At 45.7% G+C, this 72,089-nt stretch overlaps 1 protein-coding gene across 1 annotated transcript; it reads left to right on the plus strand.

Annotated features, from left to right (window-relative positions):
- Positions 1-1,627: 1,627 nt before the first annotated feature.
- On the plus strand, positions 1,628-58,358 carry LOC146829670 (transforming growth factor beta activator LRRC32-like). The gene is made up of 2 exons (XM_085608343.1): positions 1,628-1,765; positions 49,367-58,358. The coding sequence occupies exons 1-2, from the start codon at positions 1,628-1,630 to the stop codon at positions 51,329-51,331; spliced, it is 2,103 nt and encodes a 700-aa protein (XP_085464469.1). The 3' UTR covers positions 51,332-58,358.
- Positions 58,359-72,089: the final 13,731 nt, after the last annotated feature.

Here is a 72,089-nt window from a genome sequence, read left to right on the forward strand (position 1 = left end):
TGACTCAGCCCATCATGAGTCCCTGGCGCTTTACCTAGTCCCGGACCTGGCTTAGCCCATTATGGGGCCCTGGCTCTTTACCTAGTCCAGGCTCTGGCTCAGCCCATCATGAGGCCCTGGCTCTTTACCTAGTCCAGGCTCTGGCTCAGCCCATCATGAGGCCCTGGCTCTTTACCTAGTCCCGGACCTGGCTTAGCCCATTATGGGGCCCTGGCTCTTTACCTAGTCCAGGCCTTCGCTCAGCCCATTATGACGCCCTGGCTCTTTACCCAGTCCTGGCCCTGACTCAGCCCATCATGAGTCCCTGGCGCTTTACCTAGTTCCGGCCCTGCCTCAGCCCATTATGAGGCACTGGCTCTTTACCTAGTCCCGGCCTTGGCTCAACCCATTATGACGCCCTGGCTCTTTACCTAGTCCTGGCCCTGACTAGGCCCATTATGAGGCCCTGGCTCTTTACCTAGTCCCGGACCTGGCTTAGCCCATTATGGGGCCCTGGCTCTTTACCTAGCCGCGGCCCTCGCTCAGCCCATCATGAGGCCCTGGCTCTTTACCTAGTCCCGGACCTGGCTTAGCCCATTATGGGGCCCTGGCTCTTTACCTAGTCCAGGCCTTCGCTCAGCCCATTATGACGCCCTGGCTCTTTACCCAGTCCTGGCCCTGACTCAGCCCATCATGAGTCCCTGGCTCTTTACCTAGTTCCGGCCCTGCCTCAGCCCATTATGAGGCACTGGCTCTTTACCTAGTCCCGGCCTTGGCTCAACCCATTATGACGCCCTGGCTCTTTACCTAGTCCTGGCCCTGACTAGGCCCATTATGAGGCCCTGGCTCTTTACCTAGTCCCGGCCCTGGCTCGGCCCATCACGAGGCTCTGGCTCTTTACCCAGTCCCAGCCCTGGCTCAGCCCATCATGAGGCCCTGGCTCTTTACCTATTCCCGGCCCTGGCCCGGCCCATCATGAGGCCCTGGCTCTTTACCTAATCCTGGCCCTGGCTCAGCCCATCATGAGGCCCTGGCTCTTTACCTATTCCCGGCCCTGGCTCTTTACCTATTCCTGACCCTGGCTCAGCCCATCATGTGGCCCTGGCTCTTTACCTATTCCTGGCCCTGGCTCAGCCCATCATGAGGCCCTGGCTCTTTACCTAGTCCCAGCCCTGGCTCAGCCCATACAGCTCTTGCTTCAGCGTCAGGCTCCCTGCCCGGGTGAGCTGTGTGCTATACAAATACCTATAACAGAGCACAACATCCATCCTCGTAGAAACCCCATTAGGAATCTCCCAGTTCCATGATGTTTGTTTAGAGCTGTGCAGTAGGGAGAAGCACCAAACTGGTTTTTACTCTCTGATCCTTGTAATAACTATCCCAGCTTCCGGGTCCCTCTGTCTCCCATGGCCACTGTGTCTCTCTCACCGCGTCTGTTCCTTATCGGGGCTCGTGCCCTCTCTCTGCTTCTCCATGACAGCCTGGGCTTCCCCTTGTCTCAGATATCTCTGTGCCCAAAGCACTCTCACTTCCTTAGGGAGGGGGCTAGTGCTCATCATGGCGTTGCCTCTCAGCCCCTGCCTCCTTATAAGACTCTGCTCCTGACAGCCCTCCACAGCCGGAGCTGGCAGCGGTCCCGGGGCCTGCCATGTGCCTGCTGCCAGCCTCGCCCAGCCAGCCCCGGCCGAGGCTGCTGCTGCCTCCGTGGTTTCAGTTCCTGCTCCTCGGGGTGTCTGCTGGGATCTACCAGCAGCCGAGCACAGCGCCTCGGGCAGAGTGTCAGCAGGTAAGGCTCGTCTCTCGCCTCCGTCCTCTCCCAGAGCTCTTGGAAGGGCATCACCAGAGGACCAGACCCACTGCTGGGTTCTAGGTCTGGGGAGGGCAGTGTGTTTACTGGGTTGGGGCAGTGACAGGTGGAGCCAGTCAATAGTGCAGCAGGCGCAGTAACACTAGTGCGGCTGCTCCCTCCTTATGTTTCTGTTTTGCTACCAGCCCCGGGGGTTGTGGGTCCATTTTCCAAACTTGCATCAGGGCCCAGGCACCCCTGCCACGCCATAGGGTGTAGTGCAGAGTAGGGCTTCAAAAGAGGGGCGGGGTTTGTAGGGTTGTAATTGGGTGTAAGTCAGTGCAGGCTTGTGAATGGATGTAAACCAGCGAAGCCCTGTTCCAAGTGATGGGAGCCGGGCAGTGAGGGTGTTCATGTTATGTTATTGTGTTTGTAAAGCGCTCAACTCACCCTGGGGCATCTCGGCGCTGCCTGATAGACCAACAACCCAGACAAAAAAAACAGCAGAAGGGACCAGAAGAAAGTTCAGAACAGAAAGGCTTTCAGCTTTTTCTTAAAAAGTTCATGTCTGGGGATTGATCGCAAAGCAAAGGGGAGCTAGTTCCAATATTTTGGGGCTAGATATGAGAAAGATCTTCCCCCTGTCCGAAGAAGACGGAAGCGGGGGACCTGCAGAAGACCCTGAGAAACAGATCTGAGATTCCTTGCGGGGCAGTATTTAAAAAGTTTTTTTTGTAAATAGAGAGGACCGCTATTGTTAAGAGAAGAATAGGTGAGACAACAGATCTTAAAGAAAGATCTCTTTTCCACCGTTAGCCAGTGGAGTTCTCTAAGTAATGGTCGAGAGGGGGTGCCTGCAGGTTGATTCAAGATCATCCTTGCAGCTGTGTTCTGGACCACATGCAGCTTGGCTAGGTGGGTCTTGCCTACTTCTGCCATCAATGCATTGCCGTAATCCAAACGGCTGGTGACCAGAGCTTGTACCAGAGTCCTACGATGGTAGGTAGGCATATAGGGAAGGATTTTTCTCAAAAGCCGAAGGCTATAATAGCAGGAGGCAGATGTAGTCGCGATATGTTCTTTCATAGACAGTGAACTATCAATTTTTATACCCAGGTCATTAACTGAGACCTTGGGGACAGGGGCAGAGCCCAATTGAATTGGCCACCAATCGCTTGACCAGGCCTCGGTTGCTTTGCCCAGTAGCATAATCTCTGATTTGTCTGTATTTAGTTGCAGGTATGAGATGAATGAGAGGTTGGCAGCTTTGTCCTAGTTAGTCATGGGTGGCAGGAGCAGTAGGGTCATGGATGGGTGGGAGACAATGTATGGTCATGAATATGTGGCACGCAGTGTAGGGTTACTTATTGATCAAGGCAACACAAAGTTATGAATCGGGGGCAGTGCAGGGTTATTTGTATTTGTGAGTGGCAGGCAGTGTAGGGAAAGTAAGAGAGGTCACGCTACAAGAAATATGGAACAGCAGTAAAAATAGATTGCAATTATATGTCTATTTGAAGAACAGTGTATATATCTATGCGGGTCCAAGCAGTGCATGCCAAAGGTGTGAGTGATAGTTACTTTAGGGCACAAGTTATAGTTACTTGAGATAACTATAACTGTGAGTTTCAGTGGTTTTGTTAGTTTATATTTTATTAGAAATGTTCATGTAGCCGCACCTTTCATTTACCCTCTCATTCAATTGCCAAGGTTTCTTTTCCAATGTAAAGTAGGACATTATTGCATTTTCTTCACTATAACATCACTTTAACCTTTGGGTTTTTAAGTGAATTTCTATGTTTTTTTCTGTAAAGTAAGTTGCAGTAGGCCTTTGACCGTGTGCGGTGTGGGGTTGGACTGAAAGGTCACGCTCAAACCCTGTGGTCACCCAACCCCCTTTTTAGGTCTCGCCTGACCCAGCGCATGCGCTGGTCTGGCGAGACTTATTGAGAGGGCTCCAAAAAGTGCTACCAGGCCTGCCTAGAGCTACAGTGAATGTGCACGGGCGCGCATGCCGCGCTATACCGCAATTACTTTCACTTTCGCGGCCACACGACCACTTTGCATAGCCAATAGGTCTCGCTTTTGGGACCTTATAAGTATTTAGTTATGCAACTGTTGCATGGCTAAACACTTATAAGGTCCCAAAGGCGAGACCTATTGGCTATGCCAAGGCTTGTTTTATTTTGTTGCACCACTAACGTGCAGATCTGCCACAATTCTTTATGGGGTTGAGATGGGGCTCATGGTGGATCTGCGGATTCACTGGACTCCTCCAGAACCACTCCACCCACACGGCCCAGGGGGTAGAACTCTGCCTTTTATGTATTTTTTTATTTTGTAAGACTCGGAGGACTAAGTCGCTGGGTCTAAGATGGCAGGCTCAACTTGGCCTTCAGGGCTGACCAGCCAATCACAACGTGCTCTGGAGCTAACAGATTTGTGGATCCTTCCCACAGGGACTGCAACGTGAACATGAATCATCTTTCAAAAACTGCTGAATGGATCTACAACAAATCACAAGAAGCGCGCTTTCTGGATCAAGATCTCGCTTTCTGCTGAATTCGGTGTCATTCCGTTCAGCCGTTCTTTGCAGCGTCGCTGTATAATTTTCCTGTGGAAAATTGCATGGGGGAAAAACGTGTTTTGGCTCCCCTTTTTCTCATCCCCGCTTGATGGATCACCCCTTAAACTTTCCTGGAAGATGCTGGGAATTTATACTGATTGAAGGTGGAATAGAATTCCATCCCTTGAGTGCATTCTTTTTTTGTGCATGTTGGCCTTTGTGGTCCATGTCTTTCTAGCATAAGTAGGTATACTTCTGTGTGCAATTACAATACTAATCATTCATAAATAGCAAATATACAAACTGGGTTTTTTGCATGTAAGAAGAGTCAATTACTACAAATGAATCTCTTTTAATCGACTTAGAAAAATGAAACATTGAATTATAACCGGTTCAAACTTATGTCTTGTAGTTATATAGAGCTGCTTGCAGTTGCAGCATTCTTAACTGGATGGTAGCTTGCAACATGTAGGTTACACAAGGATCTCTGCAACAAAGCCATTAACCCACTGAGCCATCTTGCCTAATATAGAAATCTGGAACTATACGTTCAATGCAATGCTCTGCAGCAGGCACCTTAACCTCTTGATGCTTAAATCAGTTATCAGAGACCTCTAGCAAGTGTTTTATCCATGTACCAGTATGCTGGTATAACACCCTGAAACAGGCTGGGTACACACTGCTCTGTAATGGAGATGCCTTAGCCCTCTGTCCTTTCTTAAAATGTGATTGTTGTCACCAATTAAGTAAAAACGGTTAGCTTTACTATAATATCTTCCATGTTGGAAGAGGCCCAGGCTGCCTGCCATTGACTCTGTATTTCAAGGTGCTTGCCTTCATGCCTCTACCTTCATGGCTGCACCCTTTCTCTGCTCCCCCCACTCACTTGGTGTGTTCTCAGAGTACAGGATTTCCACTCCCAGTAATGAATGGTAGGAAATGTTCTATTACTGCAGGTAAGTCGTGCCTGCAGTCTGACATGCAAGACTGAGAGCAGAGTATATGGAAGCCTGCTCTCCCTCCATGAAAACGGACCTTCATGTTTTATTACAGTCTTTTTGTGCCACCAGTGCTCACGTGATATCAGAATTCTACTGCTCGAAGTGCCTGCTCCTAGATCCAGCCCCCTCCCCTCCCCCTTAGCCTCCGTGTGCAGAGCCCACCATCAGCGTACGGCGCCCTCCGACCTCTCGTCTAAAGCCCCTTTATGGCACGTCAGGCCCCATTGTCTCCCCGCTGCTCCTCATCCTTCTACACTACACAAAACACCAAAAAGGCGTTAGGTAACCCCATTCAATAGATCACAACCCCTCACTCAGAAACCCAACAACACCCAGTCCGCTCGGGCCCCTCTCCACCTCCTCAGTAACCTGCATGAAGCCATCAAGCCCTCACTCAGAAACCCATCAACACCCAGTCCGCTCGGGCCCCTCTCCACCTCCTCATTAACCTGCATGAAGCCATCAACCCCTCACTCAGAAACCCATCAACACCCAGTCCGCTCGGGCCCCTCTCCACCTCCTCAGTAACCTTCATGAAGCCATCAACCCCTCACTCAGAAACCCATCAACACCCAGTCCGCTCGGGCCCCTCTCCACCTCCTCAGTAACCTGCATGAAGCCATCAAGCCCTCACTCAGAAACCCAACAACACCCAGTCCGCTCGGGCCCCTCTCCACCTCCTCAGTAACCTGCATGAAGCCATCAACCCCTCACTCAGAAACCCAACAACACCCAGTCCGCTCGGGCCCCTCTCCACCTCCTCAGTAACCTGCATGAAGCCATCAACCCCTCACTCAGAAACCCAACAACACCCAGTCCGCTCGGGCCCCTCTCCACCTCCTCAGTAACCTGCATGAAGCCATCAAGCCCTCACTCAGAAACCCAACAACACCCAGTCCGCTCGGGCCCCTCTCCACCTCCTCAGTAACCTGCATGAAGCCATCAACCCCTCACTCAGAAACCCAACAACACCCAGTCCGCTCGGGCCCCTCTCCACCTCCTCAGTAACCTGCATGAAGCCATCAAGCCCTCACTCAGAAACCCAACAACACCCAGTTTGCTCGGAACCCGTCCACCTCCTCAGTAACCTGCATGAAGCCATCAACCACTCACTCAGAAACCCAACAACACCCAGTCCGCTCGGGCCCCTCTCCACCTCCTCAGTAACCTGCATGAAGCCATCAACCCCTCACTCAGAAACCCAACAACACCCAGTCCGCTCGGGCCCCTCTCCACCTCCTCAGTAACCTGCATGAAGCCATCAACCCCTCACTCAGAAACCCAACAACACCCAGTCCGCTCGGGCCCCTCTCCACCTTCTCATTAACCTGCATGGAGCCATCAAGCCCTCACTCAGAAACCCAACAACACCCAGTCCGCTCGGGCCCCTCTCCACCTCCTCAGTAACCTGCATGAAGCCATCAAGCCCTCACTCAGAAACCCAACAACACCCAGTCCGCTCGGGCCCCTCTCCACCTCTTCAGTCACCTGCATGAAGCCATCAAGCCCTCACTCAGAAACCCAACAACACCCAGTCTGCTCGGGCCCCTCTCCACCTCCTCAGTAACCTGCATGAAGCCATCAACCCCTCACTCAGAAACCCAACAACACCCAGTCCGCTCGGGCCCCTCTCCACCTCCTCAGTAACCTGCATGAAGCCATCAAGCCCTCACTCAGAAACCCAACAACACCCAGTCCGCTCGGGCCCCTCTCCACCTCCTCAGTAACCTGCATGAAGCCATCAACCCCTCACTCAGAAACCCAACAACACCCAGTCCGCTCGGGCCCCTCTCCACCTCCTCAGTAACCTGCATGAAGCCATCAAGCCCTCACTCAGAAACCCAACAACACCCAGTTTGCTCGGCCCCCGTCCACCTCCTCAGTAACCTGCATGAAGCCATCAACCACTCACTCAGAAACCCAACAACACCCAGTCCGCTCGGGCCCCTCTCCACCTCCTCAGTAACCTGCATGAAGCCATCAACCCCTCACTCAGAAACCCAACAACACCCAGTCCGCTCGGGCCCCTCTCCACCTCCTCAGTAACCTGCATGAAGCCATCAACCCCTCACTCAGAAACCCAACAACACCCAGTCCGCTCGGGCCCCTCTCCACCTTCTCATTAACCTGCATGGAGCCATCAAGCCCTCACTCAGTAACCCAACAACACCCAGTCCGCTCGGGCCCCTCTCCACCTCCTCAGTAACCTGCATGAAGCCATCAAGCCCTCACTCAGAAACCCAACAACACCCAGTCCGCTCGGCCCCCGTCCACCTCCTCAGTAACCTGCATGAAGCCATCAAGCCCTCACTGTAGTTTCATTGCCTTTAATTCATTTCAAGGAAACAGCCACACATACATGGACTGCTTCGAGGAATGTCCAAGGCTAAACCCAATGACCAATCATGTACCAGAGCAATACAATACTTGTATTACACAAAGAAACGGTGTTCATGGAAGTTGGCGGTACAGAAGCTACAGAAAAAGTTTGAAAAGCACTGAAACACATTTTCAAGTGCACAAATCATACCGTTACGTAAAATAATGCATATAGTTATGTTATTTGTTGTGAGTATTAATCTGTAATGCGTGTATTCAACAGCACCTTAAGTGGTGCACAGCTGCCTCATTTTACTACTGCGTTTGAATAATAAACATATGCCAATAAAAAACCAAGACAGAACAGAAGTAATAGGCATAAGGCATTAAATATATTCATAAAAAATAAATAGAAAATATGAAAAAATATTAACTCTATGCTGAAATCAACTGTATAGTAATATAAGGAAAAAGAGAGAAGGGGAAGAGAAAATGGAGAGCAATATGTAGCATGTAATATCAAATAAGGAAATATAACAGTAACTAAAACTGTAGACACTATAACAAGAAAGGAAAAAATAAATCACCTTTTGTCTTTTGTTTTGAAAAACAAATGTACAACATTATACAAAAGCAGAGTGGAAGAAATTCAAGGTGGTTTCCTACAGCATCTGGTACAGAGATAATGGTATTAGCGGAAGAGGCACAAACGGATACATACTTGGTTAGTTGGAGCCATAAAAGATGCTTTTTAATAGCTAGAGAAATAGGAGTGAAGTAGTTGGTGTTAAATCCATGATGAAAACAAATGACATTCCACCAAGACCTGAAAGTGACATTATGAGCTTGTTTCCAATTCGATGTAATCAAATGAAATGCAGCAGCCAATAGTAAATCTATTGGTTCTTAGCCTGGAGTTAGATGAGACCACTGAAGTACCAAACTACCTAAGAAAATATTAGTAAAAGAGAATGCAATAGCAACATTAAAGATATTATTAATTTGTGAGCCATATAGTTTTTATGAAGTGTATTACTATTTAATATTCCACAGATATCAATGTTAATGGGTTTGATGCAATTTTTGGCATTGATTGTGTGTTATTGTGGCACCTTGGGTAATGACACTTCATGCTCAGTTTCTGTGTTTCCTGAATGTCTGTACAGTCAACATCTTGTCAAATGTGGATTCCATTTCAGGCCTTGGGAGTTCCTAAGCACATCATAGAAAAATAATATTTGATAGCAGTTAAAACTCAGTGGCACTATTTGGAATGATAGAAATACAGGTTCAACATTCTGTGTGTTACAATCCTCGGGCTGGAGGCATTTGTCCCCTTGACGTTGAGAAAGTGGATTCATGTACCAAGGGCCTGATTTGGACCATGCAATATCGTAAGGTGCCCTTTCGAGGAGCATGTGGAAGGGTATTCTCCAGGTATAGAGGTGTCTACCAACGCACCCAACAGTACCAGTCCTTTGAACCACAGTATCATCAAAGTTACCAGCAACCAGCATATCGACAACCAACTACAGCTGGTTTCTCCAGACAGGAGCTCTCGCAGGAAGCCACATTCCCAGGTACGCGACTCAGGTTGCAAGCAGAAACCTCATTCAGATACCAGCTAGTGCTTCACCCCCCTACACGGTGCAAACATTTCCAGTCACATCCTTCAGTGGCGCAACATTACTACCGACAAATGGATCCTGGACTTGATATTCTATGGCCACACTCTAGAATTTGTCCGATGTCCACCAAACACTCCACCCAGGGGTCACATCCCCCTCGTCTTCACTTACTTAAACAAAAAGTGAATATTATGCTAATAAAGGGAGCTACAGAGGAAATTCCTGTGTCCCAAAGACGTAAAGGTTTTTACTCCAGTTTTTTCCTGATACGCAAGAAATAAGGGGAGTGGAGATCTATTATAGACATCAGACAGCTCAACAAATTCCTCAGAAGTCAAACTTCAGGATGATTACGCTCTCAAATATCCTTCATCGGAGACTTCCTGGATCTGGAAGATGCCTACTTTCATGTCCCTATCCAAGCCAAGCACCGGAAGTATTTCCGATTCATAGTAGCTGGAACCCATTATCAGTTCAGAGTCCAGTTCAGAGAAATCTGCTCTATGTATATTCACCAAGTTCTTGGCCCCAGTTTCAGCCACTTTACTGAACCAAAGTCATCAAGTATACCCATACTTGGACGACTGTCTCCTAAAAGCTCCAATGGTTCATCAAGCTGCCAGGGCTATGGAAGCCTGCATAACACTCTTTCACAAGCTGGGCTTTACCATAAACCAACGGAATTCGAAGTCATTCCCAGTCAGACAATGACGTTCCTGGGGGCTATGCTAGATACAGCGCGGTTTATGTCAACAAGCAAGGAGGAACCAAGTCTCTTACTCTTTCTCAAGAGGCCCAACAGCTTTGAAGTTGGTTAATGGATCATGGAATATCCCTAAAAGTGGAGCATGTCCCATGATTTCGGAATACTCTGGCAGATGCCCTCAGCAGGACAAATGACAGTTGCCATGAGTGGGACCTGGACCAGGCTCAACTGGACAGGATCTTCTCGCAGTGGGGAACACCGGCACTGGATCTGTTTGCACCCAACACCAAATGCTGTTCTTCACCAGAAGATTCCCTCTCCCAAGATCATGGGGGAATGCCCTTTCAATACGTTGGTTCAGGATGTATGCTTACGCCTAGCCACCCATCCCATTGATTCTTAAAGTACTCACCAAAATGAAAGCGGAACGCTGCGCCATGATGGCCCAGGCAGTCCTGGTTTTCAGAGCTTCTCCTTCTCTCAGAAGCCAAGTCCATCTGTCTTCTACCGACGCTGACACTACTAACTATAAACGAGGGCCAGATGTGTCACCCGGAGACAGCATATCTCCAATTGCATGCATGGCTCCTGAATTCTATGAGTTTAAGGATCTGAGTATTACTCAGGAATATAAAGATATTCTCGCCAGGTCTCGAGCGGAAAGCACCAATAAGACACAAAGGCTAAAATGGAGATGATTCTGTCACTGGTGCCAACAAAACTATTTGGATACATACCTCGCTACTCCAGGACACATCCTCCCATACCTACTTTCCCTAGCGAAATCAAGCCTGGTATATTTATCATTGAAAGTCCATCTGTTCGCTAAATCTCGATACAGGCGCTTGTCTAAATTCCGTCTCTGTTCACCAGAATTGTAAAGCAATTAATGCAAGGGCTGTACCGTATTTTTCCCCCTGTGAAAGCTCCACCTCCGGAGTGGCATTTCAATATAGTCCTATCACAACTGATGAGGCAACCCTTTGAGCCTATCCATAGGATGGACATCAAGTACTTGACATGAAAGGTTACTTTTCTTCTCGCTATGACATCCACCAGGAGAGTCAGTGAAATACAGGCTTTTACAATAAAACAACCTTTTCTTCGCTTTACAAATGATTTGGTAATCCTCCGAACAAATCCTAAATTCACCCCTAAGGTTCCTTCGCAATTCCACCTAAATTAACCTATCGTTCATTCCCTGATCACATTACATGAGCGGACCAAACTCTGCATACTCTAGACATTAAGAGGTGTCTTAAATTCTATCTGCAAAAGACTATGACTATCCGCAAAACTGACCAACTGTTTGTAGCCTATGGACAAGGTTGTCAGGGTACTGTTGTTACGAAGGCTACTATTGCAGATGGATCGCAGTCACAATACAGTTTTGCCACGACAAAGCAGGAACGCCTTTGATAAGAACAGTTAGAGTGCATTCCACAAGAGCAGTCTCCACCCCGGCTGCTATGTTCGCAGGGAATCCACTGGAAAAAATATGCAGGGTTGCATCGTGGAAATCCACGCACACAGTCCCGCATTATTACTGCCTGGAATCGATAAAGCATGCTGACGCAGCCGCGGGACAGGAAGTGCTACGCCATTTGTTTCAGTAAGGTCAGCCTCTTTAATTAGGGGAGTTCATTTCTGTTTTAATGTTGTCATGTGTATCAAAAATGGTCTTTCTATTGATTATTGAAAATGTTATACTTGTATAATATAATAGGAATATTTATTTTACATGTCTATACGTATTGCGTACATATGGTTATGCACCAGTTCTCTCAAAAGGAATGTTTGTTCGTGTACACATTTTCATATAGTTCTAGTACTACCCACCATCCTCTAAGGGTACTTAATTGTTTTCAATACTGATTGCTATTCTGATTCAAGCATGTGAATCTATGAAAGATACCCGAGCACTGGATAAGAAATAAGTTACTTATCTGTAACTGCAGTTATCCAGTATTGGTATCTTTCATAGATTCACATACAACCCACCCTGCTCTGAGAGGCTCCCCTTATACTTCGGTATTCCGATGCACACCTGTGCTGTAAAATCTGAAGGATTCAGCCTCTCTTGGGAAGGTTCTAGAGGGTGCTAACCACTGATTGGTTGTATCTAAAGTTTGGTCCTTTAAAAAAAAAAAGGAGGTAGATAGGCTATTATATTCATGGTTTACACCATGATAGCCTATGAACATTTTTATTACTGCTTTATGTATGGTACCGTGGTACTCCCACTTCGACGACAGTGAATGAGTCAAGCATGGAGAACATCTGGGCCGTGTTGGAGGCATACGGTATCCCGGATAACCTTATAGGAATTTTAAAAACTTTGCATTTGGAATCGTGTGCCCAGGTCAGGTGAAAGATGGGAGGAGATCTTACAGCTAAGATAAGCATCAATCGTGGTGTTAGACGGGTGCGCACTGGTTCCCACACTTTTTAGTATATATAAAAATCGGGCAGTAGAATGGCTACCAAAATGCAATCTTGACGCTCCTAAGTCAGTGGGTACGAGTGTACGAATCTTAATGTTTGCTGATGACACTCTTTTAATACCTCGTACTCCACGTGGACTTCAGATGTTGATGGACCATTTTTCATCCTTCTGCCGCACAAGTGGCCTAGAGATTAATGCTGCAAAATGTATAGTACTAATCCCCATCGATCATTCATGGGCAATATGAGGATTGCGACGGACCCCTTGGAGCGAGTAGAGTCCTTCGACTATTTGGGATTAAAACTGTTTGATAAGATGTCTTTGGCACAACAGCTAAAGATAAGCAAAACAATCTTACTCCAAAGGTCCATGGCCATAGGGAAAAAAATACAAGGCTACCTCCAGTAGAGCAGTAACCCCAGCTCTGGAAGTATACAGAGCCATTTCCCTCTCAGGGGCAGTGTATGGGGCAGAGCTCTGGCGGTGGACTGACTCAACTTTGCTCTCTAGTGCAGAAAATTAACTTATCAGGTCCCGGTTTCATCGCCCTTGTAGCACCCCCTCTCACCCTACTTCGATTCGACCTGGGCTTAAAAAGAATTGATCACGTGGCTGGGCTTAAAAAGAATTGATCACATGGTTTTATTAAAACGTTTAATGAATTGGATCCGAGTCTGGGTTACCCCTTAACTTGATATTTATACGAAAACCGTATGAGATTATTAGCCTGGACAAGAAACTTTGCATCCCCTGGTTAAGGAAGATAAAGTCATTGTGTGAGTTTCTTAGGAAGAATGAGGTATGGCTGCACCTGGATCAAATGGCAAAGGGTAAAATAGTAACACTAAAACAAGTCTATTGGGACAGTAGGCTGGAACAAACATGGAAAGACCAGAAAGTGTAGAGTCTAACAGAGATGTTTTTGAGTCACAAAAATGGCCCTTTTTCTGAGCCATTTCTAGACAGAATACAACCAGCTCAGGCCAAAATGTTGTATATAAAGTTTAGACTTTGCAATTTACTGTAAAATTCCTTCACGTCCATATGGGATAAAAACAGCTACACAACTCCAAATTGCCCCTTTTGTCTGCAGACAGAGAAATCTATTGATCACTTTTTATTACTTTGTCCTACTTACATTATACCTTGCAAGAAATGGATCCTTCCAGTGTGTAAGTTGTTGGCAATTGTCCATTAGTGGGAAGCTTCTAGAATTCTTAGATGTGACACAAACAAGAAAATCCAGATTCTTACTATGGGCATGGAGAACCAGAGCCACTAAGCTAAAGGCGTCTCCTTAGGGGAAGGTTTGTTCTCGGAATAGGGTTATCAAGTGCAAGATGCACTGACACTTTAAAGTCCGTCGAGGAGGACATTTATATATTATTTTAGCGATGTGGGATATTGGAATCATCAGCTTTAAATGCTGTATTTATTTAAATCTTTGTTTTAATATAAGTCAATTGATATGTTGTGATTACTTTTATTCCTATTTATAATAGGTTTGGCTTAGCTATTTATTGTTGGGTGTAAATTGTTTGTATATTGCATGAACTCTTATGGGCATAAAGCCAAAATAAAGTATAGATTGAATTGAACTATTCAATAGCAGGACAGGGCATTTAACATCTATGGACATAAAGAGAGGTATAATTCTTTTTAGACCGGTGTGCCTGGTGTATTCAACATGGCGGACCAGATATAGCCTAGCTTTAGGTTACTATGGACTTAGTACCTCTAGCTCATCTTCACATGAGGCCATTTCAAGAAGAGCTTCGACTGCAATGGATTCAAACAACGGGATCCTTTGACGGTGTGATCTCTATCACTCCACGCATGTGAGGGGCTTTCAGATGGTGGAGCCTAAGGTCGCATCTTTCACAAAGCCTCTATTTTCTGCCTCTGGTTCCAGAATTTATTGTCACCAAAGATGCTTCTATGGAGGGTTGGGGAGACCATCTGCAAGACCTCCAGATTCAGGAGAAATGGTCCTCGTTCCAATGACTAATGCACATCAACAGGTTGGAGCTCAAAGCCATCTTTTTCTCCCTGCAGGCTTTCCGTCCTCAGATAGCAGAATCATGGGTGTTGGTCCGGACGGACATCACCACAAACATGTTTTATGTCAACAAGCAAGGAGGAACCAAGTCTCTTACTCTATCTCAAGAGGCTCAAGAGCTTTGAAGTTGGTTAATGGATCATGGAATATCCCTAAAAGCGAATCATGCCCTAGGGCTTCGGAATACTCTGGCAGATGCCCTCGGCAGGACAAAGGACAGCTGCCCCAAGTGGGAGCTGGACCAGGGTCAATTGGACAGGATCTTCTCACAGTGGGGAAACCTGCGCTGAATCTGTTTGCAACCAACACCAATACCAAATGCCGTTCTTCACCAGAAGATTCCCTCCCCCAAGCTCATGGGGGACTGCCCTTTCAATGCGTTGGTCTGGGATGTATGCTTACGCTTCCCCGCATCCCAAGTTCTCACCAAAATGAAAGTGGAATGTTGCCCTAAGATGGCCCAGGCAACACTGGTTTTCAGAGCTTCCCCTTCTCTCAGAAGCCAGGTCCATCGGTCTTCTACTGACGCCGACATTACTAACTATGAAAGAGGGCCTGATGTGTTCTCCGTAGCCAGCATCTCTCCAATTGCATGCATGGCTCCTGAATTCTATGAGTTTAAGGATCGGAATATTACTCAGGAATATTAAGATATTCTCGCCAGGTCTCGAGAGGAAAGCACCAACAAGACATACAGACTAAAATGAAGATGATTCTGTCACTGATGCTGTCAAAACAATTTGCATCCATACCTTGCTACTCCAGAACAGATCCTCCCATACCTACTTTCCCAGGCAAAATCAGGCCTGGTATGTTCATTGTTGAAAGTCCAGCTGTTCGCTAAATCTCGATACAGATGCTCGTCTAAAATTCCGTCACTTTTTTTCACCAGAATTGTATAGCAATTAATGCAAGGGCTGTACCGTATTTTTCCCCCTGTGAAAGCCCCTCCTCCGGAATGACATCTCAATGTAGTCCTATCACAACTTATGAGGCAACCCTTTGCACCTATCCATAGGGTGGACATCAAGTACTTGACGTGGAAAGTTACTCTTCTCCTCACTCTGACATCCACCAGGAGAGTCAGTGAAATACAGGCTTTTACTATAAAACAACCTTTTCTATGCTTCACAAATGATTTGGTAATCCTCCGATTTAATCCTAAATTCACCCCTAAGGTTCCTTTGGAATTCCACCTAAATGAACCTATCGTTCTCAGAACTTTCTTCCCTGATCAAATTACACGAGCGGAACGAACTCTGCATACTCTAGACCAGAGGTCTTCAAATATTTTGATGCCTAGGCCTCCTTGTCAAAATGTTTTAGACTTAAGGACCCCGGCCTGACAAATATTTCTAGAACCTGGTTCTCATCATTCACAACCATAAACGTCCCCAATTCCCACAGAAAATCATTTTTACAGTTGGCAAATAATATTAAACAGTGTTTAGCAAACCAAAGGTCGGTGAGCGTGGGGGCGTGGTCAGAGGTGTAGCTAAAAACAAAAGGCCTCATTTATGAGTAATTGGCATAGGGCAGTGCTGAAAGTCTAGCTTTACTGCCCTACACCAATGTGAAAGGGCAGGATTGCACTATATTTATGAAATACAGTGCATTCCTGTCCTTTCCTTTTGCGTTGACGCACACATTTCTGCCTAGCACCAACATAGGCAGCATTGTTTTTGTGCAGGAATGGGCACCTTCCTTCACAAAAACAATCCCAAGAGGCGTTTTCCTCCTTCTATGTGAGCTGCAGAATGCAGCACACACGGAAAGAGGAAAAAACAAGGAGAAATAAAAAATGTTTTCCTTGTTACGCCTTCACTATGGAGTTGTACGTTTTTTGTGTTGCCCCAGGTTTACGTGATTTTGTAAATATGGGGCAGCATCAAACTCCATGGGTGTGGCATGGGAACCCCCACAAAATGCCTATGGAACACATCCTTAATGCAGAGTAAGGCAACTCAGTGACTGGCGCTGCTTTGTCTTACTCCATATCTGTGAGGCCACGCAAGGCCATGCAGGTTGACTTTGCGCCGCCTCATAGATATCGGTGAGACACTTGCGCCGCCAAAGCCTAAAAAAAAGTGATTCTGTGGTGGCGCAAGCCTCTCTTAAATAGGTACCAAAATATTCTGTATGTTTTTTAGGTCTTTCACCATCAAGTACCTACATATAAAATAATGGGCAGCGTAAATGAAAATTACATTAAAAAAGTTGTTACTCAGTGTAAAATGCACTGTAGTACATTATGAAACCTCTATTAGTTAATGCACTGCAAAGATCTGTGTGTAACCAGGGAGCCACAGAATTAAATCTTGGTTGGTGCAGTGGAGAATAGTGACCTGTGTATTTGTAGTGCTATGAGGTCACAGCCTGTGACAGAAAGCACTGTGAATATGTAAGTCATTATTTTATACTTGCATTGCATTACACACAGTATAAGACAGATTGATACAAAATGTGTAAATAGGTTTTGCGATAAAATGGTGCTTCCAAAATGTAGATTTTAGTAATACCAGGGAGTATATAATGCAATATTTTTTTTACATATCTGTCCCTTCAACACCTCCTTATAAGTACTAAGGGCTGTGTAAATACAAATAAGATTCATAGCAAGCACTTCACAGCCCAGTTGTTAACTCTTTGCACTACCACTCAAACAAACCTAAATCTCTGTCATCACAAAGGTTGGAATGATTCATGAGGTCCCAAGCACCCTTTGCACTTTCAGATTAACTAATAGGGCACATTGACATTTCTTTTAGGCGACCAGGCTACCTGGCACAAAACTTTTACACAGCACAGGAGACTCAGATGAAGCATTTTAACAAGCAAAATTAGCCATCCCAATAGGGCTGTCTTTTTCTAAAACGAAAAAAGATTTTGGGAATCCAGGCTCACAAGTAGGGTGACCAACTGGCATGGGTGCAAATTCAGGACAGTGAGTGTAAAAATTCAGGACAAAGGGTCGAAATTCAGAAAAAAATTCAGGACAGAAGGTCAAAATTCAGGAAAAAACTTCGGGACAAAACTTACGTTTTACAGACACATCAGTGCCATTGTAAAATCTAAAGCTGCATGCATAGGATGTAGCTAATTAGAACCTGCAGTGCTGGACTAGAGTGCAGTCCTACGAGTGGGCAGCTTTATGTGTCAGATTGCTTCAGGTATTCCATGTCTGTTCAGCAGGTGATGGCTGGTTTAGGGGCTGGTACAGTACTGAGTAATGGATAAAACCCATAGCGGACAGGTCTTGTGTGAGGGTAAGAGCATTAAGCAGGAAAAGCGTCTTTTTAACCAGCCTGCATGAGCTATAATTGGCTGGCCACTGCTGGGTGTTTATGGTATTATTGTGGGACACATTGGTTAGATAGGAGTTGACATTACTGTATAATGACCTGGCTAGTGGCTAGCCATATATCAGCCCTTCTTATTCTACCTGTATATTGGAAATAGTATACTGCTTGGGCTGTTTCATTTCTGTGAGCTGTAAACTGCAGATTCTCATTGATGCACAGAATTGTGCTACAGACTAGAAACTGTATACACTGGCAAGGCATAGTTGAAGGGCAGAAGGAGACACTGTTTTTACGTACAGAACATTTTCTATTAAATGGAAGGAAAATGCCAACATGCAGTTTTACTGATAAAACTATATAGCACACAAATACTAATGTGTGGAAATGTGGTTTGGGCAAATATGTATATATCCTTTCTCTTATTATCCATCCATTCACCCTTTCACTCATCCATTCATCCTTTCACTAATCCATCCTGCCATTCACCCATTTCTTCACCTACTTACTCATCCACCTTTTTACATTATGAGCTGAGCCTTTGTCTGCAGAGTTGAAGACAGAGATGCCCATCAAAATCTCCACCCCTGCTGTGGTTCGTAAAGCAAGGGGTGGGGTGGGGGAAGGGTTCACGATGCCCCTGCACATAGGCAATCTGAAAACTTGGAAGTCATGAGTCATGCATGATGCACAGTGCCAGGAAGTGAGATGACTGTGACATGGTGTTGTTTCTGGAGCTTTAAGTGGGTTGAAAAAACTTGGGGGTCTCTCCAAAGGGTGTGTCCGATTTAATTGCAGGTTGGCTTAAAACACATAAGTTAAAAATCTGTGCTTAGCATAGTGTGCTGCACGACTGGTATTCTGCTAATTCTGTTATTGCATCCAGATATATAATACGTTACACATACAACAAGCCAGGACTATTAGCTTTATCAATGGTTGTTAGTTGCATAAAATAACAAGCATTTGCAATGCAAAAGGTCTTGCATTACTGATAGTTTGAGGTATTGGCAATGCCAATAGCTCATACTTTCAGTAATGCGTGACCTAGTGCATTGCAAATACTTGCGTAGTGAGCCAGGAACCAGCATTGTATGTCTCAGTTTAGTACTGCAAGCTGCTCCTAGAGGATCCTAGTGAGCAAGACAGCAGCATTTTATGGCTCGGTGCAGTACCGCAAGCTGCTCCTAGAGGTCCCTAGTGAGCAAGGCACCAGCACTGCATGTCTCAGTGCAGTACCGCAAGCTGCTCCTAGAGGTCCCTAGTGAGCAAGGCACCAGCACTAAATGTCTCTGTGCAGTACCGCAAATTGCTCCTAGAGGTACCTAATGAGCAAGGCACCAGCACTGCATGTCTAGGTGCAGTACCGCAAGCTGCTCTTAGAGGTCCCTAGTAAGCAAGGCACCAGCACTGCAGAACTCTTTCGGCCACATATGGTACTGCGCCCTGCAGAAAATATAGGCTAAACACAGACAACCTATAATGCATTGCATGCAAGACAGTACTACGGGTACAAATAGCTATTTCCATATATACAATTAGTAGCTTTGAAATGGAACACAATAATTATTACATTGATTTTGGATGACGTTGTACTCTGTGTGAAGCTGATGAAGGGATATTTATAGATGGTCTCAAATAAATGTGAGATGTGCTAGTGAGTGAAGTAATCACTGCCGGCCTCGCTTAGGACCAAGTGTGTGTCTTGCCTGAAGCCTTTTAAGAAAATAGTGCCTTGAGGCTGTAATTCAAACTTAGGGAGTAGCAACACATGTAACAGGGGGTGTCCTCATGGGATGTTACAAGAAGAGACAAGGCAGTACTAACGAGGGACTACTAAGCCTAACCATTTACAAGGGAGAGGGACAGAAGCCAATAAAAAAATCTGCGGAAAGTGGGCGGAGCTTTATGCCGATATCCTGAATATTTTTTTTAGGAAAAAAGGGGTTTGGTCCTGAATACAGCATGTTTCGAAGAGACAGAGCAAGCGCTGCCTAGGCTAGACCTAAAAAGCCAACAACTATGGCTTCCTTGTATATAATATTGAAAATGTGTCAGTTCTAAAATGATGAGACTGTGAAAGAACTTTTACCCTTTTTTTAAAAAACTGGCTTCTTTTCATGAACTGGATTCTGTAGATTTATTCCATCCGGTGAGGTGCAAAAACTTTTAGGTCGAGCCTAGAGTCAGCGCGTATGCGCTGCTCTGCGAGACTTGCTGTACTAGAGGTTGGAATAGAAGCCCCACCCACTCTCCACCCATATTTGTCATTGGCTTGTATCATTGTCCTTCGTAAATGCTGGCATCTGATTCGTAAATAGGCTTGTTAGTCCCTCCTTAGTACCGCCTTGTCTTCATTTGTGACCTCCCATGGCGACTGGCCCTTTTACTTCTGTTGTTACACGGTATTTGTTATTTAGTCTTGTAAGTACTATTTTCTTTATTGAGTTGCCTTACTGTAGGCCGGACGTGTGCTGCTTAGCTGGAACCCCTTGTGTTTTTTAAGCAGCACGGCCGCGCTTTGGAGCGCTCCATGTATTTAAGGAAGACATAGCGCTTATTCGTGTTCTATTCTTACGTCTTACGCAAACGTTTTATAAAAGCATTCTGCAGATTTGAAACGACTGGGCACTTGAATAAAATAGGACAATTGAAAACATCTAACATCAACAGACTGGTTATAAGTACAATCACAATTGCAAAAACTAATTTTAAAGTTCATATAACATTTACAATATCTGATTCGGATTGTCAAAACAAAAGGGCAGTGTCTGCAGCGACCCTCCAATATATTCTACCCCTTAGCGCTGGGATGCTTTCGGGTAGCCATGCGCTCTAGAAATGCCTTTCAATTCACTTCAATGTGATGTTCAATAAATGCCAGATCGTGCACGGAGTTACATGTAAACTGCCCATTATTATGCGGTTAGACCCTTACAGCATGCGTGCTCCCTGAGCAGGAGCCGAGCAATCACGTATACTCCCGTGCATTTCTGTTCTCTTCTTGCACTGTATCACTTCACAGAATACAACATGCCCAGGCAATATATTCATGTGTCATTGCATGGAAGAAAGAACACTGCGTTCACATATGCCATTCTGTATCGCAACATGGCAGAAAAATAATTTCTTGTAACTCGCTGACTAGAAAACAGAACAGTCTCTGGCGATATATTTTATTCTTCGTGAATGTGTGGAATGAGTAATAGCCCCCGTTTCATTCTGCCCTTAAGCCTGCAGTAAAGAACATCCAAGACAAGAGTCATTGTGTGGAATACATCAAATATGTAATAAATCTCGGGGTGCATTGCCCTATGCATTGTACTTCTGCGTGGCATCCTAGGTGGCGTCTCTCCTAGGTTGGGGTATCACTGCACAGCATCGCCCTGTCTCAGTGCATAACTATGGACGATAAACGCGTAATTCCTGCAACGTTGGCGTGCTCCTGCAGGAAATAAAGAGCACTCATATATTGCTTCGTATAGCACACCCTATTTGAGCTCAGTGCATCACTACACAGGATGAGGGTATCTCAGACGTCTGCACTGGGAACAGGTTATCATGTGGCAATGGTATTCTTGTGATAAGCCGTTCCGCTGCACATGGTGCAATGCATGCCCGGGTGCATCTCGATAGCTGTCCAGGCTGGTTCTGAGATGGTTCTATCTTCCATTTGCAGTTAGGTGTGAGGTGGCTACTGGCTTGCAGCGGCGGAAGGGTTTGAGATGTGGGTGACCCCAGCATCAGTTTTGCAGATATCTGTAAGGGAGTGAAGGTTTGTCTTTTGAGAGGTGTCGGAATTCGCATCACAAGCACACCCTAGAAGCACCGCCTTGGTGTCAACAGGCCCTTTTACTCAAATGTTTGTTAGGTCAAGCCTAGAGGGTATGTCCAGGGCCACGGGAATTATGCGATTGTGCAGCCACAGCGATTTTTTTATAATAAAAGATTTGCCGTATTTACCACATAGTCCATCATTTGCCGCATAATCTGCTAGAATGGAACAATAATTAAGTAATACTTTAAAAAAAATACCGCCTTACACTGCATAAATTGCTTTTTCTTGCGGCATAATTTACTCAACCCTTACGCATTTTTTGTCCCTCCCATGCCGCATAAATCCAGTGGCCAGGGCTATGTCCTACCACTTGTATAGTGTCTTTATCAAGAGTCCATTCCTGGGAGGTAGGAAGCATTGTACACTTGTGCGGCAGGAAACATGCTGCCTTTGTGCTTGGAAATGAGATAAGAATGAGAGACTGAGTGAGGATATTTACAACTGTGTCCAAGTTTGCACGGCTAAGTAGCTGCAGCGACCCCTAAAGAAGTGAGAATTGCAAAAGGCTGTTTTCTTCGGCAGGATGTATTTTCAAATTTTGTTCAAGCATCTAACATCTAGGAAATTATCGGACATTGTGATATTATGCTAATAAAGTGTTTTCGTCGGTTACAACATACTCCATATATGGCATTGTATCATTCCTGCCACCTTAAAAAAGCATTTGCAATGCAATAGGTCTCGCGTTTTCAAAACTTCAACCTATTGGTATTGTAAATGACAATTCCTTTTATTATTGCATGTTTTTTAAACACATAAATGAAGGGCCATGTAATTTAAATGCCAATAGCTCAAAATCTCACAAATGCCAGACCTGTTGCATTGCAATCAGCGTTATGTCACTCAGCGCCACACACTTCCACGCCACACAATTCAATTCTACACATTTCCATTCCACACCAGGTTTTTCAAATCAACAACACAATTACACAATACACCACATACATCGAGTCCCCACCACAGAATTTATCATCATGCCACAAAATTCAACAACACAGCGCATAATTAAACTCCACAAAGTATCACTCCACCTCACAAAATGACATTCCACATAATTACACTCTGACACACAATCCGACTCCACATAATTACAGTACACTCAATACCACATAATTACTATCCACATATTTCCATTACACACCATGCCACATAATTCCACTACACAAATCCACTCCACACGAGTCCACCACACACATTCCACAACTAACAAATACAAGGCACATATAAATCTACTCCACACCACATACATTCGCTCCAATCCAAAACACATGGGTAGAAGAGATTCTCATTTACAAAACCAATACCTCTAACTCTCACAAAAGAGACCAATTTGCATTACAAATGCTTGTCTTTATGTACTGTTGAAACAGAATGCCCTGCCCTAGACCGAGGCTGGAGGAGGCCCACCACATGCTTTAACAGCCCAGACTGGTCCATTGTCATTGTGTATGTGGCATTCAGCCGGCAGACAGAATGACAATGGGCGGGGTGGGGCTGCTCTTGTGCTCTAAGGATGAGTGCGAGGCGGGCCCATCAGGGAGCTGAGGCTTCTTGCAGCGAAACATCCTGCTCCCTGTAATGCCCAAAATTACGGACAAAAGGCGTCCGTAAAAGGGATCATCACAGACATTGGACATGAGATCCAAATCACGGACGGTCTGGAAAATTTACGGACAGTTGGTCTAAGCACAAGTGAGGCTGGGGATTGCGTGAACCCCTTCTCAGTTTCCACAGCCCCCCTGGGGGTCATGCCCCACACATTGAAGACCTCTGCTCTAGACATTAAGAGGTGTCTTAAATTCTATCTGCAAAAGACTAAGAATGTCCGCAAAACTGATAAACTGTTTGTAGCCTATGGACAAGGTTGTCAGGGTACTGCTGTTACGAAGGCTCCTATTGCCAGATGGATCGCAGCCACAATACAGTTTTGCCACGACAAAGCAGGAAAGCCTTTGACAAGAACAGTTAGAGCGCATTCCACAAGAACAGTCTCCACCTCGGCTGCTATGTTCGCAGGGATTCCACTGGAAAAGATCTGCACAGCTGCAACGTGGAAAACCACGCACACATTCACAATGTATTACTGCCTGAAATCGGCGCAGCGTGCTGACACAGCCGCGGGACAGGCAGTGCTACGCCATTTGTTTCAGTAAGGTAAGCCTCTTTAATTAGAGGAGTTCATTTCTGTTTTAATGTTGACCTGTGTATCAAATATGGTCTTTATATTGATTAATGAAAATGTTATACTTGTTTTATAATATAATAGGAATATTTATTTTACATGTCTATACGTATTGCGTACATATGGTTATGCACCAGTACTCTCATAAGGAATGTTTGTTCGTATACACATTTTCATATAATTCTAGTACTATCCACCATCCTCTAAGGGTACTTAATTGTTTCCAATACTGATCGCTATTCTGATTCAAGCATGTGAATCTAGGAAAGATACCCGAGCACTGGATAAGAAATAAGTTACTTATCTGTAACTGCAGTTATCCAGTATTGGTATCTTTCAGAGATTCACATGCAACCCACCCTCCTCCTCTGAGAGGCTCCCCTTATACTTCGGTATCCACACTTGTGCTGGAAAATCAGATGGATTCAGCCTCTCTTGGGAAGGTTCTAGAGGGTGCTAACCACTGATTGGTTGTATCTAAACTTTGGTCCTTTAAAAAAAAGGAGGTAGATAGGCTATTATATTCATGGTTTACACCATGATAGCCTATGAACATTTTTATTACTATTTTATTTATGGTAGCTTGGGACTCCCACTTCGACGACGGAAAATTATTCAAGCATGGAGAACATCTGTGCTGTGTTGGAGGCATATGGTATCCCGGATAACCTTATAGAAATTAAAAAACTTTGCATTTGGATTCATGTGCCCAGGGCAGGTGATAGGCGGGAGGAGATCTTACAGCGAAGACAAGCATCAATCGTGGTGTCAGACAAGGGTGCATGCTGGCTCCCACACTTTTTAGTTTATATATAAATGGGGCATTAGAATGGCTAGCAAAATGTAATCTTGATGCTCCTAAGTCAGCAGGTACGTGTTTACCAATCTTAATGAATGCTGATGACATGCTTTTAATATCTCGTACTCCATGTGGACTTCAGATGTTGCTGGTCCATTTTTCATCCTTCTGCCGCATAAGGGGCCTTGAGATGCAGCAAAATCTAAATGTATGGTACTAAACCCCCATTGATCATTCAGGGGCAATAGGAGGATTGAGATGGCCCCCTTGGAGCGAGTAGAGTCCTTTGACTATTTGGGAGTAAGACTGTCTGATAAGATGTCTTGGGCACAACAGCTAAAGATAAGCAAAACGATCTTACTCCAAAGGTCCATGGCCATAGGAAAAAAATTCAAGGCTACCTCCAGTAGAGCAGTAACCCCAGCTCTGGAAGTATGCAGAGCCACTGCCCTCTCAGGGGCAGTGTTTGTGGCAGAGCTCTGGCGGTGGACTGACTCAACATTGCTCTCTAGTGCAGAAAATCAACTTATCAGGTACCTTTTTTATCTCCCTCGTAGCACCCCCTTAACCCTACTTCTATTCGACTTTGGCTTAAAAAGAATTGATCATGTGGTATTATTAAAAATGTTTAATGTATTGGATTTGAGTCTGGGTTAGCTTAGCCCTGAATTTGATATTTATAGGAAATCCCTCAAGGAGGTTATTAGCCTGGACAAGAAACTTTGCATCCCCTGGTTAAGGAAGATAAAGGCCTTGTGTGAGTTTCTTGGGAAGAATGAGGTATGGCTGCACCCGGATACAGTGACAAAGGGTACAATAGTAACACTGAAACAAGTCTATTGGGAAAGTAGGCTGGAAGAAATATGGAAAGACCAAAAAGTGTAGAGTCTAACAGAGATGTTTTTGAGTCACAATAGTGGCCCTTTTTTTAGCCATTTCTAGACAGAATATAACCGACACAGGCCAAAATGTTGTATATAAAATTTAGGCTTGGCAATGTACCTTTAAATTCCTTCACGTCCATATGGGATAAAAACTCCAAATTGCTCCTTTTGTCTGCAGACAGAGGAATCTATTGATCACTTTTTATTCTTTTGTCCTACTTACATTATAGCTTGCGAGAAATGGATCCTTCCAGTGTGTAAGTTGTTGGCAATGGTCCATTAGTGGGAAGCTTCCAGAATTCTTTGATGTGACACAGAGGAGAAAGTGTGTTCAGTGTGTACAGATTCTTACTATGGGCATGGAGAACCAGAGCCACTAAGCTAAAGGCGTCTCCTTAGGGGAAGGTTTGTTCTCGGAATAGGGTTATCAAGTGCAAGATGCACTGACACTTTAAAGTCCGTTGAGGAGGACATTTATATATTATTTTAGCAATGCGGGGTATTGGAATTGTCAGCCTTAATCGCTGTATTGATTTAAATCTGTTTTTTAATATAAGTCAATTGATCTGTTGTAATTACTTTTATTCCTATTTAAAATATAGGTTTGGCTTAGCTTTTTATTGTTGGATGTAAATTGTTTGTACGTTGCTTGAACCTTTATGAGCATAAAGCTGAAATAAAGTATGAATCGAATTGAACTATTTAATAGCAGGACAGGGCATTTAACATAAAGAGAGTTATAATTCATTTTATAGTAGTGGGACCGTGGAATTCAGCATAGCGGACCAGATACAGCCTAGCTTTAGGTTACTGTGGAGGTTTAAGTTGATAGTGGTATTTGTTCCCCTGAGGTCTTCCTCCAGCTTCATCTTCTTGTCACGGTTTATTATAACAATGATACATTTTATTTGTTAGTTTTATATTTTATTTATTATAATGTATTTATTGTAATTGCACCTTTATGGTCAATAGACCGATATAAAGTATATTGATTGATTGATTGATTGATTGATTGATTGATTGGTTGATTGATTGATTCAAGCATGTGAATCTATGGAAGATACCAATACTGGATAACTGCAGTTTCAGGTAAGTAACTTATTTCTTCTCTGTCTGTGGGTGATTTTGTTAAGTAACCTAGGTGACAATCTTGCTTGGCTACAGGAAGTAAAAGGAAAGGCTGTAGTCTGTTTTTTGTAACACACAACAACATAATTACCTGTGTGCAAAAGATAAATATTTGTTGAAACCGGATTTCCACACATTATCATTAGTGCACTATATAATTTTACTAGTAAAACTGCAGGTTTTATTTATGAGCCCTTGCATCACATTTACGCCGCCATTGCATCACTTTTTGTGACGCTGCAGTGGCGTACATAACATGCCACGTTGCTCCATATTTACAAAGTGAAGCATCTCGGCAGATGCGTCACCTCGTAAAGCCCTGCGCTACATTATACCTGCATCAGGTATAATGTATGCAGGGTGGGCGTTCCCCCGCATCAAAGCCGCGTAGAAGTGGCGCATTGAAATGTATAAGATTTCAGTGCATCACTTCTAGGATGTCATTGCATTAAATCCTTACGCCTGCCTCATAACAGCGTAAGGGTGCCCCAGTGCTATAATCATAGCCCTCCCCCTGCATTGCTGGAGTTGCGTCACGCTTCCGACACAACTCCAGTCAGTTTTGCGCCGACAGACGTATCTGTCATTCCTTGCAACATGATGCGTCATACTCTAAATATGACACATCGATGGTGTCACAAGTAAGGCCCACTGAGAAGTGTTCCATCGCTGCTTTGTCTCAGCGATGCGACACTTCTCATACATAAGTCCCTACATGTGTATGCAAATTTAGTGAGCATTCCAACAGAAAATGTCCTCTCTGTAAATGACAGTGCACTATCAGACCAGTGCTCCAGAAGGCACCACCGGCTACGTATTACACCCGTATCACTCTCCTGCTGAATGGGTGTGGCACATTTGCTATACTTGTTTTTGTGTGACGTTCGGATTTTTCACAATCCCTATGACTTCAGTAATATGACATTGATGGCAGCACTCTCACCCACTCTCCAGCAGCACTGTGTGACGGAGGAAACAAGTACGTGTGGCCCTGTGGCGCATGTGTACATCATTCATTGCACTGTGCATTAATGTTACCTGCTCACACATGGAGAGTACAAATACATGTCCTTTTTCATGCATTATTTCTCCATTTGCTTCGTCCCACAGGTGTGTACTCTGACATGTCTTATCTTTGCTCTCCTCTGCTTGCTGATTAGTTTGGTGGCAGGAATCCCATCCCTCTAGAGGAGCAGTGTTTCAGATGTATACTTCTAACCACAGATTCCTGATGTTTAGAATGTCCTCTGGTGTCACACTGGATGCAGAGGACTCTTCAGCAATGCTCTTGCTCTGGAAGGTGGTGCTGTGTGTCTCCATGGTGACCCTGTATTGCAGAGGAAGCCATGGTGTGGAGCCAGATATAAGCACCACCCCTGCGTGCTGACGTCAGTTCCTTTTATTCTATACCCTTCAACGCCGAGTTGATCCTCCTTTCCCAGATTTGTAGGTCTTCTGATGACTCCTCAACCTTTCCCAGTGTGCTGTGGTACAATGTCCCCATAGAAAACAACAGCATTCAGGCTAAAGGAAACATTGCTTTGCATACCTCCAATGTCTCCTGAATCCAAATTGATCTTGCTATTTATCTCTGCACTCCTCGTAATTCCCCAGCCAACGTCAACCTCGCACCCTTCAAAGAGGCCATGCTGTGAATTTTTGGTGAGATGCCCGCTCCCTCTGGCATGTCTTTGGGCACCAAGGAGCTGCATGGGTCTCCAGTTGAACTTGGGCCAGCAGGTCCAACTGGCACAGTCTGCCCTTACGGGGCCCACTAGCAGTGCCCTTACCAACTCTGGTACTGACTTCTACCCTGATGCCAAGGCCACGCAGAGTCCTTCTGTACCTAAGCTGACACCAACGCCACCAACGCTGATAAATGATTCATTCCTGACACCAATCTCTGACAATGAACTGATGTGGGCCTGTGCTGCTATGAAATTACAAAGGGGCAACTGGCAGATATACAGCCAGAATCCAGTTCAATACCTGTACCCTGACTTCAGTGCCAATAGAGGTTTCACACTATTTTTGGTTATGAACAGTTCAAGGAACATGCAATGCCTCCCAGGGGACAGGTTGCTCCTCCCTCATTCTACCGAGGTTTCATCGTATGCAGCTTTACCAAGTGCCTGTGGGCTACACGCATCTCCTGAAACTGAGCTAGACGTGCCACCTGGGACACCTACAATATTAGTTCAGGCCGCGTCTCAAGTACAGGAATTGTAGTTTCCCACTTTAGAGATGAAAACAATTGAATTGACTGAGATTTTTCAACCATCATTGCCATTTAATGAAGCACTTATTGATACCCTTCAAGCTACAGAGTCTAAGCCATGCTCATGTCCATCAGTCAGGAGACCTGTGGCTAGGTAACATAGACCGGCCCTGGCCACCCGGTTAGACACTCTAAGTATACTACACAGGACAGGCTGATTGTTCTAACTTTAATGAGGAAGCTTAATCCAGATTCTCTTCCAACCAACCTGTCAGATGGGAAATCAAAAAGAGTTGGGGGCATATCATCAAGGTCATGCAATAATTATCGCTCAGCGCTCTTAGCGCAAGGATAACTATCGCTGGCCAACTCTGAATTTTATCGCGGAGATAGCGTGCTATCAGCAACGCTTATCTCCAAAGCAATAAAATTCAGAGCGCAAGCTGCCAATTGTGCGATTATTGCTGGAAATACAGCGATAATCACACTAGGTATGGGGAAAGCTTGCTGATAGGGCAAGGCATACTTAGCCATGATATACACCTTACATAGGATATCATGGCTAAGTCAGTTTTGAAGCAGGCGTAAGGAAAGTAGCGATAACAGAGGTTATCGCTACTTTGCTTGTTGCTCTGCAGGTTAGCGTGCCCATTGATAATTGGAGAAATGTCGCTTAGTGACATTTCTCCAGTTATGTCAGGGCAGGAACGCCCACTTTGCATCTCATTAGAGATGCAAAGATGGGCGTTGGGGGAAAGGGCGATAATGCAAGGATTCACGCAAAAGCGTGACCTTGCTGATTAGGCGATAAAATTATCGCCGCTTTCCATCCGAAAACAGACGCTAAAGCGGCGATAATTTTATCTCCGGGGCTTGATGATATGCCCCTTGATGCTTTCAGAAAGAGAAAGAATGTTTTTTCATCCAGTCTTGCACTCACGTCTTATAATTCAGTTTGCCTTCTGGGTGCGTACACCTACATGCTATGAGACATGTCCAGCAACATCTTGGCTGCCGTCCCAGAAGACCTGAGAGCCTCACTAGCCCAAACTAAACATGATGATCATGACGCACCCAAGCATGTAATCTGAGCTGGGCTGGACACTACAAACTGCATTCACAGAGCTTTTGACTACAGTGTAATGTTCAGAAGGTATGTCTGGATGTGATCAACTGGGGCTTCTGGAGATGTGCAAGTATCTTTAAGGAACATGTCCTTGAACCTCTCCAGGCTATTTGGAGAAACAGATAATTCAGTACTAGAACAAATTAAGCTGATGCCATAGCATGATCTTTGGGGCTATTGACATCAGCTAAGCAATGTCCCCACCAATACAGAACATTCAGAGGCAGGGGGCTAGCTTATGGACAACACCAGCCCGTTCAACCTGTACAACCAACCCAGTCCTTTTGAGGTCACGGACTGGGCACTGTCAGAAACTTTTCAATCCAGCAGGGAACGCCATCCTCCAATTGTTCCTCCCCTGCTGCAACAGCTACTAATCTTGCTTTAGTTGACCCTCTCATGCTCATGCCTTGCTGGTAGGAGGCAGATTACAGCTATTCTTCTCCAACTGGAGATCCATCGTATCCGACAGGTGATCCGTACAAGTTGTTCAAGTGGGCTATGAACTCCCCATCATTTCTTCTTTGGACCACCTTTCTTCCACACTGAAGCAACTTTCAGAGGAGCACTTCTGATGCAGGAAATCAATATTCAGTTGTCGAAGGATGCTACTAATATTACTTCCTCGTTCTGAAGGAAGACAGAGGCCTCAGACCCCTTTTATACCTCTAGCCGCTAAACACCTTTCTGAGGAGGGACAGGTTCAAAATGCTCGCTCTGGCGTGGGAAACAACCTTTACAACGCAACTTTTACAACGCACTACACTTACAACGCATTTTTTACAACGCAACATCCATTACAACGCATTCCATTACATAGCATGACACTACAACGCATTTTTAAAAACTACCTTTACAACGCATTCCATTACAACGCATACTACCTTTACAACGCATACCATTACAACGCATAATATTACACTACACTATCCAACACTTACCCTACTGTTGCACCCCCTGGAGTTAGAATAGTAATTTTTACCCCTATACTATCCAACACTTACCCTACTGTTGCACCCCCTGGAGTTAGAATAGTAATTTTTACCCCTATACTATCCAACAATTACCCTACTGTTGCACCCCCTGGAGTTAGAATAGTAATTTTTACCCCTATACTATCCAACACTTACCCTACTGTTGCACCCCCTGGAGTTAGAATAGTAATTTTTACCCCTATACTATCCAACACTTACCCTACTGTTGCACCCCCTGGAGTTAGAAAAGTAATTTTTACCCCTATACTATCCAACACTTACCCTACTGTTGCACCCTCTGGAGTTAGAATAGTAATTTTTACCCCTATACTATCCAACACTTACCCTACTGTTGCACCCCCTGGAGTTAGAATAGTAATTGTTACCCCTATACTATCCAACACTTTCCCTACTGTTGCACCCCCTGGAGTTAAAATAGTAATTTTGACCCCTATACTATCCAACACTTACCCTACTGTTGCACCCCCTGGAGTTAGAATAGCAATTTTTACCCCTATACTATCCAACACTTACCCTACTGTTGCACCCCCTGGAGTTAGAATAGTAATTTTTACCCCTATACTATCCAACACTTACTCTACTGTTGCACCCCCTGGAGTTAGAATAGTAATTTTTACCCCTATACTATCCAACACTTACCCTACTGTTGCACCCCCTGGAGTTAGAATAGTAATTTTTACCCCTATACTATCCAACACTTACCCTACTGTTGCACCCCCTGGAGTTAGAATAGTAATTTTTACCCCTATACTATCCAACACTTTCCCTACTGTTGCACCCCCTGGAGTTAGAATAGTAATTTTTACCCCTATACTATCCAACACTTACCCTACTGTTGCACCCCCTGGAGTTAGAAAAGTAATTTTTACCCCTATACTATCTAATACTTACCTTAATTGCAATTTAATATTATGCTTTGTAATGGTATGCGTTGTAAAGGTAGTATGCGTTGTAATGGAATGCGTTGTAAAGGTAGTTTTTAAAAATGCGTTGTAGTGTCATGCTATGTAATGGAATGCGTTGTAATGGATTTTGCGTTGTAAAAAATGCGTTGTAAGTGCATGCGTTGTAAAAGTGTGCGTTGTAACGACATACATCCCTCTGGCGTAGATGCTGTCAATGCTGGACCCATGGGGACTGGGTGGTGTCCTTAGTCTTGCAGGGCACATATTTCCATATACCCATCCTGCAGTTTCACAGGCATTATCTGCCATTCAAGGAGGGCAAGGAACACTTTCAATTCTTTGTGCTCCCCTTAAGCCATACATTGCCCATGAGATGTTCCCAAAAAGGATGACTGTGGGTGCTGCCCATATTTGGAGGTCAAGGGTGCACATTTTCCCATAGCTTGATGACTAGCTGCTGAAGATATGTTCGCAGAGGCCGCCTTTGGACAATGGCCAAACTCCTGACATTGTTCGGTTTCACCATTAATGAGCGAAGTCTAACCTGAGCCCTATGCAAAGATTTCTGTTCATTAGGGTGGTTCTGGATTCAGTGAGCACTGTACATTCAGCATATGATGCTAATATTTTGGGATCAGTCCATGGTTTCAGTGAGGATGGCTCTAAGGCTTATTTCCTGGCCTTGTGCCTTCTCCTCATCCTGAATGCTAGGCAGTACATGCAGGCCATGCAATGGAATCTCAGGTCCCAGTGGCCCACAATCAGGGCCACCATTGACTCCATTCAGATCTCAAGGGAGATGGCACAGGATCTGCAGCAGTGGTTCCCCAAACTCACAGAGGAGGCCCAGAAAACTCTCACAGGACCCATCACCCAAGCTGAGATTCGTATAGCCTTAAAGGGACTTCCGCGCAATAAAACCCCTGGTATAGACGGGCTTCCTGCAGAATTCTACAGCACATATGCAGAAGCTCTGATACCGCAACTCGAAAGGCTATATAAAGCAGTATGGGACAAGGGAACCCTACCGAACACAATGGCACAAGCGTTGGTATTATCCCTCCCAAAACCTGGTAGGGATCACACGGACATGGCCAACTACCGGCCGCTGTCTCTGCTCAGCACGGAATACAAAATATTAAGCAAGGCGCTAGCAAATAGATTGCTACCATCTCTGCCTGGATTAGTTCACATCGACCAGACAGGGTTCCTGCCGGCACGCAGCACGTCCTTAAATATCAGGAAATTGCATTGCTTAATGACGGAGGCCCCGAAACATTACCCACACGCGGGTTGTCTTTCCTTTGATCTAAAACAGGCCTTTGACTCTATCAGCTGGGAATACATGTTCCAGGCCCTGGCACGGTTTGGAATCCCGGAAGGGTACATCACCTGGTTGCGAGTGCTCTACAGGGCCCCCACGGCACGAGCAAGAACCGGTAACCATATCTCTGAGGAATATTCCATATATAAAGGGACCAGGCAGGGCTGCCCTCTTTCCCCGCTAATCTTCATACTAGCACTAGAACCCTTAGCTATTGCATTACGCAGTGGCTTTACGGACCGGGGCATAGTAATAGGGAATATGACGCATCTTTTTTCAGCATACGCGGATGACATCCTATTGTATCTCCGGGACCTCACTGTGCCGTTAGACCCAATATACGACATGTTCCGGAGTTTTGAATGGATTTCTGGACTAGCCATAAACGTAGGGAAATCATATGCTTTCTTTTTCGAAGAACATGCAGAAACCCGAGATGTGGCCTTTGGAGACGCGCAACTAGAGGTGGCCCAGAATACTTTTAAGTATCTTGGCATACAAATATATAGGACGACTGATGATATGCTAGAGGGAAATTTGCACAAAGCAATCCGGGCCCTGCGGTCCAGCATAGGATTCTGGGCAGTGCTGCCACTCTCTGTAATGGGGAGGATTGCCATAGCAAAAATGGTGGTACTGCCGAGGCTCATATATTATTTTACGAACTTACCGCTAAAAATACCACAGAACACATTTAACTTATTGAACACAATGCTAACTGAACTCATTTGGGGAAATGGCAGGCGACGCATAAGTCTACGGAAATTACAAATCAGCACACGAATGGGTGGCCTGGGTGTACCGGACCTGAGAGCATATTACTATGCTAGCCAATTACAGTGGCTATCGTACTGGACGGCGGGACGTAACCTGCAGGAGATAGGCTTCACAATGGCAGACATAGATAGAGGAGCGCTACACAAGCTACTACTACCGGGTAGTAGACCACGGGGTGACCTTCCACCACTACTGGCCACAGCGCTTCACTGCTGGAAGGCAGCAATACACTATACTCGGACCCCCTCAGCATACGCAGGAAACATTCCCTTACTGGGGACTCCCCTGCCAGGAGGTACGCTTACGAGAGGCAGGTTGCAACCCTGGTTGGATGCAGGTGTTGGCACGATGGCAGATCTTTTTGGTGACAGCACTTTATTAGATCACAATACCTTCATAGACGAAACGGGGGCCCCGGCACATTTATATATCATACACGCTGCATTGCTCAGATACATTAGGTCACACTGGGCCCCGCAGAGACAGGAACCCATAACAAATGAACTAGTTAGGACGATATATCATATGGGAAGAGGCAGGCACCTTATCCGATGGATCTACACTGGTATTAGCACACACACGGCGGCTGATCTTACCACACTGAGGGCGGCATGGGAGAGGGACATAGGTAGAGACATCACGGACAGAGAATGGACACGGATACTGGAACACCCACGGAAGATATCCAGGAACGCAAAGTTCAAATTCATACAGACAATGGTAGTGCACCGAGCTTATCTTACCCCACATAAATTAAATCGAATGTTCCCGCATACCACACACTGCTGTCCGCGATGCTTATTAGAGGGAGTGTGCCTATTACATATGCTGTGGACCTGCCCTAAGGTGCGGGGATACTGGGATGCGGTCCGGCAGAGCCTAGGGGAGGCGACACACCGGGAAATACAGAACACACTAGAGGAATGTATTCTGGGGCTTCACAAACAGGCCTCAAAGTATAAAGTGCAATACCGTTTTATAGATTTAGCGCTCATTCTCGCTAAGCGTAATATAACTATGCGTTGGAAATCGCGGAGGCCCCCAGATACGCTCACATGGCATTCGGAACTGGCGAAATGGGGCGCTGCAGAGAGCGCGGCATTGCACACAGAGGAACTCAGGGGGCTGCGGAAAATACCAATAGCATTGGAATGGGATATAATGTTGGAAGCGATAAAATCTGTAGGCAAAGCCTAAGACCCTACATAGAACATAGAATGCATCAAGGCCCACAGAGAAGGACGACGAGGGTCTTGCATTGTTAGCACAGGAGTAAATGTGTTGTATAAACTAGACACGTAAATTGGGCTGAGTACACCATTGAAAGGTAAAAAGCACATGGCACAGACGTACACAAGTGAGGGGGGGTGGAACGGGAGGGGGGGAGTTGGGGAAAGTTTCAAGTACTAAATACTGCATAGACATTATTTATAGCGGGGGCGGATACCCCGGCAGGCCTTGTAACACTTATCCTAGGATACTGAAGAATGTAACTATACAGCGATGGAATTCTACCACACACGAAGTAGGGTGTGATATGTACAGAATAAGGCTGCTACAAATGTATACTATAATGTCTTTGTACCGTGAAATCTCGAAAATCAATAAAAAGTTTTCAAAAAAAAAAAAAAAGGATCTGCAGCAGTGTTGAAGTCAACCTGAACTGTGGCAAGCCACTCTTCCTCCCCCGTCCAGAGTTCATGGTTGTGACAGACGCATCTCTGCTGGGTTTGGGGGTGCCTGTAAGCAGCGGCGATCATAAGTCCCTGTTGGAGAGTCAGCTCCATATCAATCTTCTTCAGTTTGAGTGATCCATCTGGCTCTAAAAGCTTTTGTGCTATCTATCAAAATGAGACTGGTGCAGGGTCCTAATGGGCAATGCAACCACCATGTGGGACTGCCGCAAGCAGAGTGAAGTGGAGTACTGCATCCTGTCATTAGGCACTGCATCTCTAGAGGTGGCTGGGCCAACAGAACATCTTGTTCTATCTAGTGGTAGAGTTGCCACCAATTGCAGAGACAAATACTAGTCATTTGTTTATGTTTTGTTTTACTGAAAGGGACAAGTCCTGGCAGGTCAAATAAATATGTGTAAAATGCTCAGTATTTTTTTGTAACACGCCAACTATACTTCAGTTTATTCAAATTATCATTTAAAACGTATTCATACAGCTGTCAAACACTTTTTAAAAAAAACACATTTTATTGCATTTTTATAGTACCATTTGGCCGATCGCCCGACATAATCCAATGGAAATAATATATGGACATGTTACAAGACATGGGGACACCCATGGGTACCATTCTTATATAAAAAAAACAACAACAAGAAACAGAAAACTTTACGCAGACCTTCTCACCCCACCCGCATTGGCAAGCACATTGCGATACATGTGAATACCCAAAGAAAAGAAACAGTACCTCATACATTATGGCCCACAAACAACCCATGGAAATGTTTACGGGGATTGTGAAGGAAGAGGGGGGAGGACAATACCCCAGTACACCACCCATCTAGCCCATATTTTTCTATGCTTTTGGGGGCAGCCCCTCGCTTGAAACACTGCTATCACAGCGCCCATACATTGTCCAGCTCTTGTCGCCACTTTCCTATTGTTGGTGGTAAGGTACCCTTCCATAACTGCGCAATATCATGTTAGGCGATCGTGAGAGCAAGGAAAAGTAAATGCTGCTTATAGGGATTCCCACCTATGCCCTCTGTGCTATGTAGCAGGAATAGGCGAGGGTCGTATGGAAGGTCCCAGGACAGTACCTCGTTAAGGCAGGTCGAAACTCTACACCAGAAGGGCTGTAAAGCAGAGCAACTCCATACCGTATGGAGAAATGACCCCTCCTCCCTGTCGCAGCGTAGACATTGAGGGGATGCAATGACTCCCATCCTCCAGAGACGGAGACGGGTGTTATATGCAAGGTGGATATACTTTAACTGAATAAGACGGTATCTGGAGGCTACCGCAGCGCCCCGGGGACTAGCTATCGCCTCCGCCCAGTCATCATCCGTCAGGTCCGGGAGGTCATCCTGCCACGCCTTTCTCATTTTGTGAAGAGTCGTGATGGAATGTGTGGTCAGTGTTTGATAGATTTGTTGGATTTTGTGTACATCTAGATCACCCATGAGGAGGTGGCCCTCCAACGGATGAAATTCAGGGAGGTAAGGTAAGGTTGTAAGTGAGGAGGTCAAAGCATGGCGTAACTGAAGGTATCTGTAGAATTGGGTTTTATGGAGGTGGAGTAGTATAAAGTAGGCACACGCAGGCACACGCAGGCCAGGAAGCGTGGACCGAAATTGATAGCCTCCAATAGTTGGAATAAATACTCCCAGCTAAGGGAATCAAAGCCTTATCTATATCGGCTAGGAGCAGTCAAACACTAAGGGTCTTCTACATTTTGTGGTTCTGTAAGTTTAGATTTCAAAAGATGTAAAATACTGTTATTTTTACTTCTTTTTCCAATTCTTTTACTGGCAGAGACATACAAATATAGGAAAGACCAGTAATAAACTGTCAGAACCTGAGCAGGTGTTGTCTGGTGGACCATTACTGGTGTCTTCATCCGAGACATATTCTGGCTGGAGTAGAAGGAACGGCTCCGGTACACATTTCCACAGTGGCGTAGCTAGGGGGGGGGCGGTGGGGGCGGTCCGCCCCAGGCGGCACTAATTTGGGGGCGGACAAAGGTATTCAGATAAGGCTCGGCTTGCTTTCGTGGACGTTCGGGGACGGGCAGAGAAGGAATAGGACTCGGGCAATGTCCTCTTCTTTTTTGTGCTGGCAGCTGTCCCCCTCTCTTCCTATTATTCCCTCTCTTTCTGTCTTGCTCCTCACTTACTGAAAACCGTGACTTGAAGAAACGGTTCACAACCTCTTTCCTTCTTTCATTTAGTTGCTTCCCTGTGTAATGGATCCAAAAAAGAAACACACTCTTGCGGGAAATGCCCTTTTTCTGACATTTTTCTATTCCAAAGTGCAGCGGGATGGAGAGAAATAGAAGGTTTTAAATATGAAAAATAAATACATAACTAAATAAAGCAAGACAGAGTGGTTGCAAAGTGGCCAGATTGGTTTTATTTACATCCAAATGCATCAGCATCACTTTACAGACTTTGCAGTGAAGCGCTACTTTTGTTTTCTCGTCTTTCTTTGAACTGCATTGTTCTCCCCAGGTGGGGAAGTGCACCATTCCTGGAGGTACTACAATACCTGGTTGATGGATGGATTGGAAAACAAAGGGGCAGATTTATGAGGTTTTGCCGTAGGGAAGCGCAGCAGGCCTTCCTGCTGCGCTTCCCTACGGCAAAAGAAAAGGGCAGGGATGCGCCGTATCTATAAAATGCGGCGCATTCCTGTCCTTTTCCCCTGCGCCGGCGCACAATGGGCTGCCTGCGCCAACGCAGGCACCTCTGCACCATGGTGCCAGGGTGCCTGCGTTACGGAGATGAATATTTTTGTACAGGAAGGGAAACCTTTCTGTACAAAAATAATCACAAGAGGTTTTTCCTCTTTGTATGGGTGCTGCAGAATGCAGCACACATAGAAAAAGGAAAAACGAGGAGAAATAAAGATATTTCTCCCCGTTGCGCCTCCCTTACGCCTCCCCTGGGGAGGCGTAAGCTTTTGGTGCTGCCTCAGATTTACGATTTCTCGTAAATCTGGGTCAGTGTCAAAAGGCCATGGATGTTGCTGGGAACGCCCCCAGCAACACCCATTGCACGCCCCTTTAACGCAGAACACTGCGTTAAAGGGACTGATATTTATGAGGCAGCATTAAGCCAAAAAAAGTGGCTCAGTGCTGCCTGATAAATATCACCCAGGCTTCTGCGCCACAGAACGTCACAAAAAGTGACGTTCCGATGGCGCAACGGGCCTCATAAATCTGCCCCAAAATGTGTACCATGGCTCTGTGTTTATGGATGTGGTCTTTTTAAACCATACTGCTTACGTTTATTAAGGATATAAGCAATGGACATTGAAACGGTTCCCTTCAGGGCCCTGTAGTCATGTCCTTAACTTTTCAGGTAAAACCACTCGCTGATTTCTGAATAGTGAGTGAGAGATCGTTAAGGTAACCATGTTGTGTCTGCTTACATTTCACATGCTTTACTTAATCTTGCATTCCCTATGAGTGTTTGCTTTTACTTTTTTTTTTAAGGCAGCATATTACTCTTATCAAGTGCATAATTTGAATTGAGCCACATCCAAGTGTTTATAGCGGGCACAATTAGGTTGTAGCTGAAGGCAGTGCGAGTTTCTCTCAGTGGGGCAGTATGGTGTTCAGTGGGGGAGAGGATGTGGCACTATGGCCAGAGCTGTCGAATTTGGAACTGGGGAACTGGGTTCAGCCTTCATGACCAGTCCACCAGACCACTCTACTGAGGGAGCATATTCCCATGCTAGACCTTACAAGGCCCCACTAGACCTTAGAAGGCTTGATGTCTTAGCACAAGCAGGTGTACCTTAGTGGTGTCAATTGTGAGTTAACCTTGAAGGCCTGTCCACCACAATCCATACTGAAGTTCATCTCCAGTCTTGCGGGCAGGCCTACGAAGCAGCACACCCTAGAGCAACAGTGATCCAGTCACTGTGACTCTGTCACTGAGGTCACATGAACCTTGAGCAGGTTAGGGCGGTGCAAACGGTGTGACCGCACTGGGTACCTATTTCCGGTGGGTGCGTAGTGATTGCAAGTATATTATGGTTTAAAAAAAACTTGCTGCCACCTTCCTGGCCTCCAGCAATTTTCAGAAATAATAAAAATGTCATGATAACTTCGGTGATTAATGTTCTTCCTAGAGAGAGATCCGAGTTTTGTCTAGTGGAAGGGTTGACTCCTGGAAAGGTAGCATAGAGGGTTAATATGCCTGCTGCAAAGAACATGTACCATGCAGATCACAAAGTGCACTGCTTTAATGGGGGGACCATGATGAATGGTCATTTAATGTCAGCTGTAGATGATGGATACCTGAACAGTGTCATGTATGTGCATGTTTGCATTGTGCGAAGGGGATTACCAGGTAATTGTTCACGCAGCTCTCTGATGGATGTCACATGCGGTTTTTCTGAGTCCCCAGATAGATCATGCAGTCTGTGTGTTCTCTTTTGTACTGCCAGTCACCGGTGTATTCAACTGTGTAGCCTTGGACCGTGTCATGTATGTGCATGTAACTTGCATGATCGAGGTAACTATTAGCGGCGATACTACGTGTCTCTCGGTCTTCTTACAAGTGCTTGCCGTCCTTTTTCCCCAGCAACCCCTCCCCCCCAGGGGCGGCAATCTGAGGGATAGCCCCGGGCGCCACAAGCTCTAGCTACGCCTCTGCATTTCCACTGCCACATCTTCTGCCTCGACTTCTGAAGAAGATCAGGACAGACTGGGCCCAGGTGATTCTTATGATCCCAGACTGGCCAGAACGCCTGAGCATTTGGCCTCCCAACAAGAAACCACTTCGGGAGGACCTTATGTCTCAACAACAGGGAAGGATCCTCCATCAGTCTCCAAACCCTACACATTCATGCATGGAAGCTAAGAGAGTGAGTAGTTGATGGAGGTGCTTTGCAGGCAGACCCCCTTCCACGAAGGGCATTTATGCTGCTGTCTAGGACAAATGTGTTGCTTGGTGTGGTGCCCAACACACTGACTGAGCCAAACTTTCGGACATTCTTTTGTGTGTTCTTTATTTTGCCCAGCAAGGCCTTGTGGTGGGCATAGAGTAATGTTATTTGTCTCACTTTCAGCTTTTCTGTGTTTACCTCACCAGCTGTCTTTGTTTAAGTCACTGTTTGTGATGCATTTTCTGAAAGGTTGACTCACATGTTTCTCCCGAAGCATTTGTTATGCCTCAATGGGACTCAACTTGACCTTGACATTTCTCATGGGCATGTCCTTTGAGCGTACCCGAAAACTGACGGGTTCCTTTCCCTCAAAAATCCCTGGGAAACGTACTTGAACAATCAGGTCGTATTGGGTATTCATCCCAATCATTAGTGTACATAAGTTTCCTTTTTTCACACGTTTTTGCAGTAGCGCATATGGTCCATATGGTCCTGATGAGAGCTTGGACTCCCTAGTCCAGTAGCCGAAACATGTAGACCGACACTCTGACAGTTATTTGTTAAGCTGTCCACGCACTGTTTTTAAAGTGGCATCAAGACAGCACCAGAATAAAATTGTTTGTGTTTTGATAGCCATTTTTAATAGCACTTTTTCCTTTTATATTCTTGGCACTGCAAACCATCACCCCATCTTCGGCACCCACGACTGGGACTACCATATAACCACCATAATCACCTAAGTGGTTGGTTGTTATGGTTCAGTTCAGAGTTCCCAGATGATGAATAGCCACCTTGGTGGGTGATGGGAACTCAACCCCTTTTTGGGTAAACCCCAGATGGTTTTCACTCAATTGAATATATCAGGTTTTCACACAGAACTTTTAGACCCACAGTATTTTTTGGTATGATGTTTGTTGATTGGGGATTTATACTGTAGTTGGTCTCTAAACCTATCCCTCGGACCCCCCCTACCCACACTCTCCCTTCTTGTGTAGGGTTTTTTGTACCATGTCCTTTGAGCGCCTGTTCCTTAAGGCTTTTGAATCTTAAAACTGCCTTCCTCTAGAATTCTTTTTAAGAATGAAATGATCAGTTCTCATTGTCTGCCCGAGTACATCAGGATTGCCTGCGGAACAAACATCATTTGTTTTATAATGCTCAACACAAAGATACATATTACATTTTGTAGACACTTGACATACATTATTTTCGCGTAAATATGCACACACATATACTCAATGCACACATAGGAACATAACAAGACAGTTTTGCTTGTTTATCCTTGTCCGTCGACGCGCGTCTTTAAGGATGGAGGTATTTATCTACTTATTTTGTTCATAATCCACCTGTAGCTAATCCAAAAGAGCACAAAGTAGGTCGGAGAAGCCTCTGTTCATTTACTTGCTTCTTGTTTAAAAATGTATGAGTCCAAAGTCCATTTGACCCATAGAGATTCCTCCAAATTATAAAGGTCAATGTGTTTCGGCCATATTAAATGTGGGCGTCCTCAGGACCAAAGAAAGACATGCTTGTGTATTTCTGCTTAGCGCTAGCGATGCTCTCTGTTGCCTGTTGTGTTCGAACGTGTCTTATCGCTGCTACAGCTGGCAATCGCTGGGTATCTTCCTTACCTCCTAACAGAGAAATCTTAGGCCGGTGCCAAAAAGCCTCTCCATGACTCCCTTATGTCGTGTAAGCCATACACTACTCCAGACCAAAGTGTGTCAGTAAAGGTGAAGTTCAGCGATACTTAGAAGCTATCAGACGCGTTCCATCACAATAGCATATGGGGGCATTGACTCCAGTGCTGTGCGCAGATCTCTGCAGCAAGTTCATGATCCCACCGAGCTGTCATCTCATTTCAGTACACCATCACTTCCACTGCCTGCACCTCAAATCCTCTTGCCGGACCCGTCCCCTGTTCTAGCCATTCTCTGGTCGCCAGGACCTATATCATGAGAACCCTACTTTTTTCTAGCATTTCTCTGGTTAGGGAACACATTTTTATATTAAATCATTATTCCATACATGACTCGCTTCCCTACACACGTCTCTTAAGGAGTGCTATGCTTGTCCTATGCTTGTTTGGGTTACATGGGCCTGGGTCTTTTAGATGTAGGTTTCGGTTTGGTGTGCTTGCTACTATGTGCTGTGTACTAGGTGCTGTTTCGTAGGCGCATGACCTTGGTGAGTTATGCTACTCTGAGTTACTTTACTTACTTTCATGATTTGCATTGGACAGTAAATCCCACCACAACACTTTGGGCTTGGTTTGCACCACTTTTGTGACTCAAACCCAGCACAAGGTGTTGGTAAATCTGCCCCTATCTATGGATGTATGTGGTGTAAATCAGCCCTGAAACCCAGGGCCACAGTTCAAACGATGTCAGCCAATGACTAGCCACCGAGTTTCATCCAGCAAGGGAGGCATCAGTAGAGCTATAGATGTCAATTAGGGATAGCCAGGGATGGCATTTGTTACCATACTCCTGGCATGGCTCTTACTACACCTGGCCCCAAAACCATGTTTACTCCCTCTGGTTTCCACTCCTTGCTCTTTCCAACACTTCTCAAATAGGTTATTGAGGGGTTACTTTTGGGATAAGGGGTCAACCCTGTGATGTCATTGGCACGTCAACGGCTGCCAGATCTCACTTCCGCTGCCCCATCATGTCCATGTTTAGGGTGTGCATTGGGTTAGGGCCCTCCGCTCTCCAACAGCGGTTTGGAGCTAGAGATATGGCCTGCACTAGGCTGTGGTGAGAAATGGAAATGTGTAAGGGTGACTCTGCAAGGACCACGGACGTCGGTGTCAGGACCGGGGATCCGCTGCAGGCCTCCTCCCGTGTCCTCTTATCGGGGTGGGACCTTCTCGTTGGAGCCTCTATGAAGCAGGATGTGGTAATGCTGGAGCTGGGCTGTGGTTAACCCCTGAGGAGAGAGGAGAGAAGCTGTAGCAGGGCTGGTGCACACACACAGAGCAGGGTCTATCTAATAACGAGACTGTGGCTCAGGGGGGGGCAGCGCTGGCATCTACTGTCACCTACCCAAGGGTACTCAGGTACTGAGACTTCAATCACAGCCATTGATCGGCTAATGGGTGAGTTTTCAGTGCTTTGCGCATATGAAGGTGGTCAGTATGAAATCAGACACTAAGGGGAACCTCGTTCAACTGAACAGCAAGGTGTCAAAAGGAATGTTCACCAAACGGGATCTGCCTGACATGGGAGACACGCGGGGGGCATAGAGAAGAGGAAAGACTCAGACCACGAGCGTGAAGATACATGGGGCCTGCAGCAAGAACAGCACCATTCTTGTGGAGAATTGATCTCTTAACAGGAAGCCAATTTAATAAACTTAGCCTGAGGGAGATGAGATCACATTTCCACTGCCCAAAACATATTCGAAGGACCTGAGTGAACACCATTGCCTCGATCTAGCATAATTTAGGGATATGGTGCCTCGAAGGGCCTGAATGAACACCATTGTCTCAGTCTATCATAGCATGGAAGATGTGTCGCTTCGAAGGACCTGGATGAACGCCATTGCCTAAATCTAGCATAGCCTGGAGAATATGCTGCCTCGAAGGAGCTGAATGAACACCATTGCCTTAATCTAGCATAGCCTGGAGGATGTGGTGCTTCGAAGGTCCTGAATGAACGCCATTGCCTCAATCTAGCAAAACTTGGAGGATATGGTGCCTCAAAGGACCTGAATGAACACCATTGCCTAAATCTAGCATAGCCTGGAGAATATGCTGCATCGAAGGACCTGAATGAACACCATTGCCTCAATCTAGCAGAACCTGGAGGATATGGTGCCTCAAAGGTCCCGAATGAACACCATTGCCTCAATCTAGCATGACTTGGAGGACATGGTGCCTCGAAGGACCTGAATGAATGCCATTGCCTCAATCTAGCATAGCCTGAAGGATCTGGTGCCTCGAAGGTCCTGAATGAACACCATTGCCTCAATCTAGCATAGTTTAAGGATATGGTGCCTCGAAGGACCTGAATGAATGCAATTGCCTTAATCTAGCATAACCTGGAGGATATGGTACCTCGACGACCTGAATGAACGCCATTGCCTCAATCTAGCTAGCATGGAGGATATGGTGCCTCGAAAGGTCTGAATGAACGCCATTGCCTCAATCTAGCATAGCCTGGAGGATATGGTACCTCGAAGTACCTGAATGAACGCCATTGCCTCAATCTAGCATAGCATTGAGGATATGGTGCCTCAAAAGACCTGAATGAACACCATTGCCTCAATCTATCATAGCATGGAGGATACGGTGCCTCAGAAGACCTGACTGAATGCCATTGCCTAAATCTAGCATAGCCTGGAGGATATGGTGCCTTAAAGGACCTGATTGAACACCATTGCTTAATCTAGCATAGTTTAAGGATATGGTGCCTCAAAGGACCTGAATGAACGTCATTGCCTTAATCTAGCATAACCTGGAGGATATAGTGCCGCAAAGGATCTGAATGAACTCCGTTGCTGTAATCTAGCATAACCTGGAGGATATGGTGCCTCGAAGGACCTGAATGAGCACCATTGCCTCAATCTAGCATAGGTTGGAGGATATGGTGCCTCGAAGGACCTGAATGAACACCATTGCCGCAATCTAGCATAGCCTGAAGGATATGGTGCCTCGAAGGACCTGAATGAGCACCATTGCCTCAATCTAGCATAGGTTGGAGGATATGGTGCCTCGAAGGTCCTCAATGAACACCATTGCCTCAATCTAGCATAGCTTAAGGAAATGGTGCCTCGGAGGACCTGAATGAACACCATTGCCTTAATCTAGCATAACCCGGATGAAATGGTGCCTCGAAGGACCCGAATGAACGTCATTGCCTTAATCTAGCATAACCTGGAGGATATAGTGCCTTGAAGGACCTGAATGAACACCATTGCCTCAATCTATCATAGCATGGAGGATATGGTGCCTTGAAAGACCTGAATAAACACCATTGCTTAATTTAGCATAGCTTGGAGGATATGGTGCTTCGAAGGACCTGAATGAACACCATTGTCTCAATCTAGCACAACCTGAAGGATATGGTGCCTCAGAGGACCTGAATGAACACCATTGCCTTAATCTAGAATAACCTGGAGGATATGGTGCCTCGAAGGACCTGAATGAACGTCATTGCCTTAATCTAGCATAACCTGGAGGATATAGTGCCTCAAAGGATCTGAATGAACACCGTTGCTGTAATCTAGCATAACCTGGAGGATATGGTGCCTCGAAGGATCTGAATGAGCACCATTGCCTCAATCTAGCATAGGTTGGAGGATATGGTGCCTCGAAGGACCTGAATGAAAACCATTGCCTCAATCTAGCATAGCCTGAAGGATATGGTGCCTTGAAGTTCCTGAATGAACACCATTGCCTCAATCTAACATAGCTTAAGGATATGGTGCCTCAAAGGACCTGAATGAACGTCATTGCCTTAATCTAGCATAACCTGGAGGATATAATGCCTCAAAGGATCTGAATGAACACCGTTGCTCTAATTTTGATTTGATTTGATTTAAAAATGTATAAAGTGCACGTATGCCCATGGGCGTCTTGGCGCTACATAGAGACAAAGGTACCCGGGGAACATCACGGCTTGGTCTGAGTAGTGGAGAACAGCCAGGTTTTTACCTCTTTTCTGAATGACAGCATGGAGGGACTATTTTTGATTGTGATTGGGAGGATGTTCCAGTTCCTTGCTGCGTGTAGCAGAAAACTTCTGCCCCCCCCACCTGACCTGTTTGTATCTAGGGATCTGGATTAGTTTAGCTTGGCTGGAACGAAGATTGCTGGATGGCTCATACAGTCGAAAATGGGTTTTTTAAAACTGAGAGCCGCTCCCATGCAGGGCCTTATAAGCCAAGCATACAGACTTAAATTGTATTATTTTTCCCATTGGGAGCCAGTGTAGGGATCTTAGTCGGTGTGAAATCGGCTCAGACCTGGGGATGTCCAGAATCAATCTAGCCGCTGCATTTTGCAGGCGTTGTAGTTTTGCTAGGTGCTGAGCCTGTATCCCAGCATATAGAGCGTTTCCGTAATCTAGCCTTGATAAGGCCAGGGCTGTTACCACCGTTTTGCGAGAATCTACGGGGATAAATGGCAGGAGCTTCTTAATAATTTTCAGAATACACCAAATAGTTGATGCCTGTTTATTGGACTGGGCGTCAAAAGTCAATTTATTGTCTAGTAGGACGCCCAGATTTTTCACTTTATTTACTAGCAGTGGGCAATGGCCTAGGCTGAGTGGCCACCACTCCGGGGACCAAATTTCCATGTCAGTGCCTAGCAGCCTGACTTCACTTTTGTCTCCATTCAGTTTTAAACAATTACTCTGCATCCAGTGATTGACTCGTATCATGCAGTTTTGACATTTTTCTGCCGTCTCTTTGACATTATATTTGATCGACACCACTATTTGGGTGTCGTCAGCTAATGTAGCATAACCTGGAGGATATGGTGCCTCCAAGGACCGGAATGAACACCATTGCCTCAATCTAGCATAGCCTGAAGGATATGGTGCCTTGAAGGTCCTGAATGAACACCATTGCCTCAATCTAGCATAGTTTAAGGAATTGGTGCCTCGGAGGACCTGAATGAAAACCATTGCCTTAATCTAGCATAACCTGGATGGAATGGTGCCTCGAAAGGCCTGAATGAACACCATTGCTTAATCTGGCATAGCCTGAAGGATCTGGTGCCTCTAAGGTCCTGAATGAACGCAATTGCCTTAACCTAGCATAGCCTGGAGGATATGGTACCTCAAAGGACCTGAATGAACGCCATTGCCTCAATCTAGCATAGCATGGAGAATATGGTGCCTTGAAAGATCTGAATGAACACCATTGCTTAATTTAGCATAGCTTGGAGGATATGGTGCTTCGAAGGACCTGAATGAACATCATTGCCTCAATCTAGAATAACCTGGAGGATATGGTGCCTCGAAGTACCTGAATGAACGTCATTGCCTTAATCTAGCATAACCTGGAGGGTATAGTGCCTCAAAGGATCTGAATGAACCCCGTTGCTCTAATCTAGCATAACCTGGAGGATATGGTGCCTCGAAGGACCTGAATGAGCACCATTGCCTCAATCTAGAATATGTTGGAGGATATGGTGCCTTGAAGGACCTGAATAAACACCATTGCTTCAATCTAGCATAGGTTGGAGGATATGGTGCCTCGAAGGACCTGAATGAACACCATTGCCTCAATCTAGCATAGCCTGAAGGATATGGTGCCTCAGAGGACCTGAATGAACACCATTGCCTCAATCTAGTATAGGTTGGAGGATATGGTGCCTTGAAGGTCCTAAATGAACACCATTGCCTCAGTCTAGCATAGTTTAAGGAAATGGTGCCTCGGAGGACCTGAATGAACACCATTGCCTTAATCTAGCATAACCTGGAGGATATGGTGCTTCGAAGGACCTGAATGAACGTCATTGCCTTAATCTAGCATAACCTGGAGGATATAGTGCCTTGAAGGACCTGAATGAACGCTATTGCCTTAACCTAGCATAGCCTAGAGGGTATAGTACCTCGAAGGCCAAGCCCACATGTAGCAAAACAGAGTATTTTGAGGATCTTCTTGAGAGTCCTCAAAAGACGGATCCAGGTGGAAGCAATTCTATGAATTTGAGGTTTAAAGGTAAGTGGAGACTCAGAGTAGAGCTGGGCTGCTTGCGTTTTTGTCTGGGAGGGAAGAGATATAGTTGAGCAGGACACTAGCAGGTGGCCCTAAAAAGAAGTGGAGGGAGAGGCGCAAAGCACCGCAGCATTATCTGAATTAAGTTTCAGATTGGGGGTTGCCATCCTCTCTGAGACCTCTACCATTCAGGTTTGAAAGCATCAGCAGTGCCCCCTGCCATGTTAGGGGACGGGTGGGCTTAGTGTCGTCAGCGTTAGGATACAAAGAGAAGCTGAAGTATCTCACCACCAGCCGTGTAGGCATTACATACCTTTGGATTTAAGATTAGTGTCTTTCATCTGAAATGTTAATGGCTGAATGGGAAATGATGTGAGAAGACTGCAAACGGGGGCAGACACAAGCAGAAATGGTAACATGAGTTATCCCATGTCCAGTGTAATTAGACAATCAAGTCTTGTTTATATACTTTGCACTGTTGCCAGTCCAGTTGTATATCTCTGATAGCAAAAGCTAAACAAACCAAAAAGAGTAAGAGAAAAAAAGGACTGCATGAGCTGTTGATGCCTGGCCTGGAACAATGAAGGTATGTTGAAATAAAACATCAGGTAGTGCCTTTGCTTTAAAAAACTCCTCTTCTCACTACTTTTCTAATGATTTTGGACAGATGCCCGCAGAAGGAAGTAGGGAAAAGTAGTTTGCGACCTTACATAGAACAAGTTCAGAGAGTCCTGTTGTTCCATGCAAGGCATGAGTAGGACATGCAGTCCAGTGAATTCTGGCAGTTTGGACATTGTTCATTACACAACAGAAGAACAGGTATCTGAATGCAAAGGAAACAACTCCACCGAAGATCTCAGAATTGCACCAGTTTTGATGTACAACTTATAGCAATAAAGAGTTACACAAAGTACCACACAAGAAGCATGTAAACATCAGACATAGGCACTCAGCCCACAGCAAACAAGGCATCGTCACACATATTGATTAATGCTGAAGCCAAAGGGGGTATGCGTAAGGTTATGCAACTATGTACTTGGAAGTTCACATTACACGAAGAGCATGTATCTGAAAGTGAGTAGGTGCATATGCCTACTTTATTCACTGTGGTTGATGGACTGTGAGCTTCATCTCTTTGTTGTCTTCATTTCTTTGCAGAGCAGAACTAAAGTGATCTGCCGTGGTCAGAACCTGCGCTACCTACCCCATGATCTGCGGACTAATGTGAAGACCCTTGACATCTCCCACAACTTTGTACAAACTCTAAGTGCCAAGGCCATGGGAACTCTGCATGCATTGGAGCATCTCACTCTCAGCTACAACAACTTGGTCACTATAGAGGCAGAAGCCTTTCGAGCAGCACCACAGCTCCAGTCCCTCACCCTGGCTTCAAACTTCCTCGACAGAGAGCATCTATCGAACAGCCTAGCATTCAGGTCATTGCGCAGCTTGAAAACGTTGGACCTCTCAGCAAATAACCTAGACAGTGAGATGGTGGCCTCCTACTTGGCCAACTCAACATCTTTGAAAGAGCTCAACCTCTCCTGGAACAAGATGCCGAAGCTGTCTTTTGAGCTCTTCCGTGGAGCGCCACATCTGAGGATCATCAACCTCACCAGCTGCTTAGTCCTGGAGATAGATGTGGGGACCTTTGAGAGCTTGATAGAACTGCATGAGCTCATCCTCGCCAAGAACCACCTCCGCTGTATTGCTAGCTTCAACCTCCCACAACTCCGGGTTCTCAATCTGAGCTCCAATGCATTGGAGATCTTTGTCGCCGGCGAGACTGAAGAACACCATGAGCTCCAGGTGCTGGACCTGAGCAACAACCGCCTGCGCCACTTCCCAGCACTGCCCATAGCGCACGGCATTCAACACCTCAACTTATCTGGCAACCGCATGGGCTCTCTGGTGCCAAAGCCAGCAGAAGGAGAGGAACTTTCTGACACTGCACTGTGGTACGACGACACTTCATGGCATGACTTGTCCTATATGATGCTAAGTAGAGCTGCGCTGTCATCACTAACACACTTAGACCTCAGCTGGAACAGGCTGACTTCCTTCCCGATTTATTTCCTGCATAATTTGAACAGGCTCCAGATTCTGAGCATGGCTATGAATTGTCTTCAGGATCTCACCCCCGACTCCAGAGCTGGCAGCATGTCACTACGGGGGGATGTCAAGCAACTGGCATGGCATATGCTAAAACTTGAGTCCTTAAGTAACCTGAATCTCCGTGGTAATGACATACAAGTAGTACCACGACGGCTCTTTGAGGTCACGCCAAAACTTGAGATCTTGGACCTTGCTCAGAACAGCATTATGCTTTGTGTGAACGCAAACACAGAAAGGAATGATCTCAGCTGTACATCCCTGTCTGGGCTAACCAGCCTTAAGCACCTGAGTTTACATGCCAATGGAATGCGCGTGGTGCCTCCTCACACGTTCAACGGAACCGCACTGAGCTCGTTGGACCTCTCTGAAAACGAAGGACTGGACTTGAGCAGGGACTCACTAAGGGGCTTGGAACATTCCCTTCAGACACTCTCTTTGAGAGGAAACCAGCTCCACTCCAGCAACATAGTCATTCCCTGCCTCAAAGCACTCCTTGTGTTGGACTTGTCGGCCAACCAGATGGACCTGCTGCCACCCAGCCTGGAGTGTGCGCCCGTTGAAAGGCTGGACGTGCGTAACAATTGCCTAGAATTGTTCCAGCATCAGGTGGCAGAGAGCTTGGCTGGAACCCTGGTGTCCCTGTTTATTAGTGGCAACCCACTTAAATGCTGCCACCTTGCCTGGCTGGAGCGCCTTCAGGCAGCAAAAGTGAATGTGCTTGATCTGGCAGAAGTAGAGTGTGTGCCGGACCACATGAGTGGAGTCACACTCGTAAGAGTCAACAGTAATCCGAAGGGGCTCTGCCATCACCCAGTTGGTCCTGGCTATCTCTTGGCAGCCATACTGGTTCCCCTCGTTCTGCTCTGTGGCATGGGTGTCTATCTGAAAAAAGGGAGGTCATCAAAGGCCCTGAGTTTCAGGGGTCACAAGGTGGCCTCTTCATCTTACCAGCCATCCACTGAGAAGAAAGTAGAAGGGGCTCCAACAGATAGAATGACCAAATTTTAGAACATGGCAAGGAATGTATAGGAGCTTTTCAGCAGCAGCAGGATTTGGGTCTGATTTAGAGTTGAGTGCTACTAGAAATGCAAAAGTAATTTCTTCCCCATATGTCGAACCTTCACCATAGGAATTACCATTGCCAACCATTACCAGTCTACAGCAGAGCAGTGGTAATTCCTTCGGCAGAGAATCCTCTCGTGCAAATGACGTTTTTGAAGGAAATTACTGTATTTTGGATTATGACTAATTACTGCCCCCTCTAGTATAGACCCAAAGGGCAGATTTACTAAGGTTTCACCCAACGCAACACAACGCAACAAGGCAATTTTCTGCTCTGCGTTGCGTGAAAGGGAGAGAGCAGACATGCATTATATCTACTAAGATATGGCCCTCTTCTGCTCCGTCCATGCGCTGGCGCACTGTGTGCTGCCTAACTCCAATGCAGGCACCTTTGTGTCATGTTGCAAGGGCACATGCGTTAAGGGAAGAATTGTTTTTGTGCAGGAAGGCACACCTTCCTGCACAAAAACAATCCTGAAAGGCATTTTGTAGCATGCATACAAGAGGAAGTAACAATGAGAAATACCAATATTTCTTATCATTACGCCTGGGTCGGGAAGTTCACCGTTATAGCACAATCTCAAGTTTACAGACCGCAGTAAATCTGGGATTGCGTCAAAATCCAAAGGCGGATGCATGGGAACCCCCTTGCTCCACCCATAGAACGCCTCCCTGCTGCAAGGTGACGCAATGCAGCGATATGTGCCACCTTGCATCACTTTGTATTTACTAAACCACGCAGAGATACACAGGTAAATCTCAATTAAGGACTTGCGTTTCCTAGCGACAACTAGCGTCACACAAGGGTAACGCAAGCCCTTAGTACATCTGCCCCCAAACCTCTCTCACTACAGGTCTCACAGTTATAGTAGTCTTTCTGAAAGGCGATGAACATGCCTGTTCGATCTGTGTCGCGTCCATGTCCAGTTTGATATATTAAAGGTGTAGTTTTACCAACATGTTTCTTGGCACTGAATGGCCAAAGAACTACATGACAGAATGTTCCAGTCATGGTCCTCATTTGAGGGTCTTCCGGGGTACCCCTGGTGTCTCTCCTGCTGCCCCTGGCACAGCTTTGCATCCTTTGCCCTCTGAAGGTGCACAGACTGGTCAAAGCAGCGCTTTCTGAAAGTCCAATAGCTGCAAATTGCTCTGAGGCCTGGGATCTGCCGAGGGTCTCCAGCAGCACTCCTCCAAGACCGCCCAGGTGGGCAGTAATGCCAAGCATGAGTTTGCCTAGGTTTGTGGCTTCCCACACTCTGGAGCATAGCCACCCCATGTGCAGCTGGTGCGCTGCACCGGGGCCCAGAAGAGTGAGCCCTGCACCAGCTGGAGCTGTGCCAGCATCTGACTGTGACCCGCCTCGGTTTACTTTTAGGAAGGGCGGGGCATGGAAAGGAAAGCCGCAGAGGCAGGGCCCAGGCACACAATGGGGAGTCTCTGTGGTCCACATGAGGGTGGTCTCCCTATTGTCATGGGCCAAGATGCTTTATAGCAGGATGACTGCATCGCCAGTCGCCCTATTAAACAAGCATTGGCAAAGCCAGTTGGTCACCCTTTTGGGACCCATTGGCTTTGCCAATATTTTTTAGCCATGTTGCACAGCATCCGCCAGGCTGGACAGCATCCTTGATGCTGTACAAAATGGCTAATGAAGTATTTGTAAAAGAAAAATCTTAGGGTGCAGCCGTCCTGCGTCATTTTGTAGACGCGTACACCACACATGCACATGCCTTCAAAGTGATGCAGGCACTTTTTCTCCTCTTTATTTACTGACCCAAAATGTGCTGTTAAATAAAAAAGGTGCAAAAATATTTTTTTAAAGCGAAGTAGCCAATGAGGGAAGCAACACGGGAGGAGGGGCTGAATCAAAACACAGGGCATGAGTGGGGGGAAGCAACATGGGGGTGCGGGTCGGAGGATGCAAAAATGGGGGCATGGGTGGTGGACATAGAAAAGCAAACAGGAGCGAGAGAGCAATGTGGGGCGCAGAGGAGAAAACATGTGAGAGAGCGTCGTGGAGCGGGGAGAAGCACACAGGTGAGGAAGCAACGTGGTGGGAGAGAAGCACACAAGAGCGAGCACATCATGGGGTGGGGAGAAGCACGTGGAGAGCAGAGAGAAACATGGAGCACGGGTGGAAGAGAAACTCACTAGGGAGACATCTAGAAAACACTGGCACTCTCGTGGAATATTTAAGACAAAAGACAAAAGTAGTGCTGTAAAAGGGAGCAGTGGAAGGACAGAAGTAACTTGGAAATGAGCCATGGGAGTGACAGACATACGATGGACAAGGCAAGCCATTGAAGAAGAATCAGGCAAACAATAGTGACAGGAAAGCCAACCAGTTGTAAGCACTGGGCAGACTGCCAGCCCCTCTATGTTCCTGGTAAGCCCAAAATATGTCTTTTGCAACCAGAGCGATAGCACTGCCTGGTAGGCTCAACCTAAAAACAATGCAGCTCGAGCGAGCATGAAAGGTGGCTGGCCAGTGTGGGCACCTATGTGCACAAGTGGGTAGCAGGGGCAGAGTTTAAAATGACAATAGTCCAGCGTTCAAATCTGACATTGAAGTGGGTCTTTACCAGGCCCAATATTCATGTCCTTTACAGGTGAAAACACCAATCAATGTCCTAAAGATTAGTGCAAAAATCCTTCAAGAGGCGGCCTTGCCAGTGATGCAATCGCTGTTTAGGTTTCCAATGTTTCATTTCCTCTTGAAGCGCCTTCCATGTTTTGCTGTCTCTAGATGTTCTGGTTCCATCCAACAATGGCTCTGGGATAGAGGCTCCTCTAGATGCCTGGGTGGATTTCCTTTGTGGATAGGAGTTCCTGGTAGGGCACAATCGAGAGCTCTGTAATAGAGACTACAATGAGTGCATTTTGGCAGCTCTCTCCTGCAGTCTGGCGTCTCCTAGGTACTCTCTTCATCACCCACTTAGGTAGGTGCCAGCCTACACAGACTGTGGTGTCCTCAAAGCTGTAGTGTGTGTCTTTGCTTGTTCTTGGCTAAAATCCAAGAGAAGCCTACATTATGCCTGTGTGACGTGGTCCTGGTGAAAGAGACTTTTTAAAGAAACAGATCGTCCTAAATGTGTGAGCAACAGGTGCTGATGTAAAAAAAAAAAAACTATAGTTAATCGATTGGCCGTTTCATGTGTGGCATCTTCTGACACTTCCGCTGTTCATTAAACAGCAGCAAATGTGTTAGATTTTTTAAGATAGATAAGAATGAATATATGTATTTCGTTCCACCTTTAAGACTGTTAAGCTAAAGTTGAGGCTCGCTTCTAGAAAGGGGTTTCAATGTTGCCGAATTCATAGAACATCAAACCATCTTCAGGTAATAGCACTTTTGTGAAAATGTTGGTTGGTTATAATAAATCTAGCCATGTTGTGGTATTTCTGATACCCCAGTAGAACCACCAGCAGTCCAAACCTCCATCCCATCTCTGCCTGCTCCTTCAATGACACACGTGTGCACATTAGCAGAAGCGGAATACACTTTAGGACATGGTTGCGTTGTGTGTTGTTGTTGTTACACTTGTGACGCAAAAAGATATGACAGGCTCTGCTCCTTCCTTTGTTTCACCGGGCACTGGGCATGTCCACCATTCTGCATCACTGGCATCTTTGTACATGAGCAGCAGTGCTACAATAACTAACTCTACTGCTAGGGTGAGTCATAGCAGCAGGTGCTGCTGGCAGTGCTAGAATCGCTAACTCTACTGCTAGGGTGAGTCATAGCAGCAGGTGCTGCTAGCAGTGCTAGAATAACTAACTCTACTGCTAGGGTGAGTCATAGCAGCAGGTGCTGCTAGCAGTGCTAGAATCGCTAACTCTACTGCTAGGGTGAGTCATAGCAGCAGCTGCTGCTAGCAGTGCTAGAATCGCTAACTCTACTGCTAGGGTGAGTCATAGCAGCAGGTGCTGCTGGTACTGTGCTTGGGGAGAGGATGCGGCATAGAGGCCAGTGCTGCTGGCTTTGGAACAGGGAGCCAGGTTCGAGCCCCTGCGTCAGCTCAACATCCGGTGTTACTGGGGAAATGGCTAGGGTGAGACATAGCAGCAGGTGCTGCTAGCAGTGCTAGAATAACTAACTCTACAGCTAGGGTGAGTCATAGCAGCAGGGGCTGCTGGTACTGTGCTTGGGGAGACGATGCGGCCTAGAGGCCAGGGCTGCTGGCTTTGGAACAGGGAGCCAGGTTCGAGCCCCTGCGTCAGCTCAACATCCGGTGTTTCTGGGGAAATGGCTAGGGTGAGTCATAGCAGCAGGTGCTGCTGGTCCTGTGCTTGGGGAGAAGATGCGGCCTAGAGGCCAGAGCTGCTGGCTTTGGAACAGGGAGCCAGGTTCGAGCCCCTGCGTCGGCTCAACATCCGGTGTTTCTGGGGAAATGGCTAGGGTGAGTCATAGCAGCAGGTGCTGCTGGTACTGTGCTTGGAGAGAAGATGCGGCCTAGAGGCCAGAGCTGCTGGCTTTGGAACAGGGAGCTCAACATCGGGTGTTTCTGGGGGAAATGGCTTCATCTCCCCGTACTTAGAACACCCATGAACCTGACCTTGTGTAATGTCATCTGACGCGCGTGCATGACCCTCTGAGCAGCTTCGTGTTGTATAAAAACCATACTCACCAAGTAAGAACACTATTTGTTTGCATTAATCTTAAAATGAATATCTTAACTGTGTTTTCTAAGAACACTAATGCTGGCATTATTTAGGAAGAATTCGATAGGGTTCGGGTTAATAGTATTTATTGTATTTGTTTGTGAGTACTTTCCTGCGCTGCAATGACATTTCAGGTGTTTCTATTGATTCAGCATATTCATTGATCATCCGTACTGCTGTGATGTCTTGTGTTCCAAAAGCTGATTGTTGTATCTTCTTGTAATGACAGCGATAACACATAATCAGGGTTACAGATCATCTGAATGTATTTTCTGTGTATTCATTGGGTCAAGCGATGATCAGAGGGTACATGACGTCACTTCCGCTGCCACTGGAGTGCTGGTGAATCAACATCCATGGGTCCAGGCATTTCATTCTCAAATGTAACTTGTGAAACTTCTTGCCAGCATTTGGCTTCCGCCATCTTCCTCCCGCCTTGCTTTTCCCTGACACATTTCTAGTGGAAAAGAGACAGATGTTACTTTGTTAGTTTAGATAGATGCATGTTCCCGGACATATGTTGGGTCCACTTGCCCTCTAGAGGCTACACCCACATTATGAAATGCCATGCCATGAGCGTGTGCCAGTGGCCTTCTCACTTGCCCAGTGGATGTCTCCCGTAGGCTCTCTTCCAGAACATCTTTGGGTTTCTGACTGGACTTTGTCCCTAACCCATTGCTGGGATTGTCGTATTGGATTCTACAGTGAGAAGGATCACACGGGGCCATCCTGCACCCCGTCAATATGGGGCATGTTGTGTAAGTCGTGTGGGTACAGGCATGAGGGGGCAGTGACATGGGGGGAGAGATGGATCTTGCATTAAAAACGCATCTATATACTCAGATGTACCTCACCTTCTTCAAACTATGTGGTGGCAACAGTGGCCTGGCTGATTCAACAATACAGACTCTAAAGCTTTGACGTGTGGGACAAAGAACATGCGAATAATAACCACCTCACCACCTCAGTCTTTTAGGAGGTCCAGAACTTGGGTGACCAAGAAGTGTGAAAGCAGCTAATAGCACTTCAGTGAGACAGAGGCTGCTCTGTGACTGTCTGATAGGAGAACCAGTTGTCAGCAAATCTCAGGGGGTTCCATTTGGACTTTTACATCTCCAGTCTGGTTCTGGCACACCTAGACCTGCTGTAGTGCAAATGTTAGTACATTAGCGCCTCTCTATCTAATGCATTCTAAGGTGCACCAAAGGACGCTGCCAAGGCAGTCACTAGCAACCCTTTGTTAACCCGGATATTGCTGTGCTGATTCGCAAACATTAACTTGGGACAAAGTTGCAGCAAACCAGACCATGCACGCTCCATCCGTAACATCTTATACTTGAGTGAATTTAGAGATCTCAAATTTACGATGTTTTGCTCAAGTCGAACTTGAAGATGCATCAGATATTCACAATTTTTGTCCCATTGTGAGCAATTTGGTGTATATATTTGATATGTTTTGGTCACCTCATTTTAGTATTTCTGGTTACTATTAACAGATTCTCCCCACACTTTGTTGAATAGTATATGCTACTCAGTCTCTCTCGTCCACTGGCTCCATCATTAAAGACCAAGCCCCATGCTCTAGTGTATGTTCCGCCCTGGGGCAGTGCGTGGTCCTCACAGGCTGGCATCGCCGCCTCCCCATCCCTGGGAACATTCAATGGGCACCAGTCGTAAAGGGTGGTCTTGTTTGAGGCATTATGTGAAAAGAAAGACCTCATGTAAAGTAATATAATAAGATTCATACACAATGGGGATGTATGAAAATTAGGAATGAGGCTAATAGTGAAGAACTAAGATCATTTAGAAACAAGTACATTTCAACCTTTGTGAAACTATCAAGGTGACCATCAACAAAAAAGAATAGGTGGCGGCTTTGGTAAGAGTGAGAAATAGGGTTAGGCTTAGGGCTAGTGGAGTAGTGGGTTTGGGGCAAGGGTTGGTGTTAAGCATGTGTAGGGTTTTGTTATGGTAATGATTAGATCTTTATGGCAAGGGTTAGTTTTAGTTTAATTGTTAGATTTAAGGTTAGGGTAATAGTTCATTCCATATTTTAATCATTACTACATTCTTTATCATGGTCATTGGATTTTCATTACTGTCAGTCTCATGTAAAAAAATGTAAATCGTCTATTAATTTTTATTTTTTATTCTTCACTGCTGTATTCTTTTTAATAGCTTTCAAGTTTTTCATATAGACCTGGTTTCAGACAACAATTGCCCCGATTGAAACATAACCTGGTTATTTATCTATGTGTAATGTGGAAGTCTGATTTGGTATTTATTAAATAAAATGTGAAGGTCCTTAGCTGGCATCAGGTTATGTTGTTTGCTTTTCTGCTCACCCCTTAGGGTGCTCAGATCTTGAGTTTGGTGTGTGCTGACGAGTGATGGGGCATTCTGTCCTTCGATCGATCAGGCCTGTGGTCATCCTGACAATGGGTCTTAATGCCAATTTACATTATTTTAGATGGCAAATGTTGAACACTATCCTTCAATAGTGTCCCAGCCCTGCGGCGGCATTACTCAGGGCACATCTCAAGTTATTGCTTATTGAACTCAGGTAGCACAACTATTGCTCTCACAACACAATCTAGCAAAGTTAACTCAGCAGCATAACAACTTGATAACAATTGGCACACAACAGAGCTATAGAAATTGCATATGGTACTTGGGGGGCATATTTAGATGTCCTTCACATCTAACATGGGCTTCAATTGGAATTCCATAGAGCATATTAGCAAGCCCATCATCGCCATTTTAGCGGTAGTTTTCTGCCGCTAAAGCGGCGATAATTTTATCGCCTGTCTTGATAATATGCCCCTTGGATTCTAAAAATCATTCACTAAAGTGTAGCAAGTTCAATTAGCCGGAGGAGCAACTTAACCAACTCTGACTGAAGGTAGCGGGAGTTGAAAACTCTCATGACCCCCCTATATGCTGCATGAACCCAAAACAAAGGTTTGAGCTCCGTTTAGACCCGCCCAGCTGATTTTTACAGTAGCACCAATAACACTGGGTGCTTGGGCCGAAGATGACCCCTATCATCATATGATGTGCCTTTCGTATTTGAGTGCCTTCTCCTTCAGTATTCCACAGTCTGCCTGTTGTCTTTACCTGCACCTCCTCTGCCCTACGAGTACCCACACTCTACGCTGTTGTTGCCTTTCAACGTGACTATGAAATACTGTTATGAGTGGAACACCCCAGCCAGCTAAACACCCTGTCCTTCTGTCCATGGACTCTGGAAAGCACCCTTTTCCACCAGAGACCCACAGATCAAGGCACAAGTCCTGGAAGGCAGGGCAGGGAGAATGCTCGGTGCCAGAGCCCAGGGTCCACCTGGAATCAGGTGAGTGCAGCTGCTTATGAAAGAGGTGGTAGGTGTGGGGCCCTAGCTACACATGCCAATATGTGGGATTATGTATTGTGGGTGGGAAAGTGGTATACAGAGCATGGGAGACATACATGACTCATGTAAAAGTAGAGTTATATGTTGTGTGTCGTTAATTGTCCTCTTCACAGACCCCAGGTGCCACAGGAAATATATGTTTGTCTTATCATGCGAGTAAAACTGGTCCCAAGGGTTGCATTGTACTGCAAAGAGAATCTCTGCCTGTGTCATGCCTGCAGCCCGCTGGTGGTAAAACTCACATTTTTACTATTACCCCAAGAATCTTGGAATGAAACAAGAGTTCTGTGCCCTGCATCCTAAAGTTTGTGATACGAGCTTGGGATAAAGGTGATTAACTGTGTATATTTCTTATGCGAACCTCTGTATAAGAAGTATTTTTGTCCCTTACTGAAGAAGAGGAGGGAAGTTCACATTCTATCTGTAGAGGATGGGCAGTGGACGTCTCGTGGCGTTGATTGTGAAAGGTTGTGAGAGAATATGTTGCTTACTAAACAAAGAGGTTTTTCAGGCCAAATTCATCTTTTTTGTATGAGTCTCTTGTAACTACCTGGGGGGGGGATCTTGTGAGTCAGACTTCTGGGCATGTACTGGTGCACGGCTTTGTTAGTGTGGAAGAAGGGCTCATACAGTGACCTATGAGACAATGGAGAGTGGCCACAACGTGAAATGTCATGGCAAACAAAGCAACAATTTGTTCAGCTCAACTAAATGGGGCCGAATATTTTTGGGGAGGCCATCACCAGGGTATTTGCATTGTCTAGTGATACCTTGTTTTGTGCGGTGTTTCATACACATCATCAACCTTTTCTGAGCAAGTGACAAGTTTTACAATCACCCAACCTGTCTTACTGTTGGCCGGTATAGAATGGTACTAGATTTACCAAAATACAGGATAGATGCCAGAATTTAAGCCTGTGGCTTGCAGTTCACATCAGATGTCAGTGACTAGAGGTTAACTTACTCAGCTATCATGGCATACACAGCACCCTGAACCATTGTGAGAAAGTCATGTGCTGGGATGAATCTGTTTACATCCCCTCTGGATTTGCAGTTCAAGTCGCACTCCTCCCATCATTTTGTGGCGGTGGACGAGGTTTATGTTACCAAGATGAGCTATGTTTTGTTCTGTGGTTACCCTGTGTTAACATTTTGCATCATCATATTGAGGCATATTGGTATTCTTATAAATGGAGATGGACGGTAGCAGACTGTTCCATGGTGGACACCGTAAGGCACAGAAATGGGTTTTCTGGTTTCACCCCCTGAACCTGATGTTTGGGAAGGAGGTAAACTACTTCAGGCACTCGCTTGTTGATACCCATTGTTCATTACACATTAAGCTTTGACCACAACTCAAGTGGTGAAATCTGTTTGGAAAGATCTAATTAGTAATTTTTAAGAACAACATTGCTCAGTGGCAACACAACTTTTAACCATTTGGCCTAACAAGGAAAGATTAGAAATTGGCCGAAAACTGTTCAAAATCGGAAGGAATGGCTTTAGATTTTTCAGAAGATATTCAACCATGGCTAACCATGAGATTCAACCATGGCTAACCTCGAGATTCAACCATGGCTAACCGTGAGATTCAACCATGGCTAACCTTGAGATTCAACCATGGCTAACCTCGAGATTCAACCATGGCTAACCTCGAGATTCAACCATGGCTAACCTTGAGATTCAACCATGGCTAACCTCAAGATTCAACCATGGCTAACCGTGAGATTCAACTTTGGCTAACCTCGAGATTTAACCATGGTTAACCTCGAGAGTCAACCTTGGCTAACCTTGAGATTCAACCATGGCTAACCTCGAGCTTCAACCATGGCTAACCTCGAGATTCAACCATGGCTAACCGTGAGATTCAACCATGGCTAACCGTGAGATTCAACTTTGGCTACCCTCGAGATTCAACCATGGTTAATCTCGAGATTCAACCATGGCTAACCTTGAGATTCAACCATGGCTAACCTCAAGATTCAACCATGGCTAACCTCGAGATTCAACCTTGGCTAACCTCGAGAATCAACCATGGCTACCTGTGAGATTCAACTTTGGCTAACCTCGAGATTCAACCATGGCTAACCTCGAGATTCATCCATGGCTAACCTTGAGATTCAACCATGGCTAACCTCAAGATTCAACCATGGCTAACCTCGGGATTCAACCATGGCTAACCTCAAGGTTCAACCATGGCTAACCTCGAGATTCAACCATGGCTAACAACCATGGCTAACCGTGAGATTCAGCCATGGCTAACCTCGAGATTCAACCATGGCTAACCTTGAGATTCAACCATGGCTAACCTCGAGATTCAACCATGGCTAACCTTGAGTATCAACTTTGGCTAACCCTGAGATTCAACCATGGTTAACCTTGACATTCAACCATGGCTAACCTTGACATTCAACCATGGCTAACCTTGAGATTCAACTTTGGCTAACCTTGAGATTCAACCTTGGCTAATCGTGAGATTCAACCATGGCTAACCTTGAGATTCAACCTTGGCTAACCTTGAGATACAACCTTGGCTAATCGTGAGATTCAACCATGGCTAACCTTGAGATTCTACCTTGGCTAACCTTGAGATTCAACCGTGGCTAACCTTGAGATTCAACCTTGGCTAACCTTGAGATTCAACCATGGCTAACCTTGAGATTCAACCTTGGCTAACCTTGAGATTCAGCCATGGCTAACCTTGAGATTCAACCTTGGCTAACCTTGAGATTCAACCTTGGCTAACCTGAGATTCAACCTTGGCTAACCTTGAGATTCAACCTTGTCTAACCTTGAAATTTAAACTTGACTAACCTTCAATCAATAAATCAATCAGTCACTTGTAAAGTGCACTACTTACCCGTGAGGGTCTCAAGGCGCTGAGGGGAGGGGGGTGCTGCTACTGCTCGAAGAGCCATGTCTTGAGGTGTCTTCCGAAGGTGAGCAGGTCTTGGGTCTGTCGCAGGTGGGTAGGGAGGGTGTTCCAGGTCTTGGCGGCGAGGAAGGAGAAGGATCTGCCGCCGGAGGTTGTTCGTTGGATGCGGGGGATGGCTGCGAGGGCGAGGCTGGCAGAGCGGAGCTGGCGGGTTGGGGTGTAGAAGCTGAGTCTGCTGTTCAGGTAGGCTGGTCCGGTGTTGTGGAGTGCTTTGTGTGCGTGGGTGAGGAGCTTGAAGGTGATCCTCTTGTTGACGGGGAGCCAGTGCAGGTCTCTCAGGTGGGGGGTGATGTGGCTGCGACGAGGAATGTTGAGGATCAATCGGGTGGAGGCGTTTTGGATGCGTTGTAGTCGTCGTAGGTGTTTGGCAGGGATTCCTGCATAGAGTGCGTTGCTGTAGTCCAGCCTGCTGCTGACAAGGGCTTGGGTCACTGTTCTTGTTTTGGTCGGGATCCATTTGTAGATCCTGCGGAGCATGCGGAGGGTGTTGTAGCAGGAGGAGGAGATGGCGTTGACCTGCTTCGACATGGAGAGGGAGGAGTCGAGGATGAATCCTAGGTTGCGTGCGTGGTCCGTGGGTGTCGGTGCTGTTCCCAGTGTGGTCGGCCACCAGGAGTCGTCCCAGGCAGAGGAGGTGGGGCCGAGGATGAGGACCTCTGTCTTGTCCGAGTTCAGTTTCAGACGGCTGCTCCTCATCCACTCTGCGACGGCCTTCATTCCCTCGTGGAGGTTGGTTTTGGTGGTGTGCGGGTCCTTGGTGAGGGAGAGGATGAGCTGATTGTCTTCGGCGTAGGAGATGATGTTGAGGTCATGCTGGCGGGCCATTTATGCGAGGGGGGCCATGTAGATGTTGAACAGGGTCGGGCTGAGGGATGAGCCATGGGGTACGCCGCAGATGATGTCGGTGGTTTCAGATCGGAAGGGTGAGAGGCGGACTCTCTGCATTCTGCCGGAGAGGAAGGACGTGATCCAGTCCAGGGCCTTCTCTCGGATTCCGGCTTCTTGGAGGCGTGTCTTTAGTGTGCAGTGGCAGACCGTGTCGAAGGCGGCTGACAGGTCCAGGAGGATGAGGGCTGATGTCTCGCCGTTGTCAAGTTGGCACCTGATGTCGTCTGTGGTGGCGATGAGGGCTGTCTTGTTGCTGTGGTTTCGTCTGAATCCGGATTGGGACGGGTCTAAGATGTTGTTGTCCTCGAGGTGGCGGGTCAGTTGCATGTTGGCGATTTTCTCGATGACCTTCGCCGGGAAGTGGAGCAGGGATATGGGCCGGAAGTTCTTGAGGTCCTTGGGGTCCGCCTTGGGCTTGTTGAGGAGGGCGTTGATTTCGGCGTGCTTCCAGCTTTCCGGGAATGTCGCTGTTTCAAAGGAGATGTTGATGACCTTCAGTAGTTGGGGTGCGATGGTTGCGTCCGCTTTGTTGAATACGTGGTGTCGGCAGGGGTCCGATGGTGATCCTGAGTGGATTGAGTTCATGGCCGTGCGCGTCTCGTCGTCGTTGACGTTGGACCAGAAGGTCAGGTGGTTGGTGCTGGTGGTGTTCGAGGGGGTGTTGAAGTCTGGCGTTGTCGGGGCGGTCGTGGTGTTGAAGCTGTCACGGATGTCGGCTAGCTTGCGGTGGAAGAAGGTGGCCAGTGAGTCGCACAGATCTTGTGAGGGCGGGATGTCGTTGGTGTTGGCGCTGGGGTTGGAGAGTTCATTCACTATGTTGAATAGCTCTTTGCTGTCGTGTGCGTTGTTGTCCAGGCGGGCTTTGAAGGAGGATCTCTTGGCTGTTCTGATGTGGTGGTGATGTCTGCGGATGGCGTCGTTGTGGGCTGCGTGGCTGACCTTGAGGCATTCCAGAAACTGCTCTTGTTTGAGGCAAGAGTTGATAATGTTGAGTCAACATGGACCAAGTTGTTGGAAGGAGGATGTGACCAGTGGAGCTTGAAGGTGTTCACCTCTGACACACACAGCAACTAGTAGAGAAGCAATGAGTGGAGGTTCTCTCATAATACTAGATGATGACTGATCTCCCTGCACAACCCTGGCTGGATAATCCTGCATAACAATGAATGATGAGTCTGAACTCTGACGCAAGACTTGCACCTGTCTGCTCCTGGAAGATGCTGTATAACAAGGCAGTGCTCACTAACACAATACTAATCAATGAGTATGGAAGACCTGAAAACCAGTCTACAGAAAGCAGACACGAATTAATCAATCTTCTGGGACGCCACCCATCATAAAATTCTAAAAACTATTTCCACGACTGTGAACTCTTTTCTTTTCTTAGCCGCTATCAATCAACAGAGATATCCCAAAACCCATCTGCCATTCTGTGACACCATGCTGGATGAACTTGGTCAACACCCCTCTGGATCCAGGGAACGGCTAGGAATTCCTTAAGATCAACCAAGTTAATATACGCCTAAAAAACAAGCAGGCCGAGAATAACTTCAATTACCCTTTCTAGTTAAAGACTGGTGGTGACAAAGCTTAATTAAGTAACAACCTACAGATTGAGTATCAATCCCATCTCTGGGCAGGTTGCAGCATAGAGAGAGACATCTTAAGAATAGTCAATAAAAAGCTGATGATGATGCTGGCACATTAGAAACAGGTGACTCCAGTCTTCTAATCTTTCTGGATATGGACCTGTCAGCAGCGTTTGAGACAGTGAAACACTCCGCTCTCTGGCATATCCTTAAGGAAAGAATGGGTATGAAGACCGTTGGTATTAACAAGTTACGTCCTACCTAGAAACCAGGAAATCATTAATAAAAAGTGATCCCTATTGAGGATGTGGTGTTAGGGTCAGAGCTGCCATCTTTGGAACTGGTCTCGGTGTCAGCACACTATCCTGTGATTGTGAGCAAATCACTTAATCTCCCCGAGGCTAAAAACAAAATAAAAAAATAATGTGTCCTTGTGAAATGTAACTGGTGCTCATGTAATGCACTCCAATACGAGTTCGAACTATTGTGGTAAATAAAATTCCTTTACCGGGACTTAATTTGAAATATAAACATAATAAAATAGCTCAGTAAAATGAGAGGCAGAATCCGTGGTATTAGAGGTTCGGAATGGGCTTTATTCCAGTGATCGATTATAATCGGTTGCTCCAAGTTCCATCACCACGGGGGTTCAGGAAGTGAAGTACATACTTTATTGACAAGAAGTAACTTTTATAGTACATACATTACAATGAAGCGAATGCAGTAGGCGTAACAATTGATAAGGAAAATGACGATTTATCTGCGTAACCAAAAATGGGTGTAATAAGGAGTAAAAAGGAACGTAATTGGTTATGATGTCACATATAGGTGGATCCATAAGATAATACTTGGCATAGATGCGCGCGCAGCAGCATGACGTGTAATTGACGTGCGACTAGGGGGTGAAGGGGACTTGACATTTAGCTCTACATGTGGAGACAAGAAGTCTGGGGGGTCAAGTCAACCTAATCCCAAATCATATCTAACATCCTATGTTTAAAGAACTATGTTATCCACGAAAGAAGGACTCTCGGACAGAATCTATTCTATACTGACTGTGCGTGCGTGTACAAGCGTCTAAGTGTCTACACTAAATGCGAGGGGGTAGAAATATTCCATGGTAACAGGGCTATGAATTACTTGTATGAGGACAGAGAAGCCGGGCCTTTTGCTTGGTAACTGGAAAAATGTTTACTTAAACTACTAGGCAGGAATGCATCGGCTGAGGGGGAAGCAGATAATTCGAAGGTGAAATACAGTTCTTGGCAGAGAATAGGCTGATGTCAGGCTTCGTGAGCCGCGCAGAGAATGAGACAAAGTTCATGGTCACAGATGCAGGCTCAGACTGGAGCTTTCAGAGGCAGAAGGCAAGAAGAGTTTGATGACAGAATCAGGGCCTACTTGCCTGGACTGTAAAATGGCATAAGTGAACCATATAAAGCCGGTGGCCTTTCATATTTAGGAATGGAATATCCGGCCTATTCATGGCGGATCTGACAGAGGACATGTTGACGGTGGACGCACATGTATTTGCGTCTTCATAACTGGAACTGGAGGAAACATACATGTACTTGTAACATGCACATAGAACCGTTGGGGTCCAAGATAGGGGACATAACTGACCAGAAAAATCCATATTTCCACATTCCCTCCTTGTCCCCTACTTGCCCGTCAAGAGATATCAATCTTCATTAATCCATTGATCTGTTCATATAGCATCATTTGTTCTTCTTTCTTCTTCCGTGACGAATGAAATCTTGGTGGTGGAATACACGATGTGGCACACAGACCACAGATCGCTGGTCCACATTGTAGACATAGACAGCAACTGAATAGTATGAGAAGGCCAATACCTAGGAAGGATAGAACTCTCCATCCCCAGGCTGATATCACACTCCAAAACCAACTGGACCAAGTCCAAGTGCCTGGGTTCTGGTGTATCTGGTTTACAATCTTATGAAGGCGAGTTATGGCTTTATATACTGATGGCGAATTTTCTGGTATGAATACGCAGCAGCTTGATCCGATGACCCTACAAGCTCCGCCCCTATCAGCTAGGATGACGTCAAGGACAAGACGATTTTGAAGCACAACAATCCGCATAGCAGACTGCTCTTCTGTTAAATTGCCTAAGGCGGAAATAGTCTCATTCACTACTGCTTCAAGGGTTCTAGTTAATCTACGTATCAGTTTACTATTAGTAACAGTACCTATATAAGGAAAGATGCCTTTATTGAAATCTGTGTATTTTTCCCATGCTGTTTCAGTGTAATCGACAATTGGGAGATCTCTCCGCTCTCTGTTGTGTACTAAATGAATATTTCTGTAATAATCAGGAGGAGCTAGGAAAACAGGTGGCAAAAGGAATGCAATGTAGCAGGTACCATCCCAATCTAGAGGTAGACGCATATATGCGGTCTGACCACATATAAAGTAGGAGTGGCGAGAAGCTCTAAATGAAGATTTGCCTTGATCACTGAATTCTACTATAGTAGTGCATTTACTATGGCCCATATGTATGGAACCAACCTTTCTTACACACAATTCACCCTTCGCTGGGAATACTGACATGGTGGGTAAGACTAGTTCAATTTCGGATACGACATTTAGAATCATGAGATTAGGTGTAAAATTACCTAATCCATATACTTCATTTTCTAGATCAGTTCCTGTTCTTTTGGGGCGACCCTCCTTGTCAGGGTAGCAGACCTTGAGTAAAACTAGGTTCAGGTTTCCCCATACCCAATGATCTTGGTAAACTGCTGTGTCTGAGTCTATGGAATTGATTAAACTAAACCATGCTCCACAGGAGCCATTATGTGTAAATGGGTGTGGAAAGAATGGCAGGACTCCTTCATAATTCTGATAGGGAGGGAGCCGACCACACACCCAACAATTGGTGGCATTACTAGTCTGATGGGAATGATGTAACATACTAATGAAAGTGTTATTGCGCAGCGCAAGTCTATAAGACAATTCATGCGGCGGTAGGTCACTAAAAGAATGTTCTGCGGTAACATTGTAAACGTTTCTGGCAATAGGGTAATATATGTGCAACAATATACTTGCAGTAATTATTAAAAGACTTAAGGAAAACAAGATTATTAATGTCACTATGCAGTGGCTACGCAGTGATTTACAATACGCCTGTCGTTTCAACATTTTCCGCGACTGTCCATGATTCAGGTCTAGAGGATACATGTCAGAGACAAATTCAACCGCTTCACCTTGGAGAGGACTTAAACAATCAAATTGTCTGACGTTCTAGGCCTCAATTTTACTTTATAGAGTTCGGTTTTAGTCTTTTCAACCAAAGGAAGTTTTGAATCAGTCTGTGAGGGAGTGCAGGGCACAATGTCTATATCCGAGGATAGTCCATGAAATTTCTTGATATGACTTGAATGAATCCAGCCCTTGCGGCCCTCGATCTTCACGGCTGTCCTTGTAGTGAGCAGAACCAACTTGGGTGTCTTCCACCTGGGCTCCAGCTGAGTCTTTCGGTCGAAATTTCTCACAAATACGAGATCACCCGGAACTACGTCATGGGGTTTCACCTCAGTGTTGTCGGGAAAGGCTGCAGCTACCTGTGAACGTCAAGATTGTAGTGCAGACATCAAGGAAGCCAAGTAATCTGTCAGCATATTACAGTCAACATCAGTTATTTTGCGTGGTACAGGCGTCCCCCACATATTTGGTGGTCTGCCGAAGATCACCTCATACGGGGATAGCCCTGTTCGAGAGTGTGCTACCATTCTCATGTAAAAGAGTGCAACTGGTAACGCTACTATCCAGTCGACACCTTTCTCTCTGCATATTTTGGACAATCTGATTTTCAGTATCTGATTATGTCTTTCTACGAGACCTGCTGCCTCGGGGTGTCGGACACAGTGGAATTTCCACTGATATCCTAACAGAAGTGAAACATGTTTCATTAATTCGGATGAGAACGGCTGGCCGTTATCTGAGTAGACAACACGTGGTAAACCGTATCGTGGGAAGAATTCTCGAACCAACTGTTTGGCAGTAGTCGGGGCAGTGTAATCTGAAACCGGGTATGCCTCCGTCCAACGGGACAGAGCGCAGACAACTACGAGAATATATTTGAATCCTCGACATCGTTCCATCTGGATATAATCCATCTGGAGGACTTCAAAAGGGTGATTAGGAGGATGAAATCCACCCTGTTCTACGGGAACGCTTTTTCCTGGGTTGAACTGGCAACAGATCATACAGGTACGGACTTTTTGTTTGGCTGCTGCTCGTAAATGTTTATTGAACCAAATGTGTTGAATGCTGTCTAGCATAGCTTTTTCTCCTAGATGTGCTGGACTATGTATACTGTTAATTATAACTTGGACCATTGAATCAGGAAGGAACCATACAGACTTTTCCTTCATCATCCATCCTTGGTCCGTTTGGATCCCTCCTAATTCAGTCCATTTCTTTATTTCGTCTGGTGTAGCATGTGTCTGTATGTCAATTACGTCAAGAGTAGGATCTTTAACTGTCATACACTGTGTCGGTGTCGGGACTATTGTCTTTATTATGTCGGGGGTTTGAGTTTGAGCAGTCTGTTTAGCTGTTCTGTCGGCTAGATCATTGCCTTGGGAAATGATATCAGTAACCTTCGTATGAGCCTTACATTTCATAATTGATATTGCAGTGGGTCGATGTATTGCATCTAATAAGGCATGAATGAGGGGTCCGTGCTGAATGTGGGCACCGTGGGAAGTTAAATAACCTCTCTCTCGCCACAGCACGCCGAAGTCATGTACAACTCCGAATGCATAACGTGAATCAGTGTATATGTTGACTTTTTTATTCGTGGCTTGAATACAGGCTTGTGTCAGAGCGATGAGCTCTGCGGCTTGAGCTGACAAAGTATTTATACGATTAGTTTCAATGACTTCAGTATCTGTTGTGACTGCGTAAGCGGCCACTAACTCTCCTGTACTTGTTCTCATACATGAACCATCTACATACAATGTCAGGTCTGGATCTGACAATGGGACATCGGTTAAGTCTTGTCTGGGTTTTGTCGTTATAGTAATAACTTCAATACAGTCATGAGCTAGTGGGTCTGTTCCGGTTACTGGCAAAAGTGTGGCAGGATTCAGTGTGTTACAGCGTCTGATTTCTATATGTGGCTGAAACAATGTAAGTTCGTACCCTGTAAGTCGCGCTATAGTCAAGTGTTGTGTTTGCGTTCTGTTTACAAGAACCTCTACTGCGTGTGGCACTTGAACTGTCAATGGATGTCCTAACACTATGGCATCGCCTTGTCTGATCGCTAAAGCTGTCGCTGCCACTGATTTCAGGCATGCAGGCAAAGCCTGAGCTACGGGATCTAATGCACTAGAAAAATAAGCACATGGCTTGTGTGCTCCTGCTTGTTCCTGTGTGAGTACTGACAAAGCAGTACCTTCGCGTTCTGTAACAAAGAGTGTAAACTGTTTTCTGTAACATGGTGTTGCTAAGACAGGTGCTTGACATAAAGCTTTCTTTAGGCTTTCAAAAGCTTGTGTATGTTCCTGAGTCCAAGGGAGAACAGTCGATGTGGCTGCCTCCTGTGTTGTCAACTGAATGAGTGGTTTTGCTAGAAATGCATACTGAGGGATCCACTGCCTACAATATGACGTGAGGCCTATGAAAGCCCGCACCTCCTTTTGCGTCTTGGGTATTGGCATGTTAGCTATTAACTGAATGCGGTCGGGTGTAAGCTGCCTTCCCTCCTTGGACAGCGAGTGTCCAAGATAAATAACTCGCTGGACACAGAATTGCAGCTTAGAAGGGGACACCTTGTGCCCCTTTTCGGCTAGAAATTGTAAAACTGTCAGTGATGCTTTTTCACATTCCGGTTCACTTCTCGCGGTGATCAACAGATCATCGACGTATTGAAGCAGAGCAGTGTTAACTGGCATGTAGATACTGTCGAGTTCTCGTTTCAGTGCTTGGCTATAGATGCTGGGGCTTTCTGTAAATCCTTGAGGTGCGCGTGAGAATTTAAAGCTACGCCCATTTAAACTAAATCCGAACAAATATTGGCTCTCCGGATCTATTGGGACGCTGAAAAAAGCATTCTTGAGATCAATTACAGTAAAGAATGTTGCTTCGGAATCAATGGCTGTCAGTAATGACGAGATATCTGGGACCACAGGGAATTGTGGCACAATGCACTTGTTTAATTCGCGCAGATCAATAACCAATCGATATACTGGCGGGGCCTTTGGATCTGTTCGTTTAAGAATCGGAATTATCAGTGAATTACATACATTGGAGTCTGTTTCCACAACTACTCCTTGGGCAATGAGCTCGTCAATGATTTGTAGTAAAGCCACTACAGCATCTGGTGGTAACTTGTATTGTCGCATTCGTGGTAGCACCACTCCTGCCTTTAATGTGACTCGATATGGTGTAATATTCATGCGTCCAACATCAGTAGGGCCTTGTGCCCATAGATGTGTAGGTAAAGTCTGCAGTCGGGGATCCATGTCTCTAGACACATAGTGACCTTTAAAATCACGTAAAAACAACCTTACTCCTTCCGGAGAACAACATATTATGGCTCCTAGAGCTTTCAGCGTTTTTATTCCTAACAGATTTTCGGGACATGATTTAGTAAGCAATAAATCTGTAGTTCGGGTCAGAGGTCCTATCGTAAGTGGGAGAGGCTGTGACACTTCATTAACAATAGGCTTTCCTGAAAAACCAAGGGAAATATTCTGTGAGCCTGAGAGGGGTGCCCCTGGAACTTCACTACGTTTTATGGTTGTTCGACTTGCCCCTGTATCGAGTAAAAATTTTCTGTCTTGGCCTAATAATTCACTATGTACATAAGGTCCTTCTTGATCTACCGGGATCTCGATAAGGGGTAAGTCAACTTCCCTCTCTAGGCTTGTTCATGCGTATCGTTGATAATCAGGATAGTCGTACTGTGCGGTCTGGTACAGTTGTCGTGTCGTGGTTTGTGTGGCAGCAACAGGCAGCGCTGGTGCAGCTGGCACAAACTGTATAGACTGTGGTGGAGCTGGCATGGACTGTGCATGCTGCGGAGCTTCTTGTTCATTCTGATCTTGTCTAAGTGGCCGTGGTCTTTCTTGTGTTTTACCTATGGCGATATTATGTTTTAAAACTGGACAATCGTGTACGTAATGACCTGGCTTTTTACAATAATTACATGTCCCTTTTACAGGTCCTGCTGAATCGGAATGTGTC

This window comes from Triturus cristatus, chromosome 5_2, assembly GCF_964204655.1.
Source record: "Triturus cristatus chromosome 5_2, aTriCri1.1, whole genome shotgun sequence".
Classification (NCBI taxonomy): Eukaryota; Metazoa; Chordata; class Amphibia; order Caudata; family Salamandridae; genus Triturus; species Triturus cristatus.

What these genes read in the sequence shown, in the direction of transcription:
- LOC146829670 (XM_085608343.1), top strand. Translation starts at nt 1,628, where the DNA reads ATGTGCCTGCTGCCAGCCTCGCCCAGCCAGCCCCGGCCGAGGCTGCTG. An exon ending in CTCGGGCAGAGTGTCAGCAG is followed by an intron (nt 1,766 to 49,366) that starts GTAAGGCTCGTC and finishes ATTTCTTTGCAG; the next exon opens with AGCAGAACTAAAGTGATCTG.